General features: G+C 35.7%; 1 protein-coding gene across 1 annotated transcript; it reads right to left on the reverse strand.

Annotated features, from left to right (window-relative positions):
- Positions 1–3,651: 3,651 nt before the first annotated feature.
- On the reverse strand, positions 3,652–55,757 carry LOC149777533 (uncharacterized). The gene is made up of 8 exons (XM_089942125.1): positions 55,645–55,757; positions 40,289–40,421; positions 36,498–36,597; positions 29,762–30,744; positions 21,514–21,588; positions 14,057–14,213; positions 10,079–10,168; positions 3,652–7,448 (listed from the first exon to the last, which is right to left on the reverse strand). The coding sequence occupies exons 1-8, from the start codon at positions 55,686–55,688 to the stop codon at positions 7,315–7,317; spliced, it is 1,716 nt and encodes a 571-aa protein (XP_089798251.1). The 5' UTR covers positions 55,689–55,757; the 3' UTR covers positions 3,652–7,314.
- Positions 55,758–72,089: the final 16,332 nt, after the last annotated feature.

A 72,089-nucleotide genomic window follows, 5' to 3' on the forward strand; every position in this document is an offset into this window, starting at 1 on the left:
GACTGGTACACTTCTGAATCCAAAAGCAAACATTCCACACAGTATGGTCGTCTTATATGATGTGGAACTAGTATTATTGTCCAGAAACCATTTTGGTTCTTTCAGTCATTGACCTTGACCTCTGACCCAAAATTAATAGAATGCTTCCTTACCAAAAGGGCATGCCATCCACATATTCTGATCCTGGTCTGCGATGTTAAACTAACATCATTTTTCAGGATCGATTTCTCTTCCTATAATCAGTATCCTTGACCTTTGAGCCTCCTCATAATTTTATTCCTTACATAGACATGATTTTGGTATTTCCTCCAAAAAGCTGAAAATTCGGAAGGGGTATTTGGGGGTCCTCCCCCAGTGGAGTTTTGAGAGGCAGCACCCCAATCAGGGGTCCCTGGCCAAAAATGCATTTTACACTCATAAAAAACTGCTCCTGGTGCAACTTATGATCATAATATATATAACAAAATAATCATTTGAAAAATTAACAAACTTACCAAACATTTTCAACTTGACTTGAATAATTCTCAATATTGTCACATGAATTTGTTCTCCAATACTATTGGTGCTTAATTTATTTCATGTGCATGTCAGTGTTCACATCATAATTAAATCACAATAATTTCTCAATTTTTGCAGCAAATATAGTATACTTCTCTCTTTTCATAACAAATCTGTAAAATAAACACCCAAGTACATCAACTATATACAAATAATCCCATATATTCATTTGTCTTTTTCTCCAATGGACACAGCCTGTTGATATTCGAGCTCTTTTTGCCACTTTGGCAAAGATTTGTTTAGCCTTCCTTTTTGGGCTCAATGTGCAATTGTTTCTTTTCCTTCTAAATGAGTCCTTTTTTCCTTTCAAGTTGGTGCTTGTATTGGCGACATGCAGTGCGCATATTCTGACAGAGAGCTACATCTGTTCTCTCGTGCAAGAAATCCTTCTTTTTATAGTAATTAACTGCACTTTTTCCAGATGCCTTCAATTTTTCTGTATGCAGCTTTTGTGGGTGCCATTCCCAAATCTTCCAACCACGATGGACGCAGAGCAGAGATCACAAAATGCCAGTCCTCTAGCATTCAGTTTTCTTATAAACTGACCAACTAAATTTCCGTTGACTTTTCGCTCCAGCCATTCCCATTTCCATGTTTTTTAGAACCTTTAACTAAACTTCTTGTGTCATTGTCTCTCTCAAGAACTCGGGACGCCATTTTTGTTGCTGCAAGCACGCTTCTTCTTTCCATAGCCATCAGTTTCCATTACATGAAGATTCACTGGATGAATTTAAAATTTTGACCAATCAGATTATTCCTTACGAGAGTCGTGGGCTAACTAAAAGATGGAATGAATACGTTACAAGGGTTCTTGCAGAATGGGACAGAAAAGACTGTTTTTTAAAAACCGGATTGGAGATGATAATAAAAACAGACTATATCAACAAAAATCGGATTCAAGTCAGGAGAAAAGCGGAATTCTACTTTAAAATAGAGAAAAATCATGTCTGCTTACCCCAACTGCAAGCAATCCCCAAAATTTGGTCCAGGTCTTAACATCAAAATTAATTCAGTCATGGTGACCAAGAACTTACCTGTAAAGTTAGGCAATTGTAGGTGCTAAAAAACAAACATCATTGTGCAGAAAATGAAAAAAATTAATAGCAAGATAGATACACCAACAAGCAAGGACATAATGGTGGTTTTCTATTTCAAAATTACATTATGCCCTCAGTTTGAATAGAAGCAACTGGACACAAGCTGAAAACTAGTCCACCATGGAATTTTGTTTTTTACTGCATATATATATATATATATACACACACCAAAGACACACATAAATAACAACTAATGATTGGCTTCAAACCGATATCCTTTCAGCTGCAACTTCAGCACACAAACTACTGAACCAGTACAGCCCCTGCCTCTATTAGTAGTCTCCTACAATATCCATAAGAGTGCATCCGGCCTAAAGTTTTTGCAATCAATGACATCCTTGTACAGCGTGTTTCTACTTTTAACCCTCTTTAATTTTATTTGCATTAAAATATCTTAATTCATTTGAAACGTTTTACTTGAACATGATCCAAGTATAATCCTGACACTGAATTCTGCATCACTACCAATATTTCATGTATATTATTGTAATAAAATAGGAAATGCTGAAAGAGTTATTGCCCTTCAAAACTGACTTGGATGCATAAAATAATGACTTGGAGAAGAGCTTGTACAACTTACAAAGACAACTAATAAAGATGAAGACAAATATACACACCTCTCAGATGTTTTTTTTTGTTGCAAACTTGTGTTGATAAATGGAAGTTAGAAGAATGGGCAATGAGGAGACATTAAGTCATCTAAATGACAATGTGGAGTACTGGTAATCCCATCTAAATGACAATGTGGAGTACTGGAAATCCAATTCAATGAAGATGTCATCAATAGAAATGTGCATAATAAACTGGTTTGAAATTAAGCATTTCTTAATAAAGTTACGATGCAGAAAACAAGGATGAAACGCAACAAGGAACCATTTCCCTTCCAAATGATAATATGGAATGTTGAAATCAAATGCATGCAATATTTTTCCAGCTGCATGCCAAAATGAAATCAAACAATCCTTGGCAAATTAACACTGTGGTCACCAAAGTCAGGAGAGCATGCAATCCGGGGCATACATCCTGTAAATGCTGTGGAATGTTGGAGATTTATGTCAGCTATGGTCTCCTCAATATTAAGCTACATATCAAATCTGGTACAACTGAAATAAACCTTTTGTAAAGTTAAAGTAAGGAAAGGAGGTCACCTGAAGGCATAGCTCCTGAAAATAAATTTTTAGAATGGTGGAGATTAAACGCATTCAAGATTTCATTCATAAAACCCAAAGCTAATTTGATTGAAATCACTGGTAAAGTCATGCTACGTAAACTGAAATCAGAAGGATGGGCGATCAGGAGGTTAAAACTAATGGAAAGGACATCTTGGAACACTGGAAATGGAAAACCTTCAAAGTCTTTTCAGTATAAAGCTGCATGCCAAATTTGGTCCAAATCTATCAACCCTTGGAAAGTTCAGCAGAGCTGCCAACCCTCCAGACTTGCAATTAGTGAAAAGAGGAATAAAAATTAGTCAATTTTGAATACAATTAGTGAAAAATTATACCATGACACTAGCGTCATCCACTTTGATGGTCAGTACTGCATTATGTAAAAATCCCAAAATAAAAATAAAACATTATTTATACTGATTACATGTAAAAATTTATTTGCCGGCAAATTTACTGATAAAAACAAACTTCACGCTATTATTTGTCATGATATGATGCTGTGGCAGACTTGAACTTCCTAAATTGGGCTATAGTAAATTGTTTTCAAAACAGCTCAGGCTTCTTGCTTGCTGGTTAACCTTGGTGACTAAAATTGTTGCAAATTTTCAGCATCTATGGAGGCACTAAAGTTTGACTTATTTTTCTTCATAATATGAAATACGTTTTCACTGTCACGGCTGCTAATCTCCAACAAGACCTTTATTGGCATCACTGGCAATACAGGACCTTTATTGGCATCAGTGACCACTGCTACTATTTGGACTAACACTTAACTCCGGATTTAAGCAGATTGAGAATTCAGGAATTTATGACATTTTGGCATGCGGCTTGAATCTGTGAATCGCTATTGGGAGTCCCAAAATTTGTGCCAAAATCGTGAGGGTTGGCAGGTCTGGTTAAGCTGTGAAAGAAAAGTTACAAGGCAATCATGGAGCATAACTACTCTAAATGATAAAGATCAAACTCTTTCAACATCTCATCAATATAAACCTGCATATCAATTTTTTAAATAAAAATTCAACAATTCTCAGAAAAGTAATCTTGCAGAAACCAAATGGAAGGACTGACAGATTAACAGACAAGGTGATTACTATAAAGATCCACCAACTCAAGTACAGACCACAAAAATAGTATTCTGCAGTTTTAGCAAATTTATTATATCTAGTTACTCACTTCATTTTCAACTAGGTGGAGCTGTATATTTAGCTTTATTCAAAGCTTAAAATATCAACACTTAATATGACATGTACAAAAAATGAGATGATTTATAAATGTTCACAGATAATATATAACAGAATATATATATATATATATATAATATAGCAAGAATGAAGGAAATATAATGAATGAAATTAATGTTTTGTCCACTCTGACCCAAAGAACAAATAGGAATTTTGAAGTCCCTTTTTTCTGCAAAACAAGGTAATTATTAAATAATACAGAAAGTAATGACCTGGATATTACATATGACAGCAACTATGGGATTCTTTGTCTTTTATGTATATTATTTAAACTTCACATTGCCAAGGTGGAAATTAATCCCAAAAGGTATGATTGTTATATTTTGGTGCTAATATCGAAGATAGTCACACTATGCAACAAGATTCTCTTGAACAGGCTAATGTTCTATTGGGCAAAAACAATTTTCAGAATTCAAGATAAGACCATTTCTTCATTTTAACTGCAGAGTGTTGAAATCACCTCATATTCTTCAATCAAAACAAGATTTTCAAATTAGCCTGCTGTGGTGGACATACTGGATGTCAGATTGGGACAATTTTCATTTAGGACAGGGACATCCAACCTGTTTTAGCTGGAGGCTAAAACAGATAAAATACTTAAGGTCACAGGCCGCATGAGCAAGGACAGTTCCTTATCACTAAATATGCATATTAATTAAAATGCATATTTTCAAAAGGACTGCCTACACGCTGCGGGCTGCACTGTGTGAAAGACTGGGCCATCTTTTGGTCAAAAACCATCATGTCACAATTATCATCCATTCTGAGGAAGTAGTAACAAGAAGATTTTCAACACAGCCATATTGGTTGAACAAATGGCACCATTTTCATTTTGGGCCAACTATTGATGAAAGTACCATGCTGATATAGCCACCCATTTGGGAGTAGAGATAACATTTTTTTAATATACCCACCATGGTGGTCATATTATGGTTTAGTTGTTTTCATTTAGGACCATGAGTTCACTATAAGAACACTTCGCATGACAACATCTATGTCAAAATGACTTGCCCTTCAAGAGGTGCAGCTAAAAAAAAATCAAAATGGCCACATATTGGACATCAGCTATAAAAAGATTTTCTAGATGGCTGCTGTGGTGGCCAAACTGGATATCAGAAAAGAACCATTTTCATTTAGGACCATGCTAATACAACCATCCATTCGAATGAAGTGATTTTGTGAAAACCTCATGCTAATACAACCATCCATTCAAATGAGGTCAATTTGTGAAAACCTCATGCTAATATAACCATCCATTCAAATGAAGTTATTTTGTGAAAACCTCATGCTAATACAACCATCCATTCAAATGAAGTCATTTTGTGAAAACCTCATGCTAATACAACCATCCATTCAAATGAAGTCAATTTGTGAAAACCTCATGCTAATACAACCATCCATTCAAATGAAGTCAATTTGTGAAAACCTCATGCTAATACAACCATCCATTCAAATGAAGTCATTTTGTGTAAACCTCATGCTAATACAACCATCCATTCAAATGAAGTCATTTTGTGAAAACCTCATGCTAACACAACCATCCATTCAAATGAAGTCATTTTGTGAAAACCTCATGCTAATACAACCATCCATTCAAATGAAGTCATTTTGTGAAAACCTCATGCTAATACAACCATCCATTCAAATGAAGTAACAAGATTTTCAGGATGCTTACTTTGTTGTGGCCATATTTGATGTCAGATCGGCAACATGTTCATTTACAACCAACTGGACATCAAAAGACTTTTGGTGAAAAGCCCACTTCAAAATAACATTCTGCTCAGGAAGAGTTGCAATAAGAGTGTCAAGATGGCTGCCATGGTGGCCATACTGGACTTCAGACTGGCAGAATTTTTTATTTAGAACCAACAAAACATCATAAGTCTTAACAAAAAAACACCATTTTGATATGATCATTAATTCTGGATAACAAGATTTTTAAGATTAGTCCTGCTGGATGTGTGAGCAGCACCATTTTTATCTAGACCAAACTAGACTGTGTAAAATAAAAGTTTCCTGGCAATCCTCCAGATAGTTCAGGAGTAGTGATAATAAACTTGTGCTAATGGACAGCCAAACATTGAATGATGGACAATATACCATCCCATAAGCTCCTCTGGTCTATGACCAAAAGAGCTAATAATAAAAGCTACAGCTAGTAGCGATGGGTGCACTGCAAAGGGCCATGCCCTCTGCAATCAACTTGGCATTCAGTGTCTCACCAATGTATAGTTGCAGCTTAGTAAAATTATACTGTTGAAAAAAGACCTGAAGATAGCATTCAGAAACCATAATTGCTATAAATGATGACATGGAATGCTTGAAAGCAAATTCACTCAAGGTCTCATTAATCTGAGATAACAAGCCAATTAGAAATGAAATCAGTAACCAGTCAGAAGGACAAGCAATCATGGATCCAGAGCTCTTCTAAATGAGTCTAACCATATACAAGGTGTGTCAAAGGAACATATTTGGAACAATGCACATCAAAGGCAAGTACATGAGACAATGCCCATACCAAACTGCATCAGAATCTGTTGAATAGTTCATAAATTATGCCAATTACAGGCTGCATCCCATGTTAAGATATGATGTTCAATGTCAATGACCATACCTATATTCAAAATGAGTCAACAAGACAAAACCATTAAAAGATACACTACGGGCAATGAAACAATGTGTACAAAGAGTTTTATTAGAATGTGAGGTATAGTGCTCATAAAGTACAGCTGTAGTTAAACTGTAATATTAATGAGAGAAAAAAAGCATTAGCATAACAAAACATTTCAAAGGTACATCTATATATAATAAACAACTCACCTACCAAATGGCATCCAGTTAGGTTAGAGATGCTTATCTGTGCTGAATACAAGCAACATACCATGTGAGGAAATGAAATTATGTGGAATCTGGTGTACTGGAGATTGATGGAAAAAAGGTAGTAACTCTATCAAAACTGGTCCTGAAAAGTTGAAACCTTTAAAATGCACAAGGCACTTCTACATGTAATAAGCAATTCCACTACCATACAATTATGTGTAAGGGTTGCAGAGCATTGCTGTTAGAAGATCTGAACTGATGGACAAACTGATGGAGAAAATCAGACAGATGGAAAACAAGGTCATTCTATGGCATTCGAAATTTAGCAAAGATTATTTACAAACAAGAACAAATATACATGGTTTTACATAGATGTATGAATCAATGTTGCTTGAAAACTCAACATTCAAGAATCCATCCAAACTCAGACTAATCATCTGAGGAGGCATCACTGTCCACAAGGTCTTTCAGGTGACTGAAGCCGGTGAATGCAGACTTTTTTGCTGGAGAAGGTGATGCTTCTCTTCTAGAAAAGAGACTCTGAACTTTCCGTTTTCCGACTACTGAAAACACAAACAAAAAGAGTGAACAAATATTTGTTTGGAGGAGCAGAGAAAATGGTTATGTCATATAGCTTTGCTTTTAATGAGATGGTATCTATGAAAAAAAAGACAAATGCTTCTACTAAGTTTTGTTCATTAAAGTTTGTCATTTAGTTCGGTCTTGAGTTTGACAAACTAGAATGGCTGAAGAATGGAATAAAAATGGTAACTAGAGGTTCATAACCCTGTCACCCATGCTCATAAGCACACCTGTACAAAATCTTGAGGTCATCATATAAAACGCATAAGACAAGCAATTAACAAATCAATGACCTAGAACAGCTTTTACCATAAATACACTTATTTCTCCCAGACTTAGGCTGATACTTTTCTTAAAGACATTTTTAATAAATCCTCTAAAGCAAATAACAGCTATGTATTATCAACACATCTTCAAATACATATCCTATAAAAAAAAAGATGTACCATACATACTCACTTGTAAGTTCAGTCCCATTGCAAACACAGACCCTGATCATATAATGCACTAGCAGATCAGGGTCTATGCTATTTGTTCTACTGATTACTCATAGCAAACTGCATAGATCTAGATTTGCCAGTCCATTATGTGATAGCAGATATAGGTCTAAGCAGGTAGCAAATTAAACTAATGTTAATGGAAGGAAATTATTTTATATGCAAATGAAGCAACCTCTATCAGATATCAATGGGTGCAGGTCATTTTGTAACCTCAGTGTTTCATAACCAACTGTTTCATACCCAGTATTTCTACACATGCTGTTGTATTTTCCATTAACATCAGTTGCATTTATCCCCAAATTCTGGAATTAAACAAGTCCAGTTGTGAAAGTGTGATTTAATTCTTCTTTGTGCTCAGTATTATTGCCAAGCCTACTGGATGATGCTGGTCTGTACATGAGGCAGGCAGAACAAAAAGTGATGGTGTCAACTTTCTTTGATGTTAAGCATGAAGACGAAATCTCTGTAAGTGAATGATCTTGACAGGTTTTGCTCCTAGAGATGATAATATTGCTCAATCCTTATTTTGATATTGTTATTCTTTGGTTTCAAAATATAATTTTTTTCACATCAATTTAATGATTTAAAATAAAAGGAAAATGTTTTCAAATTTTAATGTTTTTAATTGCAGTTTCAAAATGCAATATTTTATCATTAAAGGAAATAAGTTTCAATTTTCATTTTTATTTTGACTTTTATTACAAGCAACTCCTATAATATAGTTCAGAATGAAAACTCCTGTCAAAGAATATTTTAATTAATAAAATACATTAGATCTTTTAATGGGTCATTTTCCTTAATTGGATTTTATTAAAATGTCTAAAGGTAACAAAATTTTTTTTATTTAACTCTAAATACATATTTTTTACATATGATAATTTAATTTTTGGTGTATTTTTCAGAACTGTGGTTCTTAACAAGTAGGCATCAACATCGAATGAGCTGGACAACTGTATCACATTTGGTACTGACCAACTTCTCAACATTTGGTTAATATTTATGCAAAAAGGTGTAATTCCTCTAATTCTTGTATATCAAACATAACACATAAACACCATAATTATAAGTAGCAACACAGGGCCCCGAGTGGCCGAGTGGTCTAAAGCGCTCACCGTTATGGATCACTGCCATCTCACCTCTGTCTGCGTGGGTTTGAGTCTCGGATTCAGCCAATGTAGGTATGTGAGAAAGCATGCCAGTAGCTTCTCGTGGGTCGGTGGTTCTTTCTGGGGTTTTCCTGGGCTCTTCCTTCACCATTAATACTGGCCGCCATGTATAGCCTATCGTGTGCTGAAAAATGGCGTTAAACCCCACAACAAAAACAACAACAACAATAAGTAGCAACATTTATAAAACAACCAATTACAACATGAGCAGGTTATGAAACAAGCAGGTTACAGAATGACTGGCATCCTTGGACTCGACACATAAGCGAGTATGTACGACATTCAATGTCATCAGTTTAAATATAATTTTGTCACAAGGCATGCAATCAAATTCCTGTCAATCACATAGTCAACAAAATTTAGGATTTTCAGAGCAAAGAAATGTGAAAGATTATCATCGGTCTATTGTAATTTGAAGACAGTCATCTGATTTCTGGATACTGCACAAAGAAAGCTGAAAAGTTTTGGAATTTTTATGACAAGTCCTGAAATGAAAAAGAATAATATCAAACTTTCATGAATCAAAACATGCCTTTTGCAAAACAGCAATTCATAAACAGTTCGAAAACAGGAATTTCACCAGATATACAGTACAGTAAACTCCCAATTTAAGTTTAAATTTAATTTAATTTAAGATTCGACAAATCTGCATCTTGATATTACATATATTAAAACCCAAGCTGAAAAATACACCCTGCAATGTGCATCATTCGCATATATATATATATATATATATATATAGACACACACAAATGTGCAGCATGAATTTCCAAGTAAGAATACCATTTTTGTATGTGTTCAACCAGGATGAAGATTTGACTCCGCAATGATGGACTGATTAGAGTCACACAAATCCGACATATGTGAGGTTTCTCAGGAATGCAATATACATGTAAATTGGGGTTTACTGTAACTGTATATTTTTTAATGATTTGTTTCATCTACCTGATTTTTCAGATAAGATATTTCCAGTATCAAGTTCTGCTGCTTCAGTCATCAGCCTAAGTTCTTCGGCCTTCTCAAAGGTTGGCTTGCCTGCAAATTACACAAAAGAAGATGAACTTCTGCATGAGCTATATGTCCATATGGGTAAAATTACACAGAAAAAGATGAATTTTGGCATGAGCTAGGTGTCAATACGGGTAAAATTACATAGAAGATGAATTTTGGCATGAGCTATAGGTCAATATGAGTAAAATTCTGAATGCAATTTTACAGACTATTCTTGTAGTTTACATCATTTTACACAAACTGTGAAATAAATTATAACAGAAGGAATGGCTAATAATTCACATAAATGTGCTTCTGATGCATTCTACCCCAAGCGATAGAGGTATGTTTATACTAAACAAAGGTACATACTGTAACTCTTTGAAAATAGTGTGTGTAAAATGACTGGTCAATATGCATAAGTGTAAAATGATTGGTCAATATGCATAAGTGTAAAATGATTGGTCAATATGCATAAGTGTAAAATAATTGGTCAATATGCATAAGTGTAAAATGATTGGTCAATATGCATAAGTGTAAAATGATTGGTCAATATGCATAAGTGTAAAATGATTGGTCAATATGCATAAGTGTAAAATGATTGGTCAATATGCAAAAGTGTAAAATGATTGGTCAATATGCATATTTTCTGATGATATGCATATTATGTACTAAGTTTTGCAGACCCAGTGGACCTAATATTGCTCACCTGGGTAGTTGATGTAGGTCAGTTTGGTAATGCAAATTCACACACCAATCAAAACTGTAAAGCGGAAAGAAAAGCTTAAAGCTCATAGCTACAAAAATGTCTATTAATGTTGATGCCATATAGCTTCTTTCATAGGCTATGTATATTGAATCCCTTTCCCAGCATTAAAAAGGGGCAGTCATTTACATAGCTGCCAACCCTCCAGGCTTGCAATTAGTGAAAATAGGGATAAAAATGAGTGATTTTTTACATGAATTTGTGAAGCAATCTTCGAGTGGGGAATATCTGTTGGAACAAATGTTTAGCATGGTCTCCAGCTGATAAAGGTAGATTGTGTTCGACAAGAAAACTCACAAACAATGCTTCAGCATTGGTAGCTTGCAGGTCTTCTGTCAATGGCTTAAAATATTCCAGAGCTGAAATGTGCTGTGAGTTCTTAATTTTCCCAACCTCTATGTGCTTTTTGATACCAATGTGCTTCTTCACATGGTCTCTGCCACCATGCTAAACTTTGTGACACATTGCGTGCAAAAAGCATGATATATATTGGTGTTTGATGGTTGAATGCACAGTCAATTTTTGGTATATTCCAGACTAAACTTCACTTTTTGTGCAATACATTTCTTTCTCCTTGTTGGTGAAGACACTTTCAAGATGTGGTGCCAAATGGTAATTCAAATCAGTGTTTGCGTCACGTGCGCAGAGCAAAATTCTGGTTAGGCCCTAGTTTCTCTCAAAAGCATTTGTAAAATTACACTTATACATATAGATTAAAATACGCTAAATGCCTGCTACCGGGCCAACATACCAATCAGCTATAGTTCCACTAATATTGCAACTATCAGTACTGGACCGTTTTGGCAACTGCCGACAACTAGCACTTAATTGGAAATCGGTTATTTTATTAAAGATTTAAAATAATTGTGAATTGGGGAATTCATGATTTTTTGCATGCAGCATGAATCCGTGAATTGCTGAAAAAGTCATGAAATTTACGCCAAAATCGTGAGGGTTGGCAGCTATGCATTTAGTCAACCATCATGGTCCACTGGATCTCTTCCAGCCCTGCAAACTTGATAGCAGCCCCACCCTTAAAATAATTAAATAAAAACTACATATTTTTAAAACTGGTTTTTGAGTATTGGCTTTGAATATATCAAATGGCAATGCATAACACATACAAATCTGTTAAGTAGTGTTTTAGAGAAAAAATTTGAAATAGTTTTTCGATTTATTTATAAAAACAGCCATCTATGCCAGCAGAGAATTGTATAAACTTAAATAAACATTAATGCCAGAATGCTGTTTGTAAAACTTGGTCAAATTCTGTTCAGTAATTATATTAAGAATTCAGTTAAGGAACTGTCCATTTTATAATGACAGCTGCAACTGATACATAAAAGGCATACATTAAGTACAATTTGAAAGCATTATCACTGTATCTGAATGCTTTGTGTCCAAAAAAAATCAATTTCTGTTGTGTAAATTTCTGAGCAGTCATTTAACGTTGTCTATTTTTAATAATGGAAATCATATCTGTTGGTGGATTAGCATCTTGGTATAAATTTGCAATCCTTTTATGACAGGATGCTTTTTATCCCAATTCTGTTGAAAGGTGTTTAAAAAGAGCCAGTCTTAGTTTCATTTTATTTTTAGTAATGGCAGTCATATTTGACGATAGATTTAAGATCGTTACATATAAAAATTTTGTATAAAACTGAAAGCCAAAGAAATCTGATTACTGTATGACTTGTAGGACTAAAGCTATCAAGATTTTTGAAAAAATTTAGTAAAGTTACCCAGGTACCCAATAAAAGGAAATTGTATTAAATATGTACAAACCTGAAGTTAAGTCCACATTTTGCTTTATTTCACAGTATCCTACAAATGTCACTACCTAATGTCATCTGGTTCTACAAATGTCACTACCTAATGTCATCTGGTTCAAAAGGTCAATGAATTTATTCTTATTGTTTGAAAAAGTTCAGAAATTCTTCACTGTCATCTAGTAAATCATCAAGGCCTAGCCAACAGAAATATTTTCGGACTCCCCTTCCTTGACCTCAATGTCATATGTGGATGCTTTTTTAGAGACTGACCTTGGGCTTTGTAACACTTTGATCATAAAAGTTGTACAATTTATTAAAGGTTGCTATTAAACACTTGTCAAATCTGTAACAAGATCAAAAAACACTCTGGCCAAAGTACCACACTCGAGGCTCAATCAAAGGGTTGTTACTGGCCAATGTACCACACTCGAGGCTCAATCAAAGGGTTGTTACTGGCCAATGCACTACACATGAGGCTCAATCAAGGGGTTGTTACTGGCCAATGTACCACACTCGAGGCTCAATCAAAGGGTTGTTCCTGGCCAATGTACCATACTCGAGGCTAAATTAAAGGGTTGTTAATGGCCAATATACCACACTCGAGGCTCAATCAAAGGATTGTTACGCTGGAAAACAAACTAAGGATTAGGGTCAAATGTTTCCTGAAAGAGTCAGACCTCTACATGGCACTGTACATGTATTTTCAGCTAGAATCGAAAAGAATCTTGCCGCTCAGTTTCTTTTTCTTATATACCTTTAAAGTCCAGGAAGCTAAACTGACCAAGTCTTTTGTGAGGTACACATCTGAAGTAAGGTCAAGCTGCTTACTCTGTAACCCAAATTACACCCATCAATCATACACCAAAATACAGGGAATTTAGTTATTTCAACAATATCTAAGACGTACAAGGTATGGTTTAAATAACCAGGATAACTAGTGAGAAATAAATGGGAAATTCTTTAGTTTTTAAATATTAAACCTTATGCAAAGTGTTAAACTGTAATGGAGAACCAGCGTTATTAAATTTGATTTCTGTGTATGGTAAGTTACCTCCCTTTAATGGCATGGAATTGTCAAATTTTTAGAAAAATATTTTAAACAATCAATATATATATGATATATATACACACACACACACACACACACACATACACCATAATGAACTAAAATTTTATAAAAATTGTAAGTTTTAATTATGTATCGTTTCTCATAATACCTCATAACAGGTGGTTACATGTACTTCCTTGAGCGAAATTCAAGTAACCAATATGTTAATAAAAGAGTCAATTCCATCAGTACACTGCATAACATGTCTGATACAGCCAAATAAGAAAATGTTTCTACTGGACAAATATTTATCAAAGATCTGTATCTTTGCAAGTTTTAAAACATACCCTCCATTCCTGCCTCTCTGAGGATTTCTTTCATTCTTTCTATCATCTCCTTCTCCGTTGTACAATCTTTAAGACTCTTCTTGCCTCGCAAGAAAATGCCACTTGCCTTGCAGATCCTTTTCAAATGCTCCACTGTCTTGTTGTGTGACTTCTTTTCCTGTGGATAAATTATTTAAACAGTAAAAGATCAAATATTTAAATGATGATAATCCAATTATTGATTGAACCAAAGAAGTATTATCCTCAATCTGTTCCAAAAATTATCTCTCCAGACAACTGAAATTACCACATAAAATACTGCAATGACAAGTGTGCAAACCAAAGAGATGAATACACAATAATACAATATGAAGGAATCAAAGCATCTCTGATTTAAACTTTAAATATTTAACCTTTGTCATTTAGAATATTCAAACACTGTTAATGGTTATTTAAAATTGTTGAATCAGAAAGTGACCCATGTGAACTGGGAATAGAGCCATTCAACACAGTACATAAATAGTACATTATATGCATGCCATTAAGTGAATATAGCTTCTTTTAAGTAACCCCACCCACATTTATTGATCAGATACTCAACCTTTTGAATCCAAAATCAGCTCGTACCCTCTACGTTTTAACAAATCCACAATAGTTGGTCCAGACAAGACATAGAACTCACGTTAATTAGTGGAAACCATTTTTCTTCTTTCAGTCTTGGTGACCCTACTGAAGCCAAAATATAGTGTCTTTCTTTCTTAAATGCAAACCATCCACAGAGTCCGGTCACATTCAGTAGTATAGGACTCAAGTTACTTTGTGGAAACTATTTTCCTGCTTGGAGTACCTCTGACCTTAAATCAATAGTGTCTTAGTGTCTGCCTTCTCTCAAATCCAAGCCGTCTACAAAATTTAGTAAAAGCATGTAGTACAGAAATTAACTTTTTGGAAATCACCCTTGTTTTCAACTACTATGTTTATGTACATGATGAAAATTCAATAATGTAACCAGATACAGTAAAACCTGTCTTGAGAGACCACTGCTATGAGAGACCGCCTGTCTTGAGAGACCAGGTTCTCCATGTACAGATTTAGAGATTATATAGTGTTATAACCTGTTATGAGAGACCACCTGTCATGAGAGACCATTATGTTTTGGCAGAAGGGGTGGTCTTTCAAGACAGGTTCCACTGTACACTGCTTGAACATGTGCATAGGATTCTCTTGTAATATGTACAATGATTAAAAGAGAAATGCGCAATGGATTAGAAACTTTAAAATAAAATGTTAGTAATCAAAATTTCTGTTAGCAAACATGTTTTTCAAAGGTAATGTAGTTTAAAAATATTTTATCAATATTATCAGCATATTAACTTCATGTATAATGTGTGATATAACCAATTCTTGTCGACTTTTGCTTTCTTGTACGAAATCTCATATCTGATGTGAAATCATACTTCAATCAGTCCTCTAATAAGGCTGTTGTTGTTGTTGTTGTTGTAGGATTTAACGCCATTTTCAGCAAAAGATAGGCTATACATGGCGGCCAGTACAAATGGTGAAGGAAGAACCGGGAAAACCCCAGAAAGAACCAGTGACCCACAAGAAGCTACAGGCAAGCTTTCTCACATACCCACATTTGCCGAACCCGAGACTCGACCCACACAGACAGAAATGAGATGGCAGTGATCCGTAACAGTGTGCGCTTTAGACCACTTGGCCACTTGGGGGCCCCGTCCTCTAAGACAGAGATGTGGAAATATACTATTGGAACGGGGAGTTTCTGCATCATTGGCAGCCACAAACATGTTCATTTAAAATTACTTATTCTGTAAATGTTTACAAGCAGTAAACAAAACTGAGTCATTTACAAGTGTAAACACTGCAGCCTTACTTGCCTGACAAGTCACATATACTTAATACTGAAAATCAGCAGTCTCTCAATTCAAAATGGATTATGAGGTAAATTAAACTGGATCTACCAAACAGTAATACTATTAATAATAGTGTAAAACATGAAATATAACTGTAATTATGAAAGTGACGTCATTTTCTGGTTGCCACATTTTGATTCTGAAGGTCATCAGCTGACAATTTTCAACTGCCAATTCTAAATCTTTACTTGCAAATGCAACCCTTTTAGATGCAATCTGGAGTGCTGTTGATTGATTAATTGTAGGTTTACAGCACACCAGCACTGTAAGGCTATTTAGTCCCATAGAAAAGGTTATACGTAAGATTATCAACAGTTTAAGGTTTATTATCTACCAACGATAATAAAATCAAACAGTTAAAAGAAAAATGATTGGATGGTAAGGGTAGTATATAAAGCTACCTGATCAACGGGGAATGTAAATGATGTGAGTCAATAAATATTTCGATGAGAAGATACTTAGTATGAATGATGGTACATACATTACATAAAAACACTCAAAGTGATAGCATAAGTTATAACTTAGCATAAATGTTCACTTCCTTCAGGAATTTTAAAATGCAAGAGACGTTTATTGTATCAAAAAGTTCCTTCATGTGATAAACATTGTAGTGACGATCGGGCGCAGGTTAGAGGATGAAACAATCTACTGTAAAGTGCTTAACAGTGATTGGCTCATTGCAAGAAATGCACTCTTATAGATTTTCGCCTTTTAACATATAGGAGTGGTTATACAAGTATGACCAATTCTAATTCTTGTAATGTCTTCCTACAGTTGGTTCTCTAGGAAGGAGTCCAGTCTCCTAGAATTGGCTTGATTGCATGGAGTTTGTTATTCATTGCATCATTCCATGATGCATGCCACGTTAGATGTAAAGACTTTTTGATACTATGTTTAAAATCAGTGTATGGTATTTTAAAATCAGATGGTTCTAGAGAGAGAGCCATTTTAGCAGCGCAATCTGCTATTAACTTTAATACCAGTATGGCTGGGCAACTAACAGTATCTTATATTATGTGACGTACACAGCTCGGAATGTTTGATGAGAATACTGGTTAGTAATGGGTTTTGCAAATTTCTGTTGTGTAGTGACTGAAGTCCTGACAGTGAGTTGAAGAAAATGATGCAGTTTTGCAGTTTAAAATATGTTTTCTTTTGATATAATGCAGATCAAGGTCTATTGCTCTGATTTCAGCTGAAAAAATGTATGTGCCATTTGGCAAGAGAACTTTTGTTGTGTGTTTTCCACTAAAGGTTACAGCAGCCTTTTCCTCATCCTTTGATCCATCAGTGTAAATTCTTTTGCAGTTATTAAATTAGGTGAGGAGTTCCTGATAAGAGCTGTGGAATATGGAAGGGTCTGTCTTAGATTTTTTTTCCATCGTGTAGTCTAAAAAGTACTTATGTGTTTCAGATGGACATCTGGAGGATTTTAGAAAGCTTAATTTTTATATGTCAAGGCTGGATGATATTTTGATGTCAAAGGAAGGTATGGCATTTGGTTTATTTTGGTATGTTTTGTATTTGGGTTGAAATACAGACAAAAAAGCAGGGTTCAGAGGGTTTGATTTTTATTTGATATTATGTAAATACTATGTTTATATAACAACTAATATAATTGTGTTCTGTCCAGCGTGAGTTTAGGTTCATCATGATGTCTTCGTAACTGACAGAAATGCATCCATACTGTTTTTGATTTTGAGACTCTGAAACCGTTAGCATTGACCCAATTTGGAATTTTGTTTATATTCTGTTGTAGTTGTCTATCAATTGTATGCATGTGCTTTGATTGATAACATATTAGAAAATCATCAACGTATATTGAGCAATTCTCACCAGGAGCCAAACACTTGGTAATGCTATTAATTTTTATGTTGAAAAGCGTTACTGATAAAATGCTGCCCTGTGGCACACCCATCTCTTGCTCGTACACATCAGAGAGGGTGGAACTCAATCGTACCTTGAATTCCCAGTCTGAGAGAAAGTCCAATATGAAAGAGGGCAGACAGCCTATTAGATCCAGATCATGCAGGTCATTCATTATTCCATGCTTCCATGTTGTATCATATGCCTTTTCTAAGTCAAAGATAGCCGCTACTAAATGTCCCTTCTTGATAAAAGCATCGCGAATAAATGTTTCCAGTCTAACCAGGTGATCGTTAATGAGCTATTAATGATGGTTCTGGTTGGTGTTTCATCAGGCCCAGTGGATGTATCATAGGACATGTTCCAAGCCTCCATAAGCTCCAATAGTGAAAACAGATGATTATAACTATGAGTTATTGGATGTGAATTTTAACCATGTTTTTTTCTTTTTGATTATTTATCTTTGGAAGGCTGGTGAATAATTAGACAATGAGGAATTTTTAGAGAAACTATCAGGAAGTATATTTGTTATGTCATGTTTGGAATCGAAATTATTATTGTTTAATTTCATATGTTGGAAAGAATTCTGTTCTCCCTTTCCATTTATTATGCGGATTGTGTCTCATACTTTCTTTATAAAGGAACAAGAGTTTAAAGTAGAAACATTTTTTCCATGATTCTCTTTTACTTTCTTTAATGGTGTGGTGAGCTTTAGCCCAGAAAATACAGTACTTATATTTTCTGGTGTAGGAAGATTATTAAATCTTCTCAGGGCTTCTCAGCATTGTCTAATGGCTTCCTTACACCCAAATGGTCCATACTGCAACCTCGTAATATTCTGGTTAGAACTCGATAAATGTAACTCATGATCAGTTCACTTATGACTCAATTATGTAATTGTTTTGGGCGTCAAGTTGTGGAGGAAAATTCACATTTTTTTCCCCTCCCTTCAATTATTGCTGTGTTGCTGACTCCAGCCATGTCATGACAATGAATGATGCCTTTGGATGTATTTAATGATGTGTGGGCAAAACAGGTTACTAGAATATCATGAAACATCTTAATTATTTTTATATACTCTCAGTATGCACTTTCCAATCACATGCCACAGGTAACCACCTGATTTTAGTTTTCTTACACTTTTGGGTTTGCCAAGTAATCCATGTATAATCTTTATGACTACAAATGGTGATAATGCAGCAAGTGGTTTGATTTCATCTTTGGATTGGATGAGTCTGATAAGGTTTCACGTCTCCTGAGTTGACTTATTTGGTTTGATTTCTATATTTTGTTTTTCAGTTGTCTCATCACCTGTGCTTGCCCACCCGCTATGGAGTCAAACAAGGGGACACTTTTCAAGTGTCAGGATATGCAGGTGGTATACTGAGAAGGCAAAATCACCTCCATATTGATCCCTAAGACATACAGTAGTCCCCCTCTTATAAGGCCACCCCTAATGCACCAGGAAAGTGGCCTTATAATGCGGGTGGCCTTTCTAGAGGGGGATGACAAATGTGAATAGTAAATACATATGAAAAAAGTCACAAGTGCATTTAATTTTAAATATTTAATATTTTAATTAAAAAATCACATGAATGATGTGAAATAAATGTAAAACAAACTTTGTCATCATTTGCAAAAGAATGCTATGAATAACCATTGATAGTTTTAAAACTGTCTTTATAATTATGTTACAGTTCACATCATCTGTCACTTTGTTGGTATCACTCTAAAAAAAAAAAAAAAAAAACAGTCTCGTCACATTAAAAATATCCTTGCTGTCATATCCCCTGCATATTTCGTTTAGTCTTTTGTTCCAATCTTCGACAACTTCATTATTAACATCAGCTGATTCGCCACTAATGACAAAACTCTTGATATTGTGTCGCACTTGAAATCTGTGCAACCATCCGTTACTTGCGATAAAGTCGTCATATTCCAATTCAACTGACAAAATTTTTGCTTTTTCTTGTCTTTCAAATCAGCATACAAACGTCTCCTGGCTCAAACAATCTTCCTTTCTCCGTCCATTTCACCTTTCCACTTCTGCAGAATTGTTTCATTATCTTTTACGATATTGTTTATCTGAGTCTTCCTGACGTTATTTTTCTGCGACATCCCCCCCCCCCCGTTGAATAACTTTCACGTTCTCCTCTAAACTGAGAATTTTTTTTTTTTCTCGATGACATATTGATCTTTTTGCAGTATGTTATTCATGTTGCGAACTACAATACTGATAAAACAATTTTGTATGCATCTAAACAAATTGCCGTGTTTTCAAAGGAAGTGATCTTGTCACGTGATTCGTTAGTCGCAGTCTGGTACCCTATTGCATTTATACATTTCTTTACACTAAGTGAGAGAAGCCAAAACGGCTTCGATATGTACCATTAACATCACGCAGATTTGACCTCGCGGCCGCAAGGATTCGTAATTTTGACAATTATTGTCAGCAGTAATAGCCACTGATTACCAAAGTGAACAAGCTCAATATCTTACAAAGGGAAGCCATAAAGGCTATTAAACCATTTTCCTGCTGACTTGGGTATTGTACATCGATACTGCCACTTCTCAGCTGTTACTACTGTATTCTTAACAATTATCAGAGTGACTAAACCGGACATCTTATGATAACACAGCAGTAAGGCTAATTGGATAATATGTACGTACCCTTTTGTATGGATTAAAATTTAAGTCTTTCTCGGTTTTTATGGAATAAATTTGGCTTCTCGTGAGGCGTAAATGATATAATATTAACCTTAGTGGTAAATGTACTTTACTCAACACTTCTTTCAGTAACGAAAACCTGACATCGGCAAACAGAAATCGGATTACTTAACATACGTCATGAATACAATACTGGTTCTGGATACATATTCAAATAAAATGCGGCCGCTTGTGAGGGGTAAATTTTATAATTTTGCACTAATATGCTGGCCGCTGGTCGCGTTAGGCGGGTGGCCTTTCGCGAGGGGTACTTTTGAACACAAACTCGTCGGTGCCAACGGATTCTGGCCGTAAGGAGCGGGTGGCCGCTGGTCAGGGGGGCCGTTCAAGAGGGGGACTACTGTACTCAGTTGATAAAATTTCCTCACAATTGACCCATTAAGACACTGCTTTCAAGGAAGTCTTCTGAGAGTAGGAGAAAAGAAAAATAAAGGGGTAAACTGTAGGAGTAACAGTGGTATCATGAGAGATAGAAGGAAAAAGAGAAAGTGAGCGAGTAAATTAAGACCTCAAAGGGCTCTGCATGAAAAGCCAATCTGTCAAGACAGGGCCCTCCAGACCAACCATATAGAAGAAGTAGAGGCTAAGGTAGTGTATTCCATTGAAAAGCCTTTGCTCAACTACCAGGATCCTTTCCTCTCCCAATAAAGGCTCTAACCCACAGCAAACAGGTTGCCTCTTAAAACAGTTAGTGAGGATGCTTCAGGACAATTCTACAACCCTGGACCTGCAGTGGGATGGAGCGCTGTTGTACAACATATATTGCTCTTAAGAAATGCACTGTATCAGGTTTCACTTTGACCCAATAAGGAGTGTTCCTGACACCCAGAAATGCTACCATGTGCTCTTAGTACTCCATATTTTTCAAAAGCTAAATATAAATAGATCTGGGTATTTTGATAGAACTCCCACCACCAAAATTTTAAGAAAGAAATGCTATATGTCAGATACCTTGCTGGTTTTCTGATTCTTCTTACTCTCTGAAGCTTTCTTGTCATCTTTCTTCTCAACATTTTTTCCAGACTTCTGAAAGACAGAATGTTAAGAATTTACATGTCTAATTTAAAAATCCAAATTAGGTTATCAAAGAACATGTCTAACAATAAGCCAGTAAAGAGTATCCAAAGCATTCCTAAGTTACTGATAGCAAAGAGGCAGTTTTTAACTTCAGGCAAATTAAAAATTTATTGAATAAAAAATGCATTTCTGGTAGACCGTTTTGTGCAATATGAATGACATGTACGTTCTATTTTACTGAGATTTCAGTCTCAACCATACATGTCCAGAATCAGAACAGGAATCACAAGAAACAAGATGGGCATAAGAAATCTCTTTTAATGTGGGACATTTTTCCACCAAGATATTTTATGGGAAAAAATTAACATCATCATTTGTGCTGCTTTTGATCTTGCTAATTATGTGGGAGTTACATCCCTTTGCTTATTAGAGATCTATGCAAACATGTTTTCTGCTTCTGTAAACAGCCCAACAGTCTGTTATGTATGACATTCTATATTTTCATACACAGTATGCACTATTTTAAAATATAGTCTTTATGACAATTAATTATTTATGTTTTTGATAAATATGGATAACTGAAACATTTCCCCCCAAAACTACTTAACACATTAACCCCTAGCGACGACTTTATGGGACAGGAGGTAGTAGCCTACTGCCGAGCTCTTTAGCGTCATGGTCATGCAGATACACTAAAGTGGGTGGTATTATAGAAAGGTAGACAGATGTAGCTCTACAATGATACCACAAAATCTGGAATATCTAGTTGCACAAACAAAATACAGACAGAAAAACCTCAATTTCTGGACCCTACTTTTTTTAACGCAAAATTCGCCCGTGGTCGGAATCCCATTTTGTGTCTGGATTTTAGACTTTTTGGTCTCACATCTAAGGCAAACCGGTATGAACTGCAAACAGACAGGTGAGCCTTTGCAAAAAGTAGGATAAGATGGGCATTTGGAATAAAGAGTGGTCTTCATACAAAAATAATGGCTCCGTTTAGCAAACAAAAAAAAAAAAAAAAAAAAAAAAGGAAGCCCAACATTTACCCTTTTGCTCATGCACGAGTCAAATAGCCAACAAAAAGTGATGTTTCTAAAACAACTAGGCAGTATGTTATTTAAAGATGACCGGGGATTTGGTGTTTTCAAGTCTATTCAGAAATAGCTTTCAAAATGTGTTTCCTACTCGATTTTCAGGCAAAAATGGCAAAAAGCTCCAGGAGTTAATGTTAAATGTGTCGCTGTGCCAAATTTCCGCAATTTTTATTACATATTCTCCTTTTGTACCCTTCAAGCTATGACCTGGGATTGTAACCCAAATCTGTGACATATATTATGTGTTGTCCAGAAAATTCAAATCCTTGGTATCCAAGTCCACTTCTTTAATTAAGATGGACATGTGCATTGGAGATTCTTTATAAAGACTTCAGAACTTAAATCGGACTTAGCCCAATCAAACCAGGTGTTGACTGTGTCTAAAAACATGAACATCAATAACATATTGTGTTTTCTCCCATTAGAAGTACATGTACAATGGTCCCCCTTCTTAAATGACCACCCATTCCGCTGCAGGAAATTGGCCTTACAAGAGGAGTGGCATTTCTACTGTGGGATGACACTGATAAGATCAATTACATAAAATGTATGAAAGGAATCAATATTCTTAAATATTTAATTTTTCATATAAAAAGTACAGGTATGTCGTGGAATACAACTTTATATTAATATTATTTAAAATAAGTATGAATAATTATCAATTGTATTGCAGAACCACCTTGTCAATAAAATCAGGGTGAAATATCTGGCTGCATCTTTCAATGTCCACCCAGTCCACTGGCTCACTGTTGTACAGTGTAGACTGTTTATCTGAATGTTTCTGGCATCCAATTTCTCAGTAGTGACCAAAGGACTCTGCCTTTTCATTTAGTCAAATTGCCTGCACATTTCCTTTGAAACTGAGAATATCTGTAGAAAAAATATATTTAGACACAGGCCCAAGGCTGTTGACTCAAAAAACACACAAGCCTTGACTCAAATTCCACTAGCTCAGACTAGAGTTAAACATCTCTGTCCACAGTACAGGTGGTAATGCTTTATCAAGACAAATCAACTGTGAAAAAAAACAGTTGCGTACTTATTATTGTCTATCAATCAATTTCATAGATAAAATCATACTGAAAAGCACAGGTCAATTAACTAATTGGAATGTTCATTTCAGCCAGTCTAATTTTGTTACATACAGATGGTTTCCTATTTCGACAGACATGGTACACACAGAAATGACACGTTGAGATGTTGTTTGCTGCTTGTGCTGAGAAAGAAATGCACGCCCCCTTTATTTTGCTGGTGTGCTTAACAATGTAAAATTAGCCAAACAAGAGTAGTGAATTTTGTTTTTGCTGGCTTTGCTTCCTAAAATGCCATAAAAAGTAATTACTTGAATGCTATTCGGACAACTGAAATACTGCTTTGTTTTATATATATGGGTAAAATTTAACTTCACAAAAATGTTGCTGCTGTTTACAAACTTGTCAATAATCTTTAATACAGATGGCTTAAGCATTCACATTTAAGGCAATGATGTGTAATAACTTTTTTTCACCTACATGCATCTAGCATATTTTTGATTTACCTATATTTGGTTGTTCCACTTCATGATCATTTTTACCTATGCAAATTAGCGCAATGGGCTCACCCAATGCCCTTTTTAAAAGCACCACACTAACTATTGTGAGCCAGTTAAGTCAACCATGCAGTGGTAGCTTATACCTGACCTATTGGCCTTTTGATTGCACTTATTTAAACTGCCAGAAGGGTATTTCTGCATCAGCTCCAATCATGACTAATTTCTGTTTATATATGCTATATGTAATAGGCATATACTGAAGTGGGGTTTTCTTTGTTCTATTTTTGAAGATTACTGAAAATCATATTTTTTTAAAACATGACCTTATCAGGGGTTTTGGGAGTAGAACTTGTGTATTTAGCAAGACATGCCATGTTATGGTTTTGGGAGTAGAACTTGTGTATTTAGCAAGACATGCCATGTTATGGTTTGGGAGTAGAACTTGTGTACTTAGCAAGACATGCCATGTTATGGTTTGGGAGTAGAACTTGTGTACTTAGCAAGACATGCCATGTTATGGTTTGGGAGTAGAACTTGTGTACTTAGCAAGACATGCCATGTTATGGTTTTGGGAGTAGAACTTGTGTAATTAGCAAGACATGCCTTGTTATGGTTTTGGGAGTAGAACTTGTGTATTTAGCAAGACATGCCATGTTATGGTTTGGGAGTAGAACTTGTGTATTTAGCAAGACATGCCATGTTATGGTTTTGGGAGTAGAACTTGTGCATTTAGCAAGACATGCCATGTTATGGTTTGGGAGTAGAACTTGTGTATTTAGCAAGACATGCCATGTTATGGTTTGGGAGTAGAACTTGTGTATTTAGCAAGACATGCCATGTTATGGTTTGGGAGCAGAACTTGTTTATTTAGCAAGACATGCCATGTTATGGTTTTGGGAGTAGAACTTGTGTATTTAGCAAGACATGCCATGTTATGGCTTGGGAGTAGAACTTGTGTATTTAGCAAGACATGCCATGTTATGGTTTGGGAGTAGAACTTGTGTATTTAGCAAGACATGCCATGTTATGGTTTGGGAGTAGAACTTGTGTATTTAGCAAGACTTGCCATGTTATGTCATGTAAGCATCTTGATATTAAGTTTCAGCATTTCATCAGTGCAATCGAAGCTTTCTCAGGTAAATTAGATACATTTGACAAGCCTGATGGGCTCCTTGCTTAGAATACAGGAAATTAGAGAAACCCCGGGCATCAGGCTATCAGATTTATTTTTAGTATTGATCTGAAGACATGCTTTTTGATAACAGCATATTGTCCCCTGGCAATTTGTAGTCATTAGTTCAGTGTTTACAAAGGAAATGAGCTTCTGACAGGATTAACTGGTTCTAGAGTGGTAACCTATCCAATGCAGTTTCTATGAATCAGAAGTCATGACAGTTAACATACTATTGGTATTATATGGCCACTATATTATGCTGATTTGATCTGAACAATAATGTACTTCTCAACTGTTAGCTTTTGCTATATTGATAATTATCAGTGGCAATAATAGCCTGAAATTATCAAAGTGGCAATTTCCTACATCTAAGAAATAACTGCAGTACGGATTATCAGATTACTTACTTTTATATATGGGATACAGTTAGTTACTTCATCTGCATACCAACATGTTAAATTTAGAAATCAACAAATATCTGAGATTTCTGACAGTATATGTCACAGAATTGTATAAATCCTTTTATTTTTATTAAATACATGTACTCGGGTTTCATTTTTTTGTGTACAACAATACCTGAAGGTGGTTTATGTATATTGTACATTATTTCAAAACAGTGAGTTCGGTTCATCCTATGCCACACGTGCAAAGTCCTTTCGATGGAAAGAACCGAATACTTCCAGTGCACAGACGAAGTATGGCAGCAATGTCTGTGTATAAAGACATACATGCCAAATTTTCTGGAACCAAAGCAGGGAGATTTGTGTTCAAAATCAGGGGGAATGGGTCCAAATCAGGGAGATTAGCGTAATGACTATTTTTCTCATAAGTTTAAGTGCGAAAGTGCAGCTCATACCACATCTAAGTAAAATAACTATAATGAATAATAGTTACTGAACTTTATTAATTTTGTTATATGTTATTTTCTTAATATCACAAAAAAAATTGAAGAATCTTCGCAAAAATCGCTGTGGTGCTGTGGTTCCAAAAATAATGACACACTGCAATCTTAAACACTCAAACAAACTTGCAGCAATACACAAATCATTTAAACATTTGAGCTCAAAACAGTCACACTTTGCATTTTTCTTACACAATATTAATGGTGACACAGTTTTTCCACATAAACTTCCTCAACATGCTGAAACAACACTCAGGGTCTGCATTACTGTGTGGCAAGCTGAGTGCTGCCATAGAGAGCTTCACTAGATTTGGTAATCTTCGAGGGTGTGGAAACTGCTCATGTCTACCCAGAAGACATCCAATGGTGTTTCTCCCAAAGTGAAACTGGGCAGGTCAGAGGCCGGGGAGAGCTGAAAGCCCCTGAACTCATCTTCAAGTTGACACTGTCAGTTGCTGTAACCAGTCTGTTGTAACCAGTCTGTCACTCAGCTGAAGCACAGCTTTTACTGAAATTATGTGACGATTTCTTGTTTGCAATGTGCTGCGTACTTTTAAAGTGCCTTGTAAGATCATTTTTCCTCCAACAGAAATGTTCAAATGTGTGTTGCAAGCTGTGCAGTATGCAAAGCTTTCTTCTTTTCACTATGCTCCACACATTTAAATTTGCCTATCCATGCACTGTTGAACTTGCAAATATATATATTTTTTTGAAGGCATATTTTCTATTGAATCCATTAGCAGATATTTTGACATGTCACCAGAATTTTTTAAATAACTCCGAAAGTAGTTGTAGGAATATACATCAATTTGTATGTGTTTGGTGATTCGCCTCTGGCGGAGCTCACTACGTACTGTACAACAGCAAAGACCGATGATATTCCAAATGTGATGTGTCTCCTTCCACTGCCATATTGCTCCACGTGATAAAAAGTAGTTCAGAATATAATTCTCAATTACATTCGAGGTTTATTTCTCGAACTGACAGAAAAGGCAGAGAACATTCTGATTGTAATAAGTTGATTGATGGATTTCGGTAGTTGTGAACAGTGTATTGAATGTTGTTTTAGCTGGAAATACATATGCTTGGCAGTTTTTTAGTTTCCGGGAGATCTTGTCAGCAAATCCGTAGATCAAAAGATGGGATCAAAAATCAAAATACTCCCAGACAATTCGAAAGACTCTGCATGTATGCAAATGCCTCATTGTAAGACTAAATCTATACATTGTGGAACGTCTTGTCAGTGAGCGGTCCACTTTAAGGACTTGCACATCTTCAGCTCTGTGTGTGATTTGGATTTTTTAATGTAGCTTTAACAATTTTTCATTCATATTGCTATGATGTCTGTAGTGTGGCAGTTTACAGTGATGTCTATCACTGGGGCATCATGCCGCAGACATGTAGCATGATGTCCCACCCAGTCACATTATCCTGACACCAGGCCAACCAGTCCTAACACTAACCTCTTAATGCTGAGCGCCAAGCGGGGCAGCTGTGAGTACCGTTTTTTAAAGTCTTTGGTATGACTCAGCCAGGGATCAAACCCACAACCTCCCTTATCCAAGGCAAACACTCTAACCACTAAGCCACCGGAGCAGTATCTTCAGCTGTAGATGTGTGTGAGTTATTCATTAATTTCTTGTGTATAAGTTACAACTATTGTACTACCATGTTTATTTTTGTATATTTTCTATGTAGCTTCGGCTTACCTAGTTTAATGCAAATATTTTCTGTTCTTGTTTGTGACTTAGCAGGAGATTTATACTTGCAATATAAAGTTGCATTTTTAAGAAGCGTTTAGTACCATAGGATTCTTATTGGGTACGGGTAGGATTACTTCTGAACCTGTTTATTGTTTTGTAATTATTGTGCCGATAATGTAATCTGTATAGTTTACTATATATAACGTTTATACGTTTTATCGTATATGCCCATGTTATGCATAGTACATGGTGTTAGATGTATTTTCAGCTGATCGGAGTCGCAGCTGTAGAGCTGATCGGAGTCAACATGGTACCAGCTGCAGAGCTAACCACAGAAATCGGCCATAGCAGCTGTAAAGCTGAATCACAGCAGCCGCAGAGGTGAGTGAACAGTGTTGCTGGTAAAGTAGAAGGTGATAGGGTGTTACTGACCAATTAGTGGGCTCTGATTGCTTGATTGACCAAGGAATTGAATGGTGGTCGGTGACTACCTGGAATACTGACTGCTTGATTGACCAGTGTGACTGGTAGCCAAGTGTGCTGGTGACAGAGTGTGTAAGTCCATACATGTAATCTTTTAGCCATGGGCTAATTTGGGGGTTTGTAATACCCAGTGTTTTGGGATTGTAAAGATATTTTGTATGATATCTGTCCCTTTGTTTTGATCATTTTACTATTTCAGTAAAATACTTCATTTGTCACTATCTCAGTGAATTCATTTTTTTTTTCATTTGTTGCATTATTAGGCTAGTGCAGATTATGTTAATTTGTCCAATATTTGGATAATACACACATGTATTAATCATAATTCTTTTCTCATTCAAGTCATTCTTCATTAAACATTGTATCTGTACCACCATCAAAAGTGTTCTGTTATAAATCCGAAATTCAACCCAGCTATCTTGTTACAGTACATTACACGATATATCTGCCTGTGGGGAATAAATTTTAGGTTTTGCACTAATATACCAATCAAAACTATGACAAATTAATCTCCAGTACAAAGAAGAACTTCTATGAAATACTATTTATTGACAAAGAATATCGAAGGTACCACTTGATGCTGATAGGATCTTAAATTGCTGCATGTGTGTATGCTTGCTGGTACATGTTGTTAGTAAATAGGGATGTATGTTGCAATTCTATTAATATGCACTCAGTCATCTTACAGGTCTTTGAGAATATTCAAGAAGTTTAAAACATGGTATATTTTCTATGTTAGGCATATTTGTATGTGCCTATGTCTTGCTGTCTTTCATAAATACCATAAGCAATGTTACTACTGTAGTATGTAGAGGCAAAGGTATGCAAGCGACAACATATGTGATTGAGTTTACAGTGTCAAAGAGTCTCTTATCTGTTTGTTTAGCTTGTAAGCTTGTGAGGCAAATGAAATAAATTCAGAAGGTGCCACAAAACTAAAGCTGGCTGGAATAAAATCTGTGATTGAGTGGATATCCATAAAGCATAATGGACATCCACTCTTCATAGTGGGCACTTAATCCTTTGAAGCCAGTGTCCACATCCACAATGCCAGTACAGTAATGGATTAATTATTTGCCCTAAGTGCATGCCAACCACAATAGTTTGGTCAAGGAACTTACCCAAGAACAAAAGTTATTATGCAAAACCAAAAAACATTTGACTTTTGATTTTTGAGGTCTCCCTGTGTCTCCAAACTATTTAAACATTTTGGCAAAGAAAAGTAATGTTTATGTCTTGGATTCCTAGATGGGCAAGTATAAGATATAAAGGGCTAGTGTAATTTCAACTTGCCTTTTCTCCTTCCTTACTATAGTGTGAGAGTGGAACATCTTCATCAGAGTCAGTGTCTGTGTCAATACTGGATTTTTTTGCAGATTTCTGTTTATGCTGTTTCACCTGCTTCTCTTCCTCCACAATCTCATAGTCACTACTCACTTGTTCTGGTTCAGCACGCCTCAAACTGTCATGATTAGCAAACTGATGACTGGCTTGCCATCTTTTGGCATTATTTGAATCTTCATCATCTTCACTGTCAGTGCTTTCAATGCAGCTGATAACTTGCCTTTTACGTGATAATGTTTTCACAGGTGAATCTGAAAAGCTACTTCCACCTTCCGAGTCTGACTGTACGTCAAGGCCAGAGTCCTCAACTTTAAACTGACTTATTGATGTTTCCTCTACAGCGTCACTCATTTCACTCTCTGAGTCTGTATCAATCAATGTCTTTACTCTGCGACCATGTTTATTATTAGTCTTTTCTTTTGAATTAAATGTACGTTCTACTTTAGAAGAATCATTTTTCTTGTTATTTGTTTCTTTTGAAACAATTTTTAATTTACTAGACTTCACTGGTTTGACATTTGAAGCCCTCAGTGAGAAGAATTCTGATTTGTTTTCTTCATCAGCTTTTGATTTCCTATTATTTTGCTTACAACTGCTTTTCTCTTCACTCTCTGAGTCACGTCCAGAACTAAAGCTGTCATCACTATCACTGTTATCATAATTTTCATCACTACTGTCCAGATCCGATGAAACCCTTTCTCTATTACCGTTTTTAGCAGGTGATGAGACAGTACTTGAGACATTTTCTTCATTACTGTCATTAAGTTGATCATCATCACTTTTGTCAGACTCATTGCCATTCTCATCACTTTTGTTCAAAATGTCTACAACCTCATCAAGGCTGAACCTTTTCTTGGCTGATTTTTTATTCCTCTTTGGGGAGTTTTTTACACCAGGGCTTTTGGAGAGTGACCGCTTACGTTTCCTAAATCCTGGAATTAAAAAAATCAGAATATTCAGACCCAAGGAGTTTAACACAAGCTGACAACTTACACAATAAGAACATCGATGTCTTGTAAGTGTAAATCACCATGCTGTTTATAGAGAGTATATTATCACACCCAGCCACTTCCATGTGACCTAGAGGCTGTAGCCTGAAATCTAACACAGAATATTATACATCTCCATGATTGCTGCATCCGTGAAGTTATCAACATATATATGAAAACATCATTTGAATCTAAAGTTCAGAGCAGTTTTACTTTTGAGCCTCCTCCAAACAAACTCCAAAGAGCCAAAAAATAACACTCCTTTGCAGATGATTTATATTCAGAAAAATAAATATAAAGTTTGGCACATGTCCACCTCAGCAGTTTATTCATAGATGGACAGATGAATGGATGGACTGAAAGAAGGTATTAAAATGTCTCTATGCATTCTTTGAAAAGACAAAACTCCAACATACTCAATACAATAATGCATCATAAGACTTAAACATACTCAATACAATAATGCATCATAAGGCTCCAACATACTCAATACAATAATGCATCATAAGACTCCAACATACTCAATACAATAATGCACCATAAGACTCCAACATACTCAATACAATAATGCACCATAAGACTCAAACATATTCAATACAATAATGCATCATAAGACTCCAACATACTCAGTACAATAATGCGTCATAAGACTCCAACATACTCAATACAGTAATGCATCATAAGACTCCAACATACTCAATACAATAATGCATAAAAAAACTCATCATACTTTAAAATAATGACACATCACAAAACTAAGGCTTATTATTAGAGATTGAGTTAGCGATGTTATCTGACATGCTAAGCAGTTTGCCACTGAAAGGTCTATTTTCCAGACATCCAAAATGAGGCCCTGGGTGACCGAGTGCTCACCCTTACTGATCACTGCTATCTTACCTCTGTCCTTGTGGGTTTGAGTCTTGGGCTTAGTCAATGTGGTTATGTGAGAAACCTTGAAAGAAGCTACATATGGGTTGGAAGTTCTTCCCAGGTTCTTCCTCCACCAGTCATACTGGCCTCCATGTATCATGTGCTAAATAATGGCATTAAACCCAAAACAACAACAACATAAACACAAACAAATACATGTTGATAGATAAATATATAATTTATCCATTTAGGTAGACCACAGAATCAAAAGTCTTATTCCATACAACAAGTGCAAGCCATCCACCAGGAATTCTACCCACAGGTTTTGATCCAGTTCTGTGGTGCAGAACTAATAAACATAAACCATTTTTCTTCTTTGAGTTAGTGACCAAGAGGTTGAACCTTTTGAACCAAAATTGGATGTGTTTCTTTCTTACACCAAGAGCAAGTGATCCCCAAAGTCTGGTAAATGTCACTAGTGGACAACAAGAGTTCTTGTGTGAAACTGAAATTGGTAACAGACAGACTTTACATTACTCTCCACTTTATATAAAGTGTATGCAAATATGACAGAATAAACAGTAACATGCTTGACCATCCCAGGACAGCTGTTTCAACTTGAGAGCCCAATGTCTAAGACTACAGCTGGGGGTAAATACCAATAGGCTATTAATGTCATTTTACTTCAGTAATTATGTATAAGTTATCTGTTAATTAAAAAATCACCACATATCAAAATACACAACTCCCTTGATAACTCGCAACCCTGCTTATAATATGTGAATCACATTTTTTTAAACCAGAAGATACCAAAAGGTTGATCATCGCTCGTTTTATGGTCATAAACAGTAGATTGGACCTGGAAATTTTAATCAACAGTATGAAATTATCAACTTTTAATAAGAAGTCATATGATTTGTTAAATTTTCTTTCCAAACAATATTTCTATTACACTGTAATTAAAAATATCCAAGGAAATTTCAATCAATGAAAATGTCACTTACGCCTAGTGTAGGCAGTACATTATTATTTAAATGCCAATTAAATAATTTTTATTAAATGAAATTTGTGTTTTTAGTTCTATTTTTTAGTTCCTCTTAGGTGTAATCATCGTAATTGCAATGTGTATTTAAATGTAAAATGTGTCAATCCACCATAATAGCTATGTCCATGAGTGTTTGTTTTGAGAACCTAATTAAGTGCCACAGTGTTTTGATAACTGACTTGCAGAAGTATCTGTTTCTATTGTTGCACTAAATTAAAAGCTGACCTCCTTTGTATTATCACACTAATTTTACGTATTTTGAATTAAACAAAGGAGGTGGAATGAAAGAAATGTTAAAAGGCATGTAAACCCTACATACTTAAAATCTAGAAGCCCCGGATATATGTCAGGTGAACTCACTTTGGTTGATCAACAAACACTGTTACAAATGTGATTGTGTATGTTTCATAATTAAACTACCTTAAATTAACTGACTCATTCATAACTGTTATCAAAGATAGCAAGGCAACCAAGCGAAACAATTACATTGATTGTTTGAGGTTCCTCAGTAACTTGCATCATTGCTAATAGTGTGGTCTATGTTTGTGGACCCCGTTGTGCTCGAGTTATGGAGGGAGAGGTGTAATATCAAATAACTGTTTATTATGTGCTTGGATACAACATTTCCTCTTTTAGAATCATCAAGTTTTATCTTCCCTGCCAAATTTTTAATTACTATACAACATTCCTTCCATGGTTTCAATTGGTTCTAGCATTTGCTTTTTGTGATGCATGTCAGAGAAATTTAGGTCAATTATAATGCAGTTATCATTCGATACACTGAAGCTAAGTAAATAACGGTTGCTGTTATAGATTTAATGCCATTTTCCTGAACACGATACATGGTGACAGGTATAACTGGCGGAGGAAGAACCCAGGAAAACCCCAGCAAGTACCACAAAACCACAGGAAGCAAGCTTTCTCAAATACCCACTTTGGCGAAGACTGAAACTTGAACCCACCTGGATGAAGAGTAAAGGTGAGTGCTTTTGAACATGGAAGTAACTGGGGGCCCTGATAAACAATGGTGGTTATTTAAATGACAAAGGAATAACAAATGAATGATAATCACACCTCATTCATAATTGTTAAAAAAAACAAAGGTGCAGGTAAAACTTTTCTGATGATCATACCTCATTCCAAATTGGTAATTTAAATCATGGTTTGATGGTTCAATGCAATTAAAGCATAAAAAATGTCTTGGTTTTGTTCTTTTTAAAAGAAAACCCAAATAATTTACAAATATCCTTTAGCTATCATTCTATTGCTGTATGTTGAACAAATGAGTACAGCTTGCAGTAAATCACTTTCATGCGCACATTAAGACATCTTCATTTCTGAAATCAATGTACCTGTGTGCTCGAATCTTAATATACCTCACAAGCACTTGACAAAATAATTATAGGAAATAAACACAATGTCTGGAATCAGTATACGTTTAATCATGCATGACATCATGTTTCCATCGGATGCGTTGCAAACTGGTTGGTTAAGGTAGGGTTTAGTGATAAACATATGTTATTATCATTAATAACCATGATGATAATAATGTTCCCCTGCTATTGCATTTGATACACTACCCAAACTTTGGGTCCATAAGCAATCATGGTGATTGCTCTGATTTTATTAATTCTGATAATAACACTGCCACATCTACGATGCCAACAATTAAAGATATTGTTTGTGAAATCAGTGATTGCCAGGAAGCAAGCAATTTTGTTCTGCTACCAGAACTGCCAAAGACAGTGATGACTTCGTACCAGCTGTTGTACTGGAGCCAGCAAGTGTCTGTATAGTATAGCATAGATTAGCATGTACCTACAAGTGTCTGTATAGTATAGCATAGATTAGCATGTACCTACAAGTGTCTGTATAGTATAGCATAGATTAGCATGTACCTACAAGTGTCTGTATAGTATAGCTTAGATTAGCATGTACCTACAAGTGTCTGTATAGTATAGCAAAGATTAGCATGTACCTACAAGTGTCTGTATAGTATAGCATAGATTAGCATGTACCTACAAGTGTCTGTATAGTATAGCATAGATTAGCATGCACCTACAAGTGTCTGTATAGTATAGCATAGATTAGCATATACCTACAAGTGTCTGTATAGTATAGCATAGATTAGTATGTATCTACAAGTTCAGGGTCACATACCTGATATTTTATACTAAGAAAATGATTTTCAAAAATCTCAGATTAATACAAAAGAAACATATCAATATTGACAATTTATTTCTGAGGGTAAAAGTTTTTACTACATTTATGTCCAATGTCACTGACATGTACATCAATGTGGATACAGACCTTAACATTCTGAAATATAAACAATGAATTTAGATATATTGTTTCTCACTTATAACATAACGAAAATCTCAGTCCCCTGCGAGACATTTACTGTATTTGAAAATAAATGACTTGGAAAAGCTTTACTTGGTAGGACTACACAACATTTTTATTAGTCAGAAGAAAGAAACACCAAAACAACAATAAGAGAATGCATCCAAATTTTAACTGCAATGAGAGTTCTGGCAATGCTGCATGCTCTATGTGCTTCTGGTCTCTATTGGGACAACCTCTGCATTATGAAATTACTATGCAGCTAGCCTCAGTGATGTGGATAGGTTCTATAGTAGCATTCATTATACAAAAAATACTCAAGGGTAAGGCTTGTACCATTTGTTTCCTAACTGCCTTCATGGTTCATGACAGGACAGAAAACACTACCAGTATCAGCTCCTCGTGTGCATACCAAGTGCCTGATGGCAAGAGTTTAGTCCCAAGCTAGTGCATGTTTTCAAAAACCGAAAGTAGGATAGTCTTAAAGATGTTTTTATGCAGTAAATTATCTAGTTATTTGTATTTTTCACCTGTCTAAACGTACTTGTCCCTTGGCCCATGAACACCAGTCGAAAAAAATTTAGAAGTGAAATAAGAACCTTATCAGATGGGCCAAAAACATAGGGAAGGTTATAACAGTTCATGCTGTTACAACAAAAAGAGAAAAGGAAGCAGTTAATAGAACAAGTTACATTTTGAAAATTACCTGTCCTGGACTGACTGAAAAAAATATAGCATGGCTGTATGGTTCTTACAGGTTCTTTGAGTTCCGTCACCATAGAGACCACCTTACAAATGCACGCAAGACCAATTGTTGTTTAAATTGTAGAACTTTATATACAATTAATGCAAAATAAATTTTTACATTGTTTTGGCAAAGATTTACAACATAAGAAAAACCGGTGAAATCTGCAGTTAAGAAGCATGCATTCCCCCTGCTATTACCCGACTATGTGCATGTTTTCTCAAACAACCTCACCCCATTTCCCATCCAATTTATTATGAAAATGATTTGAAATTAATAGATCAATGAACACATCCAAAAACCACCTAAAATATTTAACCTACCTTTAAAATAGAGGGACATCGAGTGGCTGAGTAGTCTAAAGTGCTCACCGTTATGGATCACTGCCATCTCACCTCTGTCAGTGTGGGTATGAATCTTGGGCTCAGCCAATGTGGGTATGTGAGAAAGCTTGCCAGCAGCTTCTCGTGGGTTGGTGGTTCTTTCCAGGGTTTTCCCGGGTTCCTTCTCCACCATTTATACTGGCTGCCATGAATAGCCTATCTTGTGCTGAAAAATGACATTAAACCCTATAACAACAACGTTTAAAATATATCTTTTTAACTGTGTCACTAGATTTGGACAACATTACAGACACATATGCAAGTGCTTTTCAGCATCATTTTGTTCTAATGTGTTGGGTTAAAATGTTACCTTTTGGTGTTGTTGGCTGTGAGGTACGTAATACAGTAGACTTATTTTCTTTTTGAATATCTTTTACATCACCCTTGATCTTTGGTCTGGTTGGTGATATCTGTAATGAGAATAAAATTGTTAATGGGGACACTCATATTGCCGACTGGTAGAACATATAGTGTAAATTTGATTACCTGACATAATAAATTAACTATATCAGGGGATCACACTTTCCTAATGCAGTAAGGCTGGACAACTAACAGTTATTACTGGGCTAGCTAAAGTTTATGCAACTTTTACATGGCAAAGGGAAATAAAATCCAATATTAAACCATTTATCCAGCATCCTCCCTGCCAGGCCAGTAGGACATAATTATAATTGTCTCCCCCTTTAAATACATGTGAGCTGTTGATATGTTTAACACAAAATTTAGATATTTACTTCATATTTACTAATTAGTATGATCTGAATCATGTTTTAACCATAAAAAGCTAACACAGCAATGATTTGAACGAGCAATGTAAATGTATGGCACAATCACAAAACAATACAAGATGGAGACTGAAAATCATTGGTAATAATGCTACAGCCTGCTACTAGATCAATCTGTTATAAACTCCCAATATATGAAAATGCACACATAACCAACACTTCTGCTGATATAGGGAATGAAAATTGCAATGTAAACAATATTATTATTTCAATTGAACCAATATCAAAAACAAAAATTGTATGTCTTTTCACAGGCCAGTAATTGTTTATGATTACTGTTTAAATGAACAACACCTAGCTGACAATGAAAAAAATGCCTTTCAACCTGTTATTAATACATTTTCCTATTTTTTAACTATCTGTAATCAAATCGGGTCATAATGAACATATACAAACTTAAAACGTTAGAAATTTAATGGACTGAAAGTCAAATTAGCCAGCAATGATCAAACTGAACATACCAACAGTATTTGCAATAACCTAGGAACAAAAATAAAAGGTTCATAATAAACAGGAATTTGCAATTTTTGAAGTCAAAAGCTATTATATCTCCAGTTTGGATTAGATAAAGAAGTTCTACCAGGGATACATGTTAAAAGCCATTAAAAGCATAAATCCACGTATTAACAGCAGTCAGTGTAATTAGTGACTGATTTTACAGCCATGGCCAACACATAACATTTAAGCAATATACAAGGCATTATTGTGTTCAGCTTATGTGTACTTCAGTACAACTTATACAAAAGGAGGAAAATGAATGAATAAAAAGAACATAAAGAACTGGAAGCTATTTGTTGTGCAGTAAATACAGCTGTATGTACTGCAGATACCCATTCATAACTAAGTTTGCATAATAGTATGCATTTCAGCTGAATTGCAAAAAGATGCCATTTTGTTGACCCAACAGCTAAACCCTGTATAAATACACATTAAGTCTATGTTCTATTGTGACAAGAAATTTTTTTGTACTCATGTAAATATCGTAAACAAAGATTATTGGGTCAAATGTGACAAAATAGTAAGTAAACTGATAAACAATATTCACATGACATTATGGAAATATTTGCATTATATTTATCATGTGGACCTGAAGAATGTACCATACCAAATGAAGCTTATCTGCCAGCAAGGAAAACAGGCATATAAGTTTAACTCCTATGAAATATTTTCATGTGATTATTCTTTATCATCACTTTCACCCATCCATTTGGTAATATTAAGCTTGCGTTGCATGTTTAGGCTAGAATAAACAGTAACACAGAAAGAGTGAAAACAACAAGTTTTCTAAAATTTAACAAATAATTTATTTCCCTGGAAAAATTCTGTAAAAATGAAAAAAGGAGAACTTAGTTTCAAGAATCAAATCCAAAACTAATCTAAGAATAATCCACAAATTATTTAGCAAAAGTCCTAGTAACAAATGTTCTAATAATTTCAAGTTCGAAACCTGAAGGAAAATCCAAGATGGATGACGATGACGTAAGCTGTGGTCAGTAATGTGCTTATCTACAGTTCCTTATAGAAATACAAATAATGGCACTCCGGTGTTGCAAATCCAAATTAAATTTGTAAGCAATGTCTTTCCAAAAATTCTATATGAGCTCTCTTCAAATATTTCCAGAGAATAAAGAATTAATCCTTTTGAAATCCAAATGATCTGAAAATAATTAACTCAAAATCTGGCAACAAAAAAGAAAAACTTGATACCGAGTGTAAAAGCCCCAAAACTGAGAGAACTCTAACTAAAACAAAGGTTATATTGTATCATAAGATGCGGTTTCAAAATTTGCCAAAGTTGTGAAATCGGAAGGGGGGGGGGGTCACGCGATAATGTTTATATCACGTACACAGAATATGGCCTTGTTTAGACCAATGATTGTATTCCCAGAATTAAAAAAAAGTGTTTACTTCCTAACCCACATAATGACATCATGACGTTGACAACAACCAATCATTTTAAAATAAAATAGAACTTTGTTTACTAAGTTTGATTCAAGGTCAACACCTGGTGTTTATGGAAAAAATGATTCAGGTCAACCAATTTTCTGGAAAAATATCATCTCCAGTGAATAAATTTATATTATAATAGCATGTAAGAAAAATAAAAAATAGAAATTTAAAACTGACAAACAATTAAATTAAAATAAATATATATTAAATCAGATATACGTAACACTTGTCACTTCCATCCATAAATTTGGTAATATTAGGCTTGTCACTTCCATATATCCATTTGGTAATATTAAGCTTGTCAAAATATGCTGACCTAAATCGCCAACATAATGGTTGTTGATGTTGTTGTAGGGTTTAACGCCATTTTTCAGCACACGATAGGCTATACATGGTGGCCAGTATTAATGGTGGAGGAAGAACTCGGGAAATCCCCAGAAAGAACCACAGACCCTCGAGAAGCTACTGGCAAGCTTTCTCACATACCCACACTGGCTGAATCTGAGACTTGAACCCACGCAGACAGAGGTGAGATGGCAGTGATCTGTAACAGAGAGCGCTTTAGACCACTCTGCCACTCGGGGGCCCCAATCCATTTGGTAATATTATGCTTGTCACTTTCACCCATCCATTTGGTAATATTAAGCTTGTCACTTTCACCCATCTATTTGATAATATTAAGCTTGTCACTTTCATCCATTCTTTTGGTAATATTAAGCTTGTCACTTTCACCCATCCATTTGGTTGTTGTTGTTGCTGTTGTGGGGTTTAACACCATTTTTCAGCACACGATTGGCTATACATGGCAGACAGTATTAATGGTGGAGGAAGAACCCTGGAAAACCCAGGAAAGAACCACCGACCCACGAGAAGCAACTGGCAAGCTTTCTCACAAACCAACATTGGCCGAATCCAAGACTCGAACCCACGCAGACAGAGATGAGATGGCAGTGATCCATGAGCGCTTTAAACCACTTGGACACTCGGGGCCCCCATCCATTTGGTAATATTATGCTCGTCACTTTCACCCATCCATTTGGTAATATTAAGTTTGTCACTTTCACCCATCCATTCAGTAATATTATGCTTGACGGATAACCAAACCAGGAGTCCTAAGCTGCTGGTTATAAAATGTAGCATTATATGCTTTGTGGAGTTTTGATGAAAACAGAAGCTCAAGTGTAAAAGTAAATATGTGTCAAGTTCCTGAGAAAATGAGTCACATGGCCATGTATATTTGCGTTAAACGTACTAAACAGAGACTGGATTAGTAGAGGTTGTATTTTGGATAGCACTTTGTACATTTCACTGTATGGAAACATGTATGTGGTATTTATTTTGTACAAGTGGCTCATTTGTTCAATACCTCTTTCCCTTCTGAAATTTCTTGTAAAAGCTGATCAACGAAGTTATTGATACCATCCTTCTCTTCTGCTGTCAAGGACGTCTTTCCAGAAAATGTCATGTAATGCTGACGCACCATTTTCTTTGACAAGATGCTGAAACATGTAATTAAGGCTTATTAATACTGAAAAACGAAAACTAATTTTTAATGTGTCTGGCATATATGTCTGATCTTTAGATTTATGTATGTCAGTATGCATTCCATTCTCAAGACTAAAGAAGAACTCTAGACATTACATTCTAGGTATTAGTCTTGATATATTAATAATAATAATAATAATAATAATAATAATAATGCTTTATTTATAGAGGGTGACTCATTAGTCAAGGACTATTCTCCCTAGAAGCCCTCTTAAGGAGAGTATAACAATGCACATTATATGAAGATGGCAATAATTACTGTTTATTTTAACATGTTTAGTATTAAAATACTAAATTCCATTATCTGTTACAAACACATACATGCTCATGATATCTTTTCTTAAATACTCTAATATTTTCAGCAGATTTTACATGTAGTGGAAGCTTATTCCACAGAACTATACCAGAGTATTGAAAACTCCTTTTAAATTGCTCTGTTCTTGGTTTTGGTATTAGAAGGTTTCCATGTGATATTGATCTCAACTGGTATTGTGTTGAAAAAGGCCTGAATAAGTCTTGATGATACTCTGGTGCAGTTCCATGTAGACATTTATATAAAAGAACTGCCTTGTGAAAATCTATCCTGTCATATATTGTGAACCATCTGAGTTCTGTAAATAATGCTTTTGAGGGATGATCAACAGATGCATCTAAAATTACATGTGCTGCTCGTTTCTGAAGTTTATAAATCCTGTCAAGCTCAGATTTAGCAGTTTCCCCATACATTAGAACAATAATCCATTGTTGGAAGAATATATGACTTGTAGTATAGATTGCGAGTTTCCATAGGTAAATATTTCTTGATTCTGCTGAGAAGGGCAATTTTGGATGACAGTGTTTTACAAAGCTTATCAATATGGTCATTCCATAATAAATTATTATCTACAGACACACCTACAAGCCTTTCATGTTTAACATTTTCTAATGGATGATTATTTATTGCAAGATATACTATTAGTGATGATAGGACTCAACATCATTCTTTGCTTTGAATTTTGGCTTGTTGTAATTTTAATCCATCCAAAACAGTGTGCCCATTTCACCAACAGAAGCAAGAATACAAATAAGACATTGAATTTGTTTTGTTACATCACAATGACATCTGGGAATTAGTTATCATCAATGGTTCCTTGAGCAATTGTATATTTCACCTAAAATAGAATGGAATGAGATTATTTGACTTTGAGGGGTATTACTCATCTATTTTTGGAAACAGTTAACTATTTGTATGGTTGCCATAAAATGCTTTTAAAAGAGCAAAGTTTTTCCAGATTTAAAACAGGAAGTTTTTAATAATTTGATAAAGTATGAAACATATTCATTTTTGCATTTTAATAATATTGAACTCACAAAACTAGCAAACACCAGTTGCTGACAAGCTTATTTTGCCATTAGAAAATCTGACCTCAAACTCATTTATTCGTATTTTCCACCACTTCACCTGTTTTTACAAGCAGACTGGATGAAAAAGTCGCTTCACCCCAAATTTGTAGTCTAGTACAGGGTTCTTGCTGGACTTGAATATTAGGGTGAAATGACATTTCTCTCCAGCAAAAATAGGACCATATTGATGTAATTAGTTTCAAATTTATAATGTTCAAAATTCTCACATTAAACTTTTTTTGCATACCTTGCATGTCTGATGAATACACTTGAACTGAATTACTACGAAAACTTCATAAAATTATTACATCTTTACTAACTTTACCTTGTTCCATAATGTAGTTGCAGCAACTTCTAAATTAGGCTACAGTTGAAAACCAGAAACCATCTCTGGGTACAAGCTTGGGTTTTTTTTTCCATTAGGGATTGACAGGTAAAAAAAAAAAATTGATCTTGCCAGGTCAGTCCCATCCCCACCCCAGCAGTAATAAAATAAGTTTTTAAAGAAAAGAAAAAAATACATTTTTACTGGATGAAATTTTTTATAAAATTGTTAATGTTTTAAGTAATGGGCATGAAAACACTGTTAGTCTAATATGCTTCCTACTGGACTGCAAGTTATATTTTTCACCCATTTTTTCCAATGATCATCTGTGGATTATATAGGAATTCCAAATATAGCATTGTAATTTCTGACACTTATGATCATCAAATTACCAATAAGCATAAAACATAATGTTCTAACTTTCTATATTCCAATCTGAATCGAAGCCGAGACAAAATTCAACGTTTTACTTTGATTATTAGTGCACTGCACTGACACTAGAGGAGAGGATTGCATGACATCATGGCATGGCAAGTGAACTTTGCTTTTTGGGCCTACTGAAAAGAAACGAGATTTTAGGGTGACTACGCATTGTTGGCGCTCACTATGTGGAGCATACTGTCTCTTCCAACATCAGAGCTCAAAGAATATAAATTTTTTAGACACAGGCCCAGGGCTGTTGAGTTAAAAAAAAAATTCATATGCCCTGACCCTATTCCACAAGTCCAAACCTAAAAAATCTATATGTCTAACACTGCACATTTTTTTAATTATTATTTACAACCTAGCAATTGCTACAATTAAAATATTAAAAGACAAAAACAAAATCGTATTAAACAAACTTGTGTGCTTACTGGATCTCAAAGGATTTCACATAAAGCATTTTGTTATCCTCCATCCATTGTCTAATTATTCTAAAACTGTCTTTCTTTCTCAGTTTCTGTTGACACTTTTGATGATATTCTAAGTTGCTACTTTAATATGTTTAACCAGTGTTTCATACAATCTTGTATCATGAGCAAGGGACAGTTGAATTATTATTCATTAAACTTTAACTTGAAATATCTTGATTAATAATATAGCAATTAAATATGGCCAGTGAAATACAAAATTACTCAAGTATTTGCTGAAATAATTTTTAGTCAATCTTTCCATTTTATCTCAACTCCACCAAAGGACTGCCGATTTTTATATCAACGACTCGAAGAGCAACATGACCACATTTGATCCCCTTTTTACTTACAATAACTATAAAGAAACATCCATCATTTGGCCTAAACTCTTCAGATTACATCAATCAAGCAATCAATTAACAGCTTGTCATGTATACACACTATCGTTAATCTCATTAGGCAATCAATTAACAGCTTGTCCTGTATAAACACTATCATAAATCCCATTAGACAATCAATTAATAGCATGTCCTGTATAGACACTATCATAAATCCCATTAGGCAATCAATTAACAGCTTGTCCTGTATAGACACTATCTTTAATCCCATTAGGCAATCGATTAATAGCATGTCCTGTATAAACACTATCGTTAATCCCATTAGGCAATCAATTAACAGCTTGTTCTGTATACAAACTATAGTTAATCCCATTAGGCAATCAATTAACAGCTTGTCCTGTATAGACACTAACGTTAATCCCATTAGATAGCCACAGATCACTGCACGGGTTGTAACAATTGATGGAACAGTTCCTGTACCCACTAGGCAGGTTCTGATTAGTTTCTGGCAGATAAATATCGAAACCAGTATTTAAAGTCACATGATGTTAAAACCATGTGAGCACTTTTTATGTTTAGTAGCCCAGGCAACTGGTTCCTCATGCATCGATCACATGCTTCCACCATTTATACTGGCCGCTAGGTATGAAATGATTCATTTATATATCAATGAATCAATACTTTTGCTGAAATGATACACATATTGACACAAGAGACAGAGAATAGATTCAAAATGATACTGACCGTTCACGTGTTTCAGCAGTCACGAATAATTATTATCTGTTGCTTTGTTATTCTGTAAAATTATAATCCATCTGAAACAGCATTTGCAGTCACAGGCGCTCATGTTTATTAGCGAAAACAACAAAGATTATCTGAGAATAACCACTTGCTGCCTACAAGTTAATGCAAATTTGTTTTTGAAAGTACCACATATAAAAATGTGCTTAGTGAAATATCATTTTTATTTAACCGTTCTTGTCAAGACAACCATTTTTCAGGCAGCAACTATTTCAAATCTGGGTTCTTCTAGCAAGACATGAATGGTTGTGAAAATGAATTCGATTAAAACAATGTGCCCAGGAATAAAAATTATAGCATAGTTTGAACCATTCATGAAGAAAGTTTTACCAATGTATGTTTAAAATGCTGGCTACCTAGAAAATCCAAAATGTCTGATTCCCGGCGGGGTTCATTACAATTTTGTTTGGCAAATATTTGCTGATGATAGTAATGATGACAATGACTTTTAAAAGGTATGAAGTATATCAGATTATTGGAGCTGGGAAAGTGTTTGTTGTTCTAGGGTTTAATGCCATTTTTCAGCACAAGATAGGCTATACATGGCGGCCAGTATAACTGGTGGAGGAAGAACCCTGGAAAACCAAGGGAAGAACCACCGACCCACAAGAAACTACTGGCAGGCTTTCCCACGTACCCATGCTGGCCGAGCCTTGGACTTGAACCCACGCAGACAGAGGTGAGATGGCAGTGATCTAGAATGGTGAGCGCTTTAGACCACTCGGCCACTCAGGGCCCTGGGAAAGTGTCAGTGGAGACACAAGTAAGTGATTTTGAGCCCAAAATGGTGTTAAATACGAGTCAGATCTACATGCTGGATGGACAAACAATAGCCGGCATGACCCTTTTAGTGGTATTTCAAAATTAAATGTACAAAGGGCAGAATACTGAGCCTAATTAAAATACAATTTAAAGGTATAATAATTTGCACGTCTTTTAATTAATCTAATTCACCCTGTGGATCATATGCTACAAAACCATATCCATTTATCCATATCAGGGTTAAGATAAATTGAATAAAATAAAGGTTAAAAAAATTAACTAAAGAAGTAAAGATATTTATTTCAATACCTCTGTCTGCACAAGCATTGATAGACTAAATACAGCAGTTTGGAACAGATGAGAAATTTGGCATAGTAGTTAGTAAACTGCTGATTTAACAAAGGTTGTTTGTTAGTGAAAAATCCTATTTTGGAGAAGATATATCCAAAAGATAAAATCTGTGATCTATGGAAAATTGTAACACTGACACCAGCCACCATACTGAATGTGGCTAAACATGGGAAAACTTCATATCATGTAATAATATCATCTTTTCCTCTAAATAAGGCTCCATTGTAAAGGCTGAACACAAATGTCCTGTGTGTTACAGTGTGACAATTTTTTGTTGATCGCATGAAATGTTAAACATAGATATTGACAATTTTGCTTTTATATCTTTGTTTCTATTTTTGTACTATTTGAATTTATAACAAAGGTCTTAAACTGTGGTCATGCTTTGTAAGTTCAAAGTACTTTATGTCACACTGTAACACACGTGACATCCTAGCACCCATTTTCTTCAAGTTCAAACTATGTGAAAACGAATTCACTCACTGATTTTCCATTTCTACATGAAAGTCTATGTGCATTGGGCCCTCTAATAAACATAAATGCAACAACAACATTTTAATTTCAATTTTTGACATCAGTCCATCATGGCAGTCACCAATTTTGGAGAACTACTCACATAACAGTCACAAAGATCAGTTTCCAAACATTCAAGCTGACAAAGCTAGCTACGTATATGCCCCTCCAAAAAGAAACACAGAACAATACTGATAGAAAGAATAGGAGCACAGTATGCTCATAATTAACAGATTAATGCTTATATGCCTAGAAGTGACATCTGTCAAAGATGTTGACTACAGTTGAGCTATAAGAAACTGGAGCAGGAAGAAAGAGAGACAGATATTGAAGTTTGGATAAATATTGATCTAAGATCATTTCTTCCACCAATCATTTTTATCTATCACAAAGGGGGAGGTCTCCCTTAAGATACAATCCTGTCATCATCACTCCTTGAACTGACCTATCGCCACTTGTCAATCATGCTGATCAATTAACCAATCAGCAAGCATAAATTAGACGCATCTCCATGCACTGCTTACATCTACCATTTTCCTCCGACAAGCTGCTTGTGGCAATAATGAATTGATTATGATAATTATTTACAATTATTTACAATTTTTGCAATGATTTGTTGATTTCTCAATCGATAATGGTGAAATGAAGTCAGTAGGAGCCTTGTCATTCTGATTATAAATATCCAGATGGTCTAAATGTAGGAATTAATTTTATTCCTTTCCCGAAATATAGACAAAACTTATGTGGGTAAAGATGTTTTTGTGGTCGGGCGTACGATAAGCTGAATATGGAAACAATTGATGGCAATTACAAGATGTCTGTTTGCATAAAGGTATGTAAAAAAGCATGTCCCGTTGATGGCTTGAAGGAACAAATAAAAGGAACTGAAATTGAAAAGTATATCCAAAAATAAAAATTCTAGAATATGGGTGGAGAACCCACCAGCTTTTGGGCTTTGATGTATCTTATTTTTCTTGTATAGGAAGCAATGAACCACAGTCTGCATTGTTTTAAAGTTTGAAAATATACACTATAAGGTTGGCTTGTCCCCAAAATAATGATTTATCGTCTCCATCTTTCAGACACTTGAGTGACCCATCAAAATCTCATTGGGCTGAACGAGGGGTGGGGTGGGGATACACAAATGTAATAATAAAGAAATACAAAAACAACGGTTTCAGATAATTATCATCTCATATATTAAGCATGTATTTACATGTTTACATTAACAGACATCACTGATCAAAATTCCATATGACGCACAAAGCAGAACTTTAAAAGTATTATGCACAACAGTATACTTCTAAACAATAATTATTTATGATTGTGTTATTAATTTTTAATTCATTTACTTCCAAAGCAGCATGAAAATAAGCCAGATAAAATTAATAAGGATAAGATTATATACTAAATATGTTGCCATTTTTTGGAGTGAATTTCCTTGACATAAATAAGTTTTCAAGCAACTTTAAAATTGATTTGTATTATTTACTGAAATAAAACACTTAGATTATTACTATACGAACTTGAACTACAAATGTAAATATTGTCACTGCAGTGTAAGTAATGCAACTTTGAAATTTTACATTTTTAAGAATAGTACAAATCATTTTCAATAAACATATCACTTAAGCTGAAACATATTTCTTTGCCAAATACTGCACGTGTTTTGAAACATTATGCTTCAGATATGATCACTTACTAGATCTTTACCACCATGCTTAATGGTGATGACCTCACGTGACATTGCATTCCATTAATTTTTATTAGCGAATGTTTAGCAACTTCATATTTTGCACTTTAATGGATTTATCCCTACTTGATTTTAGTTTTTATTTTGCAACTGCTTCTGCGGCGAATTAGTTAGAGCATCTGCTTTGGAGGCAGGAGGCAGAGTTCCTGCCATAAATTTAAAAAAAGACTTAAGACCTTTTCCAGACCAAAAAATAAAAATTTCCAGACCTAATAATCTGACAAGTTTATTGACCTGCATAGCTGACATGATGCTTAATTCTTAAGTTTGGAAGAACCTATCCAGGCTTGGAGTCATCAGCTACTTCCCACATGGGTTGTGAACACAATGTCCAGGCATTATTTAAATATCACATCCACACAGGCACACAAAATGATCACGTCCAAGAATGTAAAATCAAACAAAATCCAATGAAATTAAAATGAATAATCACTAGCACAACACAAAACTTAATGAAATAATCCATGAAACAGGGTTAATACAGATCAGGAGAGCTGAAATTCAATGACTTTTCAGTGACCAGTTTTCAGTGACTACTCATGGTATCAAATGCTCTGCTTCAGTTACTAATTTAGATACAAGAAACAAATACCAACAACAACAACAAAAATACAGAAATAAATGTAATACAAAAGAAAAATGATATTTAAAAAGAAAGTCATCACTGTAACCCAGATGTGAACTTTTGCCTTCTAGCTTCAATACATACTTCTCCAGCTGCAACTCTAGTGCTTTTACTACAGAGGTGCTGCCAGGATTTTATGTAATGGAGGTGGGGTTACCCACTTGTTACAAAGAAAGAAAAAAAAAAGGAGGGGAGGAGTAAAACAAAAAGACGGGATCAGGAAATGGCCATAGATCACTTTATATCTAACAATATCCATCTATCTTTCATCAGCTACACTCTGTTATGAGTCCTAATGAGATCAAGATCTTTAAAAGATGTTACCTCTAGTTGTATACACATTAAACTGTTTATTTTTTTTAAAGCTTAAACTGTTCCTCACCAGTGTATAAATATTGTTCTATGCTGAGACGCCCCTGCTGATGGGGCATATACATAGTTAGTTTAGCCAGCTGGAACAAGTTTGGAAACTGTTCCGCATGTTAATTATGTATATTTGTTCACTGCTTATGGGTAATGTCCTTTTGATAATTTAGCTCCAAAATAAGATTTTTCACTAGCATAAGCTCTGCTGACGTTTCAATTTCTTAAATCACTTGTTCTGATAGTGGTATTTTGATCAAATAAATACATTCACTTCATAATTTTACAGCTAGAGTATTTATTAAATTGATCTGAACATTGATAAGGCTATAAGCAGCGATGATCAAGATATTTTGAATTATGTATTTTAAGGAGAACTGCTATCTTTTTTTTTATTTAGCCTCAGTATTACATATTTATGTTTTTGTTTTCTTTTTCAACTCTTAAACCGTTTGTGTGTGTGTATGTGATTCGGATTTTTCACATAGCTTTAACAATTTTAGTCATGTCACTACAATGTCTGCAATGTGGCAGTTTATAGTGATGTCTAAGCACTGGGGCACCATGCCACAGATATGTAGCATGATGTCCCACCCAGTCACATTATCCTGACACCAGGCTGACCAGTGGCAACACTATCCTCTTAATGCTGAGTGCCAAGCGAGGCAGCTGTTAGTACCATTTTTATAAGTCTTTGGTATGACTCAGCCAGGGATCAAACCCACAACCTCCAGCATCCGAGGAGGATGCTCTAGCCACTGATGGCACCTGAGCGGTCTCATAAACCATAAAATATCACACCAAAAACTTTTTAAATATTTAAATCACGATTTTCCAAACTTTTGGGGATTTGCAAAAATGTTAAAAATATAAAGACCTTTTATAGTACACTAAATTAAATAAATTTCTAATGTCCCTACATTTCTTCAGAAGATAATGAAAACATATATCCCCATTTTATTCCTATTTTGGATCAAATTTGGCGATAAATCGTCCTGATTGTACATTAGAATTCACCTTGCATTGATTTACTCCAAAAAAGACATAATCTGTGTGAATCTAAATCCGTGTTACTATTCATTGTTTAAATTGCACTTGTTCTTCTACCTGTAAGCTAATGAGTAAATAAAATGTCCAGGCAATACAAAACACTCCTCAATGTTCAAGAACTAAGTCGGGGTTCATATACCTTTGTTGTGACAAAATTCAAGGTCTTTTCATGGACTTGATCCAATTTTTTCAAAGGTCCCGAATGCCCAATGCACTTTAGGTATATTTCTCAAAGGCCATTCAGAGGATTAGTGAGAATGTTGTAATTTCCTGACAAGGGGATTCCTAATATTTGTGCAGTAGTCTTGAGACTTTATATTATTATAACAGAGTAAAAGAAACAAATCTTAGGAGAATAACACTTAATTTCTAAGAAAAACGAAGGAATTTGGATCTCTGTATGAAGAACAAAATAAACTCCTCTAGATTACACAGCAAATAAGATACACTAGGTTCAACAGTTCTTTAAATTCTTAACTCCAATTATCAAATGGAGTTGAACACACTTCCCAGGCATTTTGCTGTAAGTGAAATGGGTAAGCTCTCCCAAAAAAATACCCAGATAAATCTTCCATAATGTCAATGCCATGTACACATGTTCATCCTTTAGCGGGTGTGAATGCAACCTCCTGAATATTTGGTAGCAATAGTTTACCGAGATTGCTGAAGCCAACCTTCTCCAGCGCTCAAAAAATCTGATAACCTGAATTAATGGGACCCTTCAAATTTCAGATCAGGTCCCTGCTGTATTTAAAGTGAGGTGCCAATCAGGCTTGTTGACTTAAAAAAAAATCTAATTTGCCTGAGAAATTTCTGCCATGTTGATGAAATGTGTTAATTTATTTTCAAGATGTTTGAAGACTAGTATATTATTAATACTTATCCCCATGTACTCTTATGAAGATTTCTACTTACGATACACCTATCAAAAGCTCTAAACTTTGCATACAAAGTGAAGCAAGTAACCTATGAATCAGAACAGACTGCTTGGGTTACTATAACTAGTGCTCACATGGCTGTAACATACATGTATATATGATTTTAAGATACTGTTTTCGATATGTATGTACCAAAAACCAACTACAACCAGTTGTAGGTACCGGAATTGTCTGATCAATTGTTGCAATCTCACAGCTGCCAACCTTCCAGGCTCACAATTAGTGAAAACAGAGATAAAATTTAGTGAATTTGGACATGAATTAGTGAAAAATACCATGATAATAACTCCATCCATTATGACCGTCAATACTACATGATATCAAGATCGCAATATAAAACTAAAACACTACATGCATGCAGAAATATATCTGCATCTCTATTTATTATGGTATTCATAAACTTCACTTGTTCTTGTGGTCATATATCAAGACATGACACTGGGGCAGACTTGAACTTCCTCAACTGCTTGATAGTAAATTTAAATATACACAGCTAGTTTAGCCAGCTGGAACAAGTTTGGAAACTGTTCCGCATGTTTATTATGTATATTTGTTCACTGCTCATGGGTAATGTCCTTTTGATAATTTAGCTCCAAAATATGATTCAGTTCAGACTTCTTGCCCGCTGGTTGATCTTGGTGACTAAAATTACTGACAAATTTTCTGCACCTAAGGAGGCCCTAAGTCTGTTTTATTTTTCCTCACTAGAGAAAATACTCTTTCACTGTCTCTGTTGCTGTGAGGAATGCACAGGAGCTGCAGCACTTCTGGTTCTTCCACAGGAAAATTTGGAAGCGATCTTCGAGTCCGGGAACATTGTCGGAACAAATGTTTAGCATGTTCTCCAGCTGATAAAGGTAGATTGTGTTCAACAAGAAAGCTCACAAATAATGCTTCAGCGATGGTAGCTTGCAGTCTTCCATCAATGGCTTAAAATATTCCAGAACTGAAACCTGCAAATTCTTAATTTTCCCAACTTCTACATGTTTTTTTTGCAACCGATATGCTTTTTCACATCGTCTCTGCCACCATGCTAAATACTAAAATTTGTGGCTCACTGTGTGCAAAAAGCATGATGTATATCAATGTTTAATGGCAGAATGCAAGGCCAATTTTTGGCATATTCCAAATTAAACTTCAAGCAATACATTTCTTTTTCCTTGGTGGTGAAGCCATTTTCACGATCTTACATACGATGCCGAACAGTAATTCAAATCAGTGTTGATGACGCATGCGCGGAGCAAAATTCCGGTTAGGCCCCAGTTTCTCTCAAAAGCGTTTGAAAAACTACTTTTATATATAGATTAAAATAGGCTAAATTGCTTGCTACCGGGCCATTTTGGCAACTGCCAATATAATGACTAGCGCTTAACAGGAAACCAGTTATTTTATTAAAGATTTAAAATAACCAAGAATTGGAGAATTTGTGAACTTTTTTCTTGCGGCGTGAATCCCTGAAAAAGTCACAAAATTCATGCCAAAATCGTGAGGGTTGGCAGCTCTGCAATCCGTGCGACGATGCGTGGCCACATAATGGGATTTAAGGCCCATATGTATACACAACAAGCTGTTAATTACTTACCTTACTGATGTAATCTGGAGAGCATAGTCCAAATGTAGGATTTTTTTGTTGGTGGTATTATAAACAGATCAAATGTTTTGTTGGCTCATGTCATTGTTGCTGAGATTGGCAAAAATGCTTGCGTTGAGGATTTTTATATTTTTTTAATGTTCTTGTGTGTGTGTGTGTGTGTTAGGATTTTTAACACAGCTTTAAAAAAAATTCAGTTATATCACTATGACATCCCACCCAGTCACATTATCCTGACACCAGGCTGACCAGTCCTAACACTAACCTCCCAATGCTGAGCACCTAGCAAAGCAGTTGTTAGTACCATTTTTGTAAGTCTTTGGTATGACTACACCCGGGTTCGAACCCATGACCTCCTGCTTCCGAGACGGACACTCTAACCACTAGAACAGTCCTTTAATGGTCTTGTTTAATTGCTATTGTGTTGTTCCAGGTGTTTTAGAGTTACGTGGAATGAATAATGATTCTGCTGCCCATGCACATGCTTATTCTAGTGTAATGAAATAGTGCTGAAACAAATTACGCGGCACCAATTAACAAAATTAAAAGTGAAAAGCAGCAATCATATCAATCAAGACGTGAACATAAACACTGTTGATCCACTGAGTAAGGTCATTCTTAGTGCAATTAGACAATGGATGACCTTGGGACCTGGAAAAAAATATTGATAACATTTTTCATTATCCAAATCATCACACAAGTCAATTTAATAAAATTTTGTTTCTAATTTTGGGCATATGGAAATTGGAGTCGGTGCTTGGGATACTATTTAAGTCACCAGCATAGTTGCCAACCCTCCAGGCTCACAATTAGTGAAAACAGGGATAAAAATTAGTGAATTTTGACATGAATTCGTGAAGCGATCTTCGAGTCCGGGAATATTTGTTGGAACAAATGTTTAGCATGGTCTCCAGCTGATACAGGTAGATTATGTTCAACAAGAAAACTCACAAACAATGCTTCAGCATTGGTAGCTTGCAGGTCTTCTGTTGATGGATTAAAATATTCCAGAGCTGAAATCTGCTGTGAGTTCTTAATTTTCCCAACCTCTGTGTGCTTTTTGCTACCAACGTGCTTCTTCACATTGTCTCTGCCACCATGCCCAATGCTAAAATTTGTGGCACACTGCGTGCAAAAAGCATGATGTATATTTGTGTTTTGATGGTTGAATGCACGGGCAGTTTTTGGTATATTCCATATAAAACTTCACTTTTTGTGCAATACATTTCTTTTCCTTGTTGGTGAAGACATTTTCAAGATGCGGTGCCAAATGGTAATTCAAATCAGTGTTTGTGGTGCATGCGCAGAACAAATTTCCGGTTAGGCCGTAGTTTCTCTCAAAAGCATTTATAAAATTACTCTTATACATATACATTAAAATATGCTAAAATGCTTGCTACTGGGCCAACTGTACCGATCAGCTATAGTTCCACTAATATATCAACCAGTAGTACTGGACCATTGTGGCAACTGCCGGTATCATGACTAGCACTTAACGGGAAATCAGTTATTTTATTAAAGATTTAAAATAATTGAGAATTGAGGAATTCGTGATTTTTTGCATGCTGTGTGAATTGCTGAAAATGTCATAAAATTCATGCCAAAATCATGAGGGTTGGCAGCTATGCACCAGCCCTGGGCCTGAGTCTAACAAATATTCTTTGAGCTATGTTCTCTTTCTGGCGCACTTCCCGAATATACTCTGACCAACCTCATATATAGCATTTTGCAAACTTTATGTGTACCTGAACTTGTCCTTGGTGGACAAAATCAATTGCTGGAATAAGTTTGATGCATTCATGCGACATTTTAAAACATCTGATTTTTTTTATACCTGCTGTCACATGATCACTCTACGAATGTTAATAGGCATATGGCCACAACTTACGCCCAAAGTTTGGTTGCTGGTTCTGACCAGGATGCGCTCAGAGAATCCAGCAGAGATGTTTGAACACCAGGACCATCCAATCACTAGCAAGCGGCTACTCCATGCTGACACCAAATGGTGTTGGCTAATTCCAACTTTTCAACAGGTAATGGACTCTGACCTGACACCCCAACATCAATGTCCAAATATCAAAAATTGGGTGGTATGGGTCAGAGGAAACTCGGAATAAAATTTAGGTTAACAGAACTTGAAAACATGTCCATTTCTTGTGTGAGAATTTAATTCATAAGAAAAAATCACTATGACTTTAACTTGCAGAAAAGCGTCAATACATGCTGCCATGAGTGTTCCTGAAAATTGTATTTTTCTTGTTCTGATGTTAGTCAACCTCGGAACATACTTCGCAGTGCCATTATTTAGGCAGTAAGATGGAGCCTTAAAAAAACAGAACCAATGACATCAGGGGAGGCATCTTACTTGGTAGGACTGTTTAAAAGGATTATATTATTGAATATGTTTAAGTATGTGCTATAGTAGTTCTACATGTATGACCTTGATGCTGATATTTGTTTTGGGCATCAGGGTAATACCGCCTAATTAACAGCGCTGTGTAGTGTGTTTTGATGTTAACTAACATTGTAACAAAAGTAAAATTTTCAGGAATATCTCACACAACTGGCAATTAAAATAACGCCACCTTTCTAAAAAGTCCTAATGTTTTAGTCAGATTTTACTTGCTCTGTCTTTTCTCTAATAAATTCAAATTCTCACAAAAGAAATGGACCCGTTTTCAAGTTTCACTGGACTATGTTTCAGCTGACTGGAAAGTGATGAAAGCTGGGAATGCCGAAATTGGGTTAAGTTGAAATATTCTTTAACTAACGGAATAATAATATATTATGCCTATTGGAACTGTAAAGCATCGTTTCGTTTCATTCAAGAAACATATCCGTCACATTAACTTTCTTAAACATACTTCAGCAACCTCGACTACCATCACATTGCACCAAATTCAAATGTATGTCAACGGAACACGAAAATGCGTCCATTTGCTAGTGTCATATTTTCATTCCGCCAGGATAAAGACAGCACAGAAAGTATATTAGTTACACATAAATTAGTGGAAGAGTGTCGATATATGCAGCCAAATGTGAGATATTCCTGAAACTTTGACTATTCGTTCCGATGTCAATGACAACGGAACACGCTATACTAGGCCGTTATTTGGATAGTAAGACATAGCACTAAAACAAAACGGCTATACTAGGCCGTTATTCGGATAGTAAGACATAGCACTAAAACAAAACCAACATGCGCTGTGTCTTACATTATAGTACTAGTGCTCAAGCGGATCAAAACTGAGGATTCCACGATTTATCCTCGGAAACAGGTGATCCTTAGAAGCATGAAACGGGTTATTAACCAGACAGAGGATTTATTCTCTGGGCATTTTGTATATATTTAAGCAACTTGTGGTTCCAGTCAATGTGGATTGTGCTTATCGTTAACTTGAACTTTACTGGACTGTACCGTACATAGGTCAAAATACAAATCGTACTCTGGATTTTTTTTAAAGACTGCTTAACTTTGGAATGTATATCACCTTAAATCCGATGTAGCCACAAGTTTTCTTACAAATTCTTCCATTTTCTTCTGTCTTCTTCAATTAGTTAGAATAGGATTACATCCGTATTCATAAATTTGTTTTCCCGCTAATTTAGAATTGCTTCCCTTTGATTCATCCTAATTCTTGGGACAACGCACAAATGGCGGTATGACTAAATTACACAAAGGAAAAATGAAACGCAATCGACGTAAAATACAAAATGGAAATCAACAAATTGTATATTAACACTGTTTCATCACTATTTTAACTAAATATTATTTCTGGTGATAATCAGACATCAAAACATAAAAATGAATACTTGCGCTAAATAATAGTGCAAATTTACAAAAAGTCTCCCATGCTGCGCAGTGAAAATCACTATAGGCAATGGAGATTTCTTAAGTTAGTAAATTTTATCAAGAGATCTTTATCTCGAAATATGGTTAAATATTGTATCGGTTATTTTAATATTTTTAACTTAATTTAAAATGTGTTTCATATGACAGTGACTGGCTATCTGCAAACGTAATAGAACTTTCTTATCTTTTATCTTATGTTCTCGCTCTGTAGTATATTAAGAAATACCTTTTCATGTTAAGAAATATAGTTTGAATATATTTATGTTGCATTTTCTTGTCTAAAATATTATACAGATGGAAATGATCACTCATGAAATAATGTTCGTTGGTTAATTTTTTTTTATAGTATAAAACTTTAGCGCAATGGAAACAAAGTATGCAATGGAATGATTTATTCTGATTTTAAGCGAGTAAATTACAACAAATACAAATAAAATAGAATATTTTTTTTAATGAACAGAATTTGTAAAGCAAATTAATATCAATAATTGTTTTGTTTATTTTCATGCTCATTAGGTTTAATATTAAAGTCATTCTTTCCTGGATGTCCGCGTCTATTTAAGACAGCTGAGACACAGGGGACCCCCAACCCCCTCGACAATCCATGTTCAGTAAAATATAACGCTCTTTAAGAAATTAATTTTACTCCTCTGTTTCACGTTCAGTTATTGCGTATTACCGTATACTTATTATATCTGACAGTCATACACTGATCTCAAGGCAAGCGCACGGCATTCAATCATGTCTCTACTGGATCACAGTTTGGTTGACCTCTTCCAGACATTTCTACCTTATTTAACCTTGATTTTTGCCGTATGTATTCTCGGGGCTTGTAAATACTGATCTTCCAAGAAAAATGGACATATGAGACCGGAAATAAAGTGTATATAATGATGAACCATTTTATTACTCACCATTTAAAGGTATGTGTAATTAAATTCTAGAAAATTACACACGTTACTGAAATGTCAGATCTGAATATCTCTATGACCTGTATAGCTTGTATATTAAGTCGATACTAAATAAATCACACAAAATGCACTAAAAGATGCATAAGACAAGTTTTTAAAAGAGAATATGAAATGACCGCTGACAAAAGTCATCACATCCATACTATTCTATAAATCATGGACCAATAGTCAGAGTACTTATTAGAATAAGTTCTTTATATTTCTCTATGTTTGAAAAACATGATGGCTGCTATCGCTTAACCGGCTTGAAGCAGCTGTTCCGTTTTTTTAGTGCCGTTTTCATGATATTTGTGCTTGTTGCCTGTTTCAATCTACGTTATTGTGTTCATTATGTATTGGCTGTTAAATTCGTATGTGTTTCTTCATCTCCTTGTTTTGGAAATGAGAACAATTAGACTTTTTCTCAGCTGTCTTGCTCCACTGTATTTGAACAAATCACCATCACGTGATACTCGCCAGTCAACCCGTTTATGCTAAGATGGACCCTCATTAATTGCTTTAAATGATCAATCTTTGGCTCTCCACACTACATTGTGCTCTAGCCTAAACGAACTAGGACTACATTCATCATTACCTAAATGTAAACAGAAGCGGGAAAAAAAAAAACGTTGTTTCAAAGCTGGCCGGCGTAGAACAGGAAGAAGAATTCCAGTTATCTCCCTTATTTCGGCTCAACAATTTAAAAACAGTTCGACCGTTAATTTAGATAACATAATTCAAATCCCAATTAATTCGTCAACCTTTGTGTCAACTATCCAAGAGATACCTCTGTGTATTGCATTATTCAATGCCCATTCAGTAGGACCACCGGAAAAGCGCACAGAAATAGTTAATTTTATCAACTACCAGAATATGGACATCTTGTTCCTGACAAAAACATGGCTTAAAACATCAGGCGATAAGCCCAAGTGTGTTGATCTAACACCCACTGGTTACAACATCAAGTCGTTCCCCCATAATTCTCGCGGAGGTGGAATTCCCGTCATCACAAAGAACTCCATGATCCAACGTCTTAACCACACCACAACATTCAATTTCGACCACACATCGTTTGAACTAGTCCAAACCACACTCAGACTGGAGCAAAGGTCAGTCCATTTTTTCTGCCTATACCGCCCTCCTCCTAGTAGAAAAAACAAGCTGGCTGAATTTCTTTTTTTGGAGCAGTTTCCGAATCTCCTGGAGTATGGAAATTCGATAGGTGGCAACCTGATTATTCTTGGAGATTTCAACTTTCACTTTGACTGTCCCGGAAATCCAAACACATCAAAATTCATAGATTCCATTAACGTTTTCAACCTCAAACAATCATTTAACCAACCCACCCATAAACATGGTCACATGTTAGACTGGATTCTTCATAGACCTGATGATAACATTCTACGGTCCTCTTTGGTATCACATGACCTTGCATTAGATCACCTCTGCATTATATGCCATCTTGATGTATCAGTCCCAACCCTCCACCTTTATCTGCTACTAAGAAAAATTTCCGTATGATAAATAGAACCAAACTAATGCACGACATCCAAGCTAACCTAACAACTTGCTTACCTCCTACCGCAGAACAACTTGATAACTGCCTGCGTTCATTGCTTGACAAGCATACCCCAACTACCAAGTGCAGAGTATCAACTCAAAAGTGTTCTCCATGGTATAGCAGTGTTAGGGACCAGCTTCGCACTGCTAAAAGAGACCGCCGTAAAGCTGAGAGGTTTTGGCTTTCCACCAGATTCACTATTCATAAGCACATATATGAAGCCGCTAAGAAGAATGTGACAAATATAGTCCATGCAGCAAAATCAGTCCACTACACTACTAAGATCATGGAAAGTTTCAGCTGCAAAGAGCTCTTCAAGATTACTAACAAGCTAATGTCAAGGAACAAATCTACACCACTTCCAACTACCTTCTCTCCAGTCAACCTTCCGGACGTGTTTGCAAATTTCTTCCGTGACAAAGTACTAACCATTAGAGATAAGCTTGACACCACAATTTCAATTGACTCGTCGTCACTATACAGTTGGGATACAGAATTTGAGCGGCAACCATTAGCAGCATTTGAACCTGTCTATATGGATTTCGTACATACAATCCTGATGAAGAGTTCACCAAAGTCATGTGAACTTGATCCAATTCCAACATCACTGCAGCTTGAGTGCTTAGATCCAGTATTGCCTTCACTAACTGATGTTATTAATACCTCTCTCTCATCCGGGGAATTCCCATCATTTTTCAAAACTGCCATTGTAAAGCATCTGCTGAAGAAACCAACACTAGACCATAACGATTTAAAGAACTACCGCCCAGTTTCTTAAAAAAGGTTGTTCTATCCCAGCTTGTATCTCATCTAAATTCAAATAGTCTTTTTAGCAATGTACAATCTGCATATCGCCCTTGCCACAGTACTGAAACTACTCTTCTAAAAGTAGTTAATGACATTCTCTCTGCGTTGGTTAGCGGAAAGATTACAGTCCTCACCCTCCTTGATTTGTCTGCAGCATTTGACACAATAGACCATGATATATTACTTCACCGTCTCCAGCATGTATTTGGCATTCATGATACAGCCTTACTGTGGTTCAAGTCCTACTTGGTCAACAGGACACAAATTGTATCTGCAAATGGAATACACTCCAGCCCAGTTGATCTATGTTGTGGTGTTCCACAGGGGTGTGTTCTTGGACCTGTTATCTTCATTCTGTACACTCAGCCGCGCTCAAGTGTCATAGAATATCATCCAGTGTTTCACCAATTATACGCTGATGACGCCCAAATATACAAATCTAGCCACCCAACTGAAGTTGATGCTACCATCCAAGGATTAGAGAGGTGCATTTCTGATGACATGTAACAAGCTGCAGATGAATGATGATAAAACTGAGGCCATTCTGATCACAACACAAAGACTTTGTCATTCACATACTTTACCTCAAACAATAAATATCAGCAACGCCAACATTAAATTCACACAATCAGTACGAAACCTAGGTGCTACTCTTGACAGTACTCTCACATTGCACCAACATGTCATGAACATATGCAAGGCTGCATATATTGAGCTGAGACGCATCAGCTCAATTCGTACATATCTTTCAGTTGATATCGTTGTTTTATAAACTGAATGATAACTAATTTCAGCGGTACCAGATGGAAAGGAAAAATGATGGTTGATGGTATTCAATTGTTAACAAATAACTTATTCGGAGATGCAGGTTTTTATAGGATCATCATTTCTGTTATGATTATGTTGTCTTAAACTATGTAACGGCAAGAAGCAAAACCAACAAGTTTAGTATAATCAAGAAATAAATATATTTATGTAAGTTACAAAGTGAAACCATTTATAAGAACTTATAGCATTGTGAATTAAATCCCAAAATATCCAAAACTTCCTATCACAAGTCCAAAAGTATAGAATGTTCTGTATGACATCTTGAATGCACTGATATACCAATAACTAAAACAACAATCCAGAAGGTCTTTGCATGAATTCTCATTAATCCTAAAGTAACGTTTTAGTCCAAAATATGATCAGATCTTTGTAATTCCAATGAATAATATAAATAAATAATTCCTCACAAATTATATAAGAACATAACTGAAAGTGATTCCACAGACTAATCATAAAACAAGAATGAATAATTGTTGACCAACTCTCTTTATATAGAAATGTTACGAGCCTATGCTCTTAAATTAAGTAAAAGAAGAGAAGAAAAGACTACAAGCTTTGTAAACTTTTCATAAATATAATTTATTTTCATGGAATACAAAGTGAAAATGAGAAAAAAGAACTTATGGTATTGCGAATTAAATCTCAAAATTAATCCAAGAATTAGACACAAGTCTTAATTATTTCAAGTCCTGAATAAAACTTAGTAAAAGTCCCAAAGGAAACCAACAAATGAAGGCGATGACGTGTATGTTATGGCTTATATAGTGTTGACGTGTCAACAGTTTTTTGTTGAATCACAGTAATATAATTCCAGGTTTGAATATACTATAAATTTCAGTGAATATCTCTATCCAAGAATTTTATCAGATCACTTTTGGATTGCTAGAGAAATTAAATTCAATAAATTGAACAAAAAATATTCGAGCCCAAAACTACTGGTCACAACATAAAATAAACAACTTGAAAGTGTTCGATCTTAAAGCACAAATTACCAAGTTCTCACAATCATAAGATTATATCGTTCTCTACTTGACGTCAGGTCACAATTAGCATATTCTAAAACCAAATCCATTACCAAATGGAAAACGATCTTCTAGAATGATCTTGATGTTTACAAGACAGTAACCTGGATTATGTATAATTCACTTAGGAAACTCCAAAACTTTGACCCAAATGAACAGTTTTGCTTCTTGTATTAATAATGATCCTGATATTAAGTCCATACGCAGAGAGAATAATTTAACTATGTAATAGTTGTTTACATAAAATGAGAAAACAAAAAAACAAAAACAAAAACAAAAAAAACAGGTCAATCAGAAATGAACTCAGTTTTGGACAAGGTCAAGTCCAGCATACATTGTTACATTAATTAGTCTGTAATGAAATTTTAAAATTTTAAACAAACAAACAAACAGATAATTTAAATATGCATAACACAAACTACACTTGACCAGCGACGTCATAGAGATTTTTATTGTAATGAAAACCCGGGTCTTGAACTAAAATTAAAGTGAACATCTTGTTTACTTCTTAGATTTATGATAAAAGTCAGGTAGGTATCAGCCTCAATCATGGAAAAACATTCAGCACATGCCATAAATATATATAGCACCTGGTAGTATACAGCGGAAATAACACATATGACAATAAAGACCTTTGTTTTCAAATTTGTCAGGAGAGCATCCAGGAATTTCGAAAAGTAAGCGCGCGTTATTGTTTGCTACGAAAATGTAAAAATTACGTCTTTGGTATTCAGTCATTTATATAAAGTTATGAAGGAGAACTGAATTAACGTATATCATGATTTCAGCAAGGAATCATTGATTAAAGTGTATGTCAACGTGGCAAAGTAGGCACACATTGTGAGTAGGCTCACATTAAATTAAATAATAATTGTTTTTCAAAATTTTATAATAAACGACAATTGAAGACATGAGTAATCCCATTCTTGATTGTTGCATTCATTACTGACATGGTAGTTTAAGTGTTTACTATGAATCATACACAGGTGCACTGAAGATAAAGAAATGTACAAATTAAATGACTTTGACAAAGGACATTACATTCACATTACTATTTTATAAAGCGTGAACGGATAGGCTAAGCATGTAATGGGCCGATTTTAGGTAGTCCGAGTTCGTTATGGGCCGAGAAAGTCAATGGGTCAACTCTGCCTTGTGCCAAGTAAAAACCTTTTTCTTTTCTTTGTAAAGTGAATGTTTAATTTTTCTTCTCGTTTATGCAGACCGTTGGTAGTTTTTCTTCCCAAGCGAAACTGAGTTTAAAAAATTGTTGGGATCTTCTTTCTAACTGTTGTAATCAGTTGCACCTTATTGCGAATGTAAGTATGCAAAACGGAAAATCAAGGTATCTACCATGTCCTATTAACGCATCATGCTCAATACCGTGGAATTTGACCACTTCTACGAACCGCTGTCGTCATGCGTCAAATCTGAATGACCCATATGTATACATATACTCAAGAAATTCACATAGCGGTTAGTTTAACAGATGTAAAAAATCATTATTCTTACGTTCTTCATTTTTTAAACAAAAATAGAATTCCCGTAGTAATGCATATTAGAGTTAGTGACCAATCACATTCATTCCATATCCAACCCCTTTTTCTACTTTTTATTCATAATCGTACCAACCAAGATGTCAGCAAATAGTCTGCTTGGCAATTTAAACAATACTAACATGGTGACATAACTTAAGCTCCTCGACAAAAAAGTGTTATTTAACTTGTTTTGGCCTGTTAATGAATGTTAATGCACCCTTTCACCCCCTCAAATTTAGAGAAGGCTTTCTTTAGACATGGGAAAAATAAAGTTCACTTATGCTGGGTTTAACTTCAAGATGCCATGCAATATAACATAAGAATATCATAAATCGCAACTAGTCATCACCCCATCACTTTCTATCCAACACCAAGGATTGACTATCCGATACACCTTTTCTGAGTGAACAACACCGACTTATCTAATGATCATGCAATCCAGCACCATGTTGTCCACTATCCAATACCCAGTTATATATTATTTAACACCCAACACCTACATAGCCAACATACCGTTTGCAACATTCACGTGTCAGCTAACTACACATGGTAGACTGTAAAAAAGGGGGTATAAAATATAATTATAAACCTTTATAAGCAAAACTAACCTCCCACCACAGCTATAATTTCTCTATTATTCCCTTAATAACATTGTCAAACTATGTCTGAACTTGGCGCGCAGTAGTGCGTCGTACATAAAGTGTCTGCACTTGTTAATAAAGGGAATTTGTGGTTGTCTATAACAGTGTTTTATTATCTTCTCCTTACTAAAGGAAAACAAATAAAAAAATAGAACATTGACATTTACGGTATATATTGTGTTGAATAAGAATCACAGTAAAATTTTTAAATAAACATTAAACGTCCATTTCTTTTAAATTGACTGATGTTGTTCGGATTTGTAACATTTTGTCGCCCAAATTGAAAAAAAGCCCAACATCTGGATGAAGAAAATATTGCAACATTACAAGAAATATTATCTTCAGCACGCCAATTTCTGCATCAGGTTTAAAATTGTAGCAAAGTAACTCCGCGCGTTGGGTAGGGTGAGGTCAGTGTCAATGGGCTTCGTACTAGATTTATAAACGATATATGCACGGGACGAATAGTAGATCAATAAGTAATCATGAGTTCTGTTAGTCAGACAAAGGTTGTATGTGCTATTATTATATAACGAGAAATACATTTCCTTTGAGTTTGGCATTCTATAATTCCATTGACCAGTGATTGTGATATTTTGTAATGTATGTTATTCGGGCCGTGCCATGTAATTTTTGTTTCCTTTGAAGTTAAAATAAACCAAAAATATACTTAAACAATTGAAGATGATATTGTAATAAACAGAGGTATGTATTGTTTGTATTAGGTTTTCGTTTAAAGCTCTGCTAGATTTAAGTGATTATTTGTTTGATTCCGAGTAGCCGAGTGGTCTAAAGCGCTCTCCGTTACGGATCACTGCCATCTCACCTCTGTCTGCGTGGGTTCGAGTCTCAGATTCGGCCAATGTGGGTATGTGAGAAAGCCTGCCAGTAGCTTCTCGTGGGTCGGTGGTTCTTTCCGGGGGTTTTCCCGGGTTCTTCCTCCACCATTAATACTGGCCGCCATGTATAGCCTATCGTGTGCTGAAAAATGGCGTTAAACCCACAACAACAATAACAACAGATTTGTTTGATTATGGGGCGTTTGCATTGGGAAGATTTCTCAAACCGAGTAATTAATCGATTTCTAGGAACAGAAGTCATAATATACAGAATTAATTAGACTTCATAATAGCCTAGTCTATTTTTAAACATATCAGTTCGAGAGAGGAATAATTATTTGTGTTGGGCATTTGACAGGGTCTCGTGGTATATGGCGTGAAGTACTGATATTTAGCTTGTAAATACTTACAGGTGAGTCATACAATTGTGACAAAAACGTTCCAATATAAAATTATATTTTCACAATGTGTGATCACTATATGATTAAAGAAAAGTATTGGCAGTATTTGGGCTTTTAAGAAAACTTGTACTGACAAGGACTGTTGTCTTGAGGTCATCATTGTAAGTAGGGCAAACAATGGACCTCATGCCACACTCATTCAAGTGTTTTCGTGTAACAATATTCTTTTTCATTTTCTATAAAGTAGTAATGACATGAAGAAGAACATCTAAAATGAAGGACATGAAAATAATGAATGTAATCTAACTTTCAGCAACAACATGTTACAATTAGTTTTTTCGTCCTTCTTGGGATATTATCTCAATGACTGCATGCCACGTATGAGATCATACGGTAAAGACACATTACCTGGTTTGTGATTTAGTCTCCCCTGCTATCCTTTAGATATGTCCAATTTATGTCTCTGGAAAATATGAACCTCGTTTTAATCAATATCATTGGGATGACAATAAATGTTAATCAAAGGAATTTATGCCACAATTTACTGTAGCCAGATGACGCAAGAGTACTGTAGTTTTCCAGAATAGCTATCTACGTCTACCTGTTGACGTTCACACCCTGCAGACATTAATGTCGTCAAAACCATCTTCTATGCAATGAATGTATCACTTCTTGGTGTAACTTGTTTCTAAGTGACATTAAATCATTTTTTGTAACAAAAAACTCCAAACTTTATTTTAGATGACAGAAGATTCAAATTTATGTTTACTTTCTTTCAGGAAGCTACAATCGAGTTTGGAAAAGTTAGTATCGAGTAAAGAAAACAGAGAATCGAGTAAAGAATAGCGAGCTCTCTTTTCAAGGAAAGCGGTTATCGAGCCATGGAATAGATCCACTTTTTTAAGGATAGAAAATTTAAAGATCTTCTTTGAAATTACACCTTTGCAAGCATTTCACAAACTACGAATATAGTCTGCACAATCAGTTTCTCATTCCTTTTGTAGGAATCACGTGACAAGGTCTCCACTAACGACGAGAGTCTAATCTGGTTCCATCTTCTTTGGGAGCGTACAACGGCCTAAGCATGACGACAATGTTACAATACCCAGATGTCAGCCTTAAAATAATTTTTTTTCACAGAAAGTATCATTGATAAATATTTCCTGTATGATACACGATTAATACCCTAAGCAACGTATTGTGGCGCGATGGGGATGGGGTGGGTGGCAGGGGGAAATTACGTCCGGGCGCCAGACGAGGAAGACCCCTATGAGAGGTTCTTGTTACTTTGTTTACAGTTCAAATTGCCATACTAATTCAATTTCACATTAGCGTGATAAGATCAAGCCTCCATATAATTTATACATACGTATTGGTTTGGGGTGGGGATGGAGGTTGGCAACGGACATAAAAACTGTTCTCTGTATCAAAGTATGGGTGCCATAAAAAGCATTGCTCTCCTGCGTATCGAGCCCTCACACCGCCACTCCTTAAGCATTGCGGGGATGCTCGGCGTTACAATAGGTTGCTTTTTGACAGAAAGTTCAACCATATGTCGATCCCACTAAAACAATCATTTATTAGGCGGATTTGTTTTACAGCAACTGATGACAGGTGTTTTGAGGAGATCGGGATCCGTCATTATTCACACTACTTATACTGAATAACATTTCACACAAACAAACGTTTAGTCCGTATTGGACCAAGCGCCTTTGAAGTGTCAGATGCCACATCTATCATTACTTTAATACTTTGAACTGTCATACATACACTTTTAATTGACCGATCCATGCAGATTAATCTCAAGGAGTAAATATCTAACAACAGAAAGATTTGAGATTGTAATCCATGAATATAAGTGACAATATGTGGCACTTGGGCCCCTTACTGGAATAAACCTTACGCCATTTTTATATTGGCAAATCTGAGGCCCCATAAGGGAATGGTACTTTTAAAAATGTGAATAGGTTTATCATATGGGTTTGTACGAGTCCTAGGAGTTAACATAATGAGGCTGAAGGGTCCCTCGCGTGTACTCAACGGACCTAAGCATAGGTTTGAGATGCTCGGAATTCGGAAACAGGAATTGTAATGTTAAATTGTTCAAGTACTATCAAATACCCTACGTTTTGATTACCAGCGAAAACCCACTTTTTATTACATTCCAACACTCACATTTTGAGTACTATCCAACACCACATTTCTTGAGTAGTATTCAACACCCCACTTTCTGAGAACTATCTAGCACCCACTTTTTCATTACAATCCCAAAACGCAGAACGCAGTAACCAATATCAGACATTCTATCATCAACACGCTGACCGGTCATCTAGTATCCAAACACCTGCATTAAACCATCAATACGCCATGTGTCATGACCAATACTTCACACTTACTATCCAAACCGACGTGTTTAGTGATCAGTACCCAACAATATTTAATAAACATGCAGAGAGTAATGTCTAACAACCAAGTCAGATAATATCCAACACCACACATTATACCATCAACATGTCGTGTGTAGTTGCAAATGCCATATACTTGCAGCACAACATGAAGTGTGTAGTGACCAACGCCAAATCGAACAAAATTCATAATCCCACTCTATATCATCAACACACAATGTGTAGTGATCCAATAGCCCACACGTACAATCCAACACGACTTGTGTGGTGACCAATATTATCAATATGCCACGTGTAGTGACACCCAGCCACTTACACATAACATCCTGCACACCCTGATGGTCAGGATATTTAATTAATCGGGATTGTAGGAATAGAGCCACTACATATCCCGTGTTTATGTGCGATTGTCGCACTATTTAACTAATGTCTGGAATTGGCAAAGCAGGAAAGGTATCCAGGAAAAAGCGTACAAACCCAAACAGCAATTTAAGTCCGCCAATTAATAAGAGCATTTTGTATTTCAATTAGTTTTACCAAAGTTATTACTGTGCGTCTCACCAAGTTCTAAAATAAGCTAAAGGATTCAACTACCAATCAGAATCGAGTTTACAAACCTGGTTCTCTCGCGTAAAGTGCGAACCGAGTTTTACCAATTTTCAATCCGTTTACTTTTCAGCAAGGTAGAAAATCAACTAGGGATTCAACTGCCAATCAGATTCGGGTTTACAAACCTGGTTCTCCCGCGTAAAGTTACGAGCCGAGTATTTGTATTTTCAATCCGATTTAGTTTTCAGCAATTTAGAAAATCAACCAGGGATTCAACTGCCAATCAAATTAGGGTTTACAAACCTGATTCTTCCGCGTAAAGGTGCGAGTCGAGTTTTTCCATTTTCAATCCGTTTTACCCAGTGAAGTTGCAAAATTGACCAAGGGAATGAAATGCAGAGGAGTCAACTGCCAATCAGATTTGAGTTAACAAAGGAATCAACAGTTCTAATTTGAGTCCGATTTGTTGTACAGCCGAGCACAGGACTCTTGTGGCCCTGAAACGCCTTGTGTTTATTTCAGATTAAGTCCAGTTGTGCTAGTGGACAATACATAAATCCAATAATGTGTAAGCCACCTCTGTAATTGCGTCAAATTGTTCGAGTTTTAAAATTTTCCTACATCTTAACCGTTTTAAAGAAATCTAGTACGTAGTGTACATTGTAATGTCCTTAACTGTTAATTTACTAATTATTATGCCTTAGCGACTTAAAAGAATATTTTTGTAGTCATTGTTATGCATCTTGAGTTGTTAATTTAGTAGCGGTGGTAAAAAGGATCAGATTAGTTTGGTGGTTTTATCGAATCGTGATTCCGAGCCAAAATGGAATCATGTAGTAAAGAGGCAATGAAAAGCCCTAAAAAGGGCTATTTTGGCAGGCTAAAATTCTGGGCTACCTTACTCGCATATGTCCCTGCGGTCTTCCACTGTTTTAATTTTTTCCCCACTTCTCTTTTCTTTCTTGATGGTATCTGGGAAGTGGTAACCATGTATCATTGCCACGTAGTTAGCCGCTGCCACAAGTTGGTAGGTTGGATACTGCGTATAGGCGATGTCATAGTACTGGGAGAGGATTCTTATACCATAAAACCACTGGGCCGGTCGGGGTCTGTTGGTGTCGAGTGATCTCCATTGACAAAGTGTGCTGCCTTTCTTACGTTTTCTAGCGCTGGTTCCAGGCCCATTTCTTTGCATCGTTGTAGCTCTAGGTCAGTTTCCTCTTCTGCCCTGTTTCTTCCTCTAGTTCTTCGTCAATTTCTTATTCGCTAGAGGAAGACATTTCGAAATCGGCTACCAGTGTGTCTTGTGGTGGGGATTCCTGTCTTGGTGACGTCACTGGGGTTTGGGCTACCTTACTCGCATATGTCTCCAGTGTTTTCATTATTTGTGCTATCGAATATCGTCTTATTCTGGGCAGCCGGCTTGATAGAACTAGTGTCTGTTGTTTATTCTGTCGTCTGCTAGAGATTGTTTTGATGAGTTGTGGTGGGTGGGCTGCTAATCTGGGTCTGCGAGGCACGTATCCTCTATTGCCGCGTCCCCCCTCCCCCTCCCCCGACGTCTTTTGGGTCGTTTGTTGAAGTATATTTCTTCTTCTTCTTCTTCTTCTTCTTCTTCTTTGTCGTTGTCATCCCATGTTAGGAGCAGGGTCGTACGTTTTTCCTGCGCCATAAGGCTCTAGCCTGAGGCTACTATGAGGCCAAGACCCCTTAGTACATTCATTGCTGGTACGGGGATAATTTCCGTCGCTAGCTCCATTGCTGATGTGTTGTTCGCTGTTCTACGAACACGAAACAATTGAGCCGCGGACGTGAAGGAAAGCATCATTCCTAGCAGATATTCAAAGATCGACAGAGAAAATGTGAATGAGCATATAGAATTGAATTCTTAAGAAAAAGCGATTCAGTACCATATATTATTTCTTCTTCTAAATCAACATTTTATTTTATACTCATCCGCACCCCTGAAACATCATTAAAAAGGAGGATTTGGGGCTGTACATTCCTCTTTATGTACAAACACCTAATATTATATATAAATGTATTTTCAGGGTTGACAAGGTTGTGGAGTGAGACTAGAAATCAGTGATCTAGTACAGAGTCGTTTTCGTATCGATTCACACTGTACTAAAGAAAGTAAATAAAAATTATTTTCACAAAACCAAGTTTCTCTTTGTCATCGTCTGTATAGAAATCACATTGAAAACAAGTCAGTTCATGTACTAAGGGGAATCTATAACTGCGTTGATGAAGAAACTACACTCAATATTGTCTACACGCAATGAAATCTGATCATTTTAATTGCACATTATTGAATTGTACAATATTTCTTTTCATAAGGTCAACTATGTCGTCTTCCAATTGAAGTAATCCACAAATATAAAGATAGCGTGGACTCTGAGGTCGTTGGGAAAGTAGACGGTTTTCCAATGTGGTCTTGGTCGAGTACTGATGTCCGTGTTGGCGATATAGGCTTGGACGTCTTTAGGTTTTCATTGTGGAGGTTAATTTGTACGACACACCAGATGAGTCCAGAAAAAAGTTGTGTACGAACTGTGAGTCACAATGTAATGAAGTTCCCAGAGATTTATTCTTTTCACATGTGATTTTAAGTTATGAGTTCATGCTCGATGTTTACCTTGAAAATATCTGTTAAATAAATTGATGAAATGGAATACTCGTTACACTGTTGCAAGACAACATTGACGAGTTTCGTTTCCAATGTAGTCAGTGGACGTAAAGAATGATCACTCAAGTTCTTATACCAGTCTTGCACTTACATGATCTCTTCTGAGATGAGTCCATGCGCCTTCCAGATAGCCGTCCAACCTTCCTTATTGACTCCTGATCAAACATGTGTTGATCTCTTTCTTACAAGGATGATCAAATTGATAATTATCACAATGTTCTCTGGTGAGATGTGCGGTTTTTTCCCGCCAAGTGACGAGAAAAACAGGATAATGTGCTTCTCTTGTTCTGTCCATTGTGACATAATAAATGTATTTTCCTCTTCGTTTCTTCTTCACTTATGAGCTGTGACTGATTAGAAAGCACCCGAATCGTCTGTCTCTAAAGCTTTCATCTCTTAATAGTCTATAATCACTTCTCTCAGACTGTTGATTTCCAGATTATTATCGAATTCTGTATACAAGATGGCGTTTACTTTGTTTGCCGGAGCTAGTGCACGCTGACTGACGTTCCACACGAAGGTAACCTATTTTTATTGGATGGGTTCACTGTCTTTGCTAGAGCTAATGCAAAACTGACGTTCCAGACTGACCTGATTGTACAGGGTGGAAATGTCCTTGTTTGCTGACCAAAGTCCTACAAAGCTTATACTCCTGTATAATCGTCGTATGAAATGTCATCGATGCTGTTGGTTCCTAACTGGCTTGTAGCTTCAGAGTCAAGTAAGATCTCAAGTATTTTTTTCTAGTACAACGTTAGTTTAAAGGGTTTACGTCTGGCAATGTCTTGTGACTTCTAGCTTGGTCACGTTGAACTGCTGGACAGCGAAAGGTATTTTGATCGATTTATGTCGATGGCCGCATTGCTGACGATGCCGAGTAGCAAAGGTCTTGGTAGTTCACCTTGAATTTTTTAAATCTTAGATCGGAGTCTTAGAGGCAATGGTTAAGGTGATTTTGACTTCCACTCTTCCTATATGATACTTGGCTGTCGTTTCCCACTTTAGGCAGGACGACCGTCAACAGGTGGCACCTGGAGAATGGCTTCTGAGATATTTGTTGTATACTCGTTTTGTATTAGCCATCAAATAAACACAGTAATATTTCGATTCAGTCGCAAGGGTACATTAACATAATTTGACAAATACTTGTCCTGCAACCATATGTCCAAATCCACATGATATATTGTTTCCAAACTACGTAATTGCTTGATGTCTTGTGACGGTAGCTAAATCTGTTAATTGTTAGTTTTCCGTGCAGCAAAATGTAACGAAAAAGAATTGAAGATATCATTAGGATTTAATAGTCTGAAACTATTGCCTAGGTTGCTGCTAGTGATACCAAGTTATCTAGTTATTGTGACGCTAATGAAAGTATTATGCTGTAAGACCAACCACGGGTTTTCTTTCCCATCATGCACCTCATCCATTAATATGGTGCCCTATTTCATACACTCCTTGCTACGCATACCGCCAAACTTTTCATGCTCCGATGTTTTGCAAAACTGATCACTAACATTAAGTCATTATGAGATTGCGGACATCATAACATATTTACTTACCTTTCAAATTGAGGATCTTGAGGAATTTTGCACTTCCGAAACCGAAGATTTAACAACAGAAGAGCTCCAATGAGCATGCGCAATACTGCATGTTGAAATCGCACAGTTTAACACATTTTTTGCGAAGAAATTGATCTAGTTATTGCAACCGAGACGTATATTATCAAGTCATCACAACAAACAATTCAAGGGTCCAAATGTTTGGAACTATGTTGTTAGACTCTTAACATAGTACATTCTTTTCCGGTCAGTGTAGGGGTAATATGTAGAAAATCGTCTGCTAGCAGACACTCT

The sequence above is a fragment of the Sinohyriopsis cumingii genome, chromosome 18 (genome assembly GCF_028554795.1).
Source record: "Sinohyriopsis cumingii isolate HCF-2022 chromosome 18, ASM2855479v2, whole genome shotgun sequence".
Classification (NCBI taxonomy): Eukaryota; Metazoa; Mollusca; class Bivalvia; order Unionida; family Unionidae; genus Sinohyriopsis; species Sinohyriopsis cumingii.

What these genes read in the sequence shown, in the direction of transcription:
- LOC149777533 (XM_089942125.1), bottom strand. Translation starts at nt 55,688, where the DNA reads ATGGAAGAATTTGTAAGAAAACTTGTGGCTACATCGGATTTAAG. An exon ending in GTGGCTACATCGGATTTAAG is followed by an intron (nt 40,422 to 55,644) that starts GTGATATACATT and finishes TACATGTTTCAG; the next exon opens with CATCTTGTCAAAGAAAATGG. An exon ending in ATAGTAAGGAAGGAGAAAAG is followed by an intron (nt 21,589 to 29,761) that starts GCAAGTTGAAAT and finishes TCTGTCTTTCAG; the next exon opens with AAGTCTGGAAAAAATGTTGA.